General features: G+C 49.1%; 2 protein-coding genes and 1 long non-coding RNA gene across 4 annotated transcripts in view; all 3 read right to left on the bottom strand.

The window, feature by feature from the left end:
- Nucleotides 1-5,298: 5,298 nt before the first annotated feature.
- Nucleotides 5,299-39,561, bottom strand: TNFRSF13B (TNF receptor superfamily member 13B). 2 transcript variants are annotated; one of them, XM_075994015.1, is made up of 5 exons: nt 39,495-39,561; nt 20,566-20,709; nt 17,048-17,293; nt 6,271-6,456; nt 5,299-5,753 (listed from the first exon to the last, which is right to left on the bottom strand). In XM_075994015.1, the coding sequence occupies exons 2-5, from the start codon at nt 20,672-20,674 to the stop codon at nt 5,530-5,532; spliced, it is 765 nt and encodes a 254-aa protein (XP_075850130.1). In that variant the 5' UTR covers nt 20,675-20,709; nt 39,495-39,561; the 3' UTR covers nt 5,299-5,529. The 2 variants fall into 2 exon arrangements, with proteins under 2 accessions (XP_075850130.1, XP_075850131.1); XM_075994016.1 differs by lacking the exon at nt 39,495-39,561 and adding an exon at nt 18,831-18,914 and having other exon boundaries at nt 20,566-20,653.
- Nucleotides 39,562-45,853: 6,292 nt separating this feature from the next.
- Nucleotides 45,854-48,473, bottom strand: LOC105856327 (uncharacterized). Its single transcript, XR_012912995.1, has 3 exons — nt 47,972-48,473; nt 47,249-47,454; nt 45,854-46,582 (listed from the first exon to the last, which is right to left on the bottom strand). It is a non-coding gene; the product is annotated as an uncharacterized LOC105856327 (long non-coding RNA).
- A 10,896-nt stretch (nt 48,474-59,369) lies between these two features.
- LOC142861891 (peroxisomal bifunctional enzyme-like) overlaps nt 59,370-61,298 on the bottom strand; it is a 6,567-nt gene continuing 4,638 nt past the window's right edge. The window contains exon 3 of the mRNA XM_075993986.1: nt 59,370-59,644. Within this exon, the coding sequence (XP_075850101.1) occupies nt 59,370-59,644 (275 nt within the window). The remainder of the gene's footprint in view (nt 59,645-61,298) is intronic.

Below are 61,298 nucleotides of genomic sequence, written 5' to 3'. Positions count from 1 at the left end.
GTAGTATTAAGTTAATATATCTGCAGACTCTGTTACAGCAGAGAGCAGGATTGCTGTGGTCCTGCGGCTGTACCCTGAAGGTCTGCTGTTGGCTCTGCAGGTAGAAGCAGACTGCTTTGGTGATCCTGACAAATTGGTGTGGAGAAAAAGGCATTAGCCAGGTCAGTAGATGTGCGCTTAGTGCCAGGGCATAGGCAAATGCCCCAAGGCAGCGGGGTCTGGTGAACGCTGAGCCCGCGTGACGGGCACATGAGAGGAGAGAGGACACTGTGCCCTGGAGACATCAGGTGTTAAATGCAACACCAATGACGCCACTGGGGACCTTCGCGACTTCGGTGCAGCGTCGACTATAGTCGACAGCCACAGATAAACGCACACAGCCAAGCGTCGACCTTAGTGTTAACAGAACTTCTACAACGGTACTCCAAATCGAGGCAGTACAACCCGTGTACTGTATCAGAAAATCTCATGCGTTTCAGAGAAAGACATTTTCCAGCACCTTACAATAGTGATAAAACAAAAGGGAAAAATCCATTAAGAAGATGTATTGTATGCTCAAAAAATAATAAAAGGCGTAGTACTAGATACTATTGTAAACAATGTAATGTTAGCCTACGTGTAGCCCCATGCTTCGAAATTTATCATACCAAAGAATAAAATTTATCGTAATATTCAAGAACTTGCCTTATTTCTTTATGCTATAAATGAAATAAAACTATAATTTTGAATTGACTTTTCTAATTTTTCATTTATCAAAATAAAATTGTGAGGCCGGGCGCGGTGGTTCACGCCTGTAATCCTAGCACTCTGGGAGGCAAGGTGGGCGGATTGCTCGAGGTCAGGAGTTCGAAACCAGCCTGAGCAAGAGCGAGGCCCCGTCTCTACTATAAATAGAAAGAAATTAATTGGCTAACTAATACACATAGAAAAAATTAGCCGGGCATGGTGGTGCATACCTGTAGTCCCAGCTACTGGGGAGGCTGAGGCAGGAGGATCGCTTGAGTCCAGGAGTTTAAGGTTGCTGTGAGCTAGGCTGATGCCATGGCACTCACTGTAGCCTGGGCAACAAAGCAAGACTCTGTCTCAAAAAAAAATAAAATAAAATTGTGAACATTTAAAAATAAGGTAATGAAAACATATACGTTACCTATCCTGATTTACATTACAAGGAAAGCTGCCTGTGAAGTAAAACAAGCTTTCAGTGCTTTAGAGCTTTCCTCATCACACAAGAGCAAAACGGATCGGTGGTCAATGCACAGCGCACACTACTGTGCAGTGCCGCTGTGGGCGAGGTGTCGCAGCCGGGGTGAGCGCTGCACCGAAGTGGTTAAGAAGCTGATTGCAGCCCAAACTGGTACCCGTTGGAAGATTGTTCCAAGGAAGTGGTACATGATTTTTAAGGACCACGTGTCTCCGAGTACTATGAAATCATGATGGGATGAAACTGGAGCTTTATTATTGATGGCGTAGAATCTCTTCCCCTGTCATACCCTCCTCCTCCTGTCACTCTCCACACTGGTGTGGAAGCTTGTTTTTAAAAACTCATATTAATAAAAACTTAGACGTCAAAAAAGAAAAAAGATAATGGATAGCTTTAATGTACTGAAAGGAATTTTATACCTGGAAATACTATCTTTCAAAAATAAAAGTGAAATAAAGACTTTTCTTTTTTTTTTTTTTTAGAGACAGAGTCTCGCTTTGTTGCCCAGGCTACAGTGAGTGCCATGGCGTCAGCCTAGCTCACAGCAACCTCAAACTCCTGGGCTCAAGCAATCCTGCCTCAGCCTCCTGAGTAGCTGGGACTACAGGCATGTGCCACCATGCCTGGCTAATGTTTTCTATATGTATTAGTTGGCCAATTAATGTCTTTCTATTTATAGTAAAGACGGGGTCTCGCTTTTGCTCAGGCTGGTTTCAAACTCCTGACCTTGAGCAATCCGCCCACCTCGGCCTCTCAGAGTGCTGGGATTACAGGTGTGAGCCACCGCGCCTGGCCAAAATAAAGACGTTTCAAACAAACAAAAACAAAGAATTCATTACCAGCAGACCTGTACAACAAGAAATGTTAAAATAAGTTCTGCAAGTGGCAAACATGTGATTCCAGAGACATGAATGTACACTAAAAAATTAAGATCTCCAGAAATAAAGGTAAATATAAAAGACATGTTTTTATTTTTAGGCCGGGTGCGGTGGCTCACGCCTATAATCCTAGCACTTTGGGAGGCCAAGGCAGAAGGATCGCTCAAGGTCAGGAGTTCAAAACCAGCCTGAGCAAGATGGAGACACAGTCTCTACTAAAAATAGAAAGAAATTAATTGGCCAACTAAAAATATAGAAAAAATTAGCCGGGCATGGTGGCACATGCCTGTAGTCCCAGCTACTCGGGAGGCTGAGGCAGGAGGATTGCTTGAGCCCAGGAGTTTGAGGTTGCTGTGAGCCAGGCCGATGCCATGGCACTCTCGCCCAAGCAACAGAGTGAGAGTCTGTCTCCAAAAATAAATAAATAAATAAATAAATAAAAGACATGTTTTTATTTTTAATCACCCTGAGATACTGATGTTCTAGAGCAAAAGTTGTATAATGTATTGTGGGTTTATAGAACATGTAAATGACAACAGCATAGATAGGGGGAAGAGTTGGGAGTGTACCCTTGTAAGGTTCCTACACCGCATGTGAAGTGATATTTGACAGTTGACTGTAATTAATTAAATATGTATCTTGTAAATAACCATTACACATTTTCTCAAGGGGCATAAATACAAACATCAATTTTGCCATGAGGTCAGGCAGGAGTTGGCAAACTATGGCCCATAGATCACATCCAGCCCACCTATTTTGGTAAATAAAGGTTCACTAGAGCACAGCCATTCCCATGTGTTTACTTCTTGTCCATGGCTGCTTCTGTGCTGCAATGGCAGACTTGAGTAATTGTTGAGGTGTTGCAACAGAGACTGTATGGTCCACAAAGCCTAAGATACTATCTGGTCTTTTATATAAAACTCTTGCTGACTCGAATGTTTATAGCAGCACAATTCATAATTGCAAGGCTGTGGAAACAGCCCAAGTGCCCATCAATCCAAGAATGGATTAATGTGGTATATGTATACCATGAAGTACTATTCAGCTCTAAGAAACAAGGGTGATATAGCACATCTTATATTTTCCTGGTTAGAGCTGGAACCCATACTACTAAGTGAAGTGTCCCAAGAATGGAAAAACAAGCACCAGATATATTCTCCAGCAAACTGGTATTAACTGAGTAGCACCTAAGTGGACACATAGGTACTACAGTAATAGGGTATTGGGCAGGTGGGAGGGGGGAGGGGGCGGGTATGTACATACATAATGAGTGAGATGTGCACCATCTAGGGGATGGTCATGATGCAGACTCAGACTTTTGGGGGGGGGAGGGAATGGGCATTTATTGAAACCTTAAAATCTGTACCCCCATAATATGCCGAAATAAAAAACAAATTCCAAAAAAAAAAAAAAAAAACTCTTGCTGAGCCTTGGGTGGGGAGAAAAGGTGGCAGCAGGGAGGCCAGTGGGGAGGGTGGGAAATGGTGGGAACTCAGATTAAAGGGGTCATGACACATGACCAACTTGGGCAACATAGCAAGACTCTATCTCTAAAAAAATTTTGTGTTAATTGGCCAGGAGTGATGATGCATACACCTGTACAGCCAGCTATACAGGAGGATCACTTGTGCCCAGGAGTTTGAAGCCAGCCTGGGCAACATAGCAAGACCCCATCTCTTAAAAAAAAAGGAGGTCATGACAAGTGGGTGGAATCAGGATATATTTTGGAGGTGGGACAAACAGAACATAGATAAAATTGACAGTATATAGAGTTTCAGATGTTCTTTCTAGTAAAGGATCCCCCTAAAAAAAAAACACTCAAGAGCAATTGAAAAACTGACCCCCCAAAACCTACAAGATTATTTGTATCTAATTGACCTGGGGTTGGGCATTCAGCACCCTGTGTTCTCAGCATCCCAACATCCCCTGAAATTCCAGAGGCATCACTGGGTTCAGACGAGCAGTATTAGAAAACCACAGGTCTGAAGGAATAGGAATCTGTGCATCTTTCAGATAAGCCTTAGTATCTAAGCTACATCTCTGCGGCTCACTAGTGCAGTGTTACTTCACCAGCACCCAGCAAGTGTCTGCAACAGCACAGGGCTGGCGTCCACCCTGTCACGAGGAAGGAAGCTGCTTACATTGGGCATGATGGAGAGGAACAATGCCACCAAGATGTGGCGCTGGCTGCGTGGGGTGGCAGTTCCCTGGGTAACCAGACACTCATCTTGGACAGACACATTTTAGATGCCAGCGCACCTGCAGACAAAGACGAAGCAGAGGTGGCCTCGGGAGGGCCCGTGTTACTGGTTGAATTTTCCCCCTGACCTATGTTGAAGCCCTAACCCCTAGCACTTCACAACACAGTCTTATTTGAAGATAAGGTCTTTACAGAGGTAAGGTAAAATGAGGTCAGTAGGGTGGGCCCTTCTCCAGTGTGACTGGTATCCTTATAAAAAGGGGAAATTGTGACAGACGCAGACGTGTGAAGAGGGAAGAGGTGAAGAGATGCAGGGAGAAGACGGCCACAGTCACACCAAGGAGAGGCCTGGAACAGACCTTCCCATGCAGCCCTCGGAAAGAACCCACCCTGCTGACACCTAGATCTTGGATTTCTGGCGTCCAGACTGTGAGACAATGACTTTGTTGTTGAAGCCAGTCTGTGACACTTCATGAAGGCAGCCCTAGCAAACTAATGCAACCTGTTAGTCTGAGGATGGTGCCTCAGGTGTCTTGTCTGCACCTCCCAAAGTGTCCTACATGGCCCTTTGGTGTGTGCAGGTATGCAAGATAATTTGGGGTGGTGCAGGGTGAATAATTCCCTTCCTGTCTACCCCAAACCCCCGAAACACACATACACACAGGCACATGCACACACACCCTGTGCTTCATGCCATGAAGAGGCAGGGAAGGGCATTTGTGTGAAAGAAACGAAGACAAGTCGAGCACCTCATTCTCCTGGTGTTTGCACAGGTGCCTTCCTGCCCACCATTCTGTGATCTCTTTCTGCTCTCCCTCTTAAGTGAAAGGGGGCAGGAAAGGCCAAGCGGTACTTTGCTGCTTACTGCCCAACCCGCGTTCACAGACTTCCTCAGGAGCCTGGTGAGATGGTGGGTCCTTCTGTGCTGAGCTGAGGTAGCAGCATGTGTCGCAGCCTTGAGCCCAGGAGGGTGACAGGAGGGCCGTCTTGGTTCATCCGCAGACACGACCAAAGTCCAATGAAGGGCAGCCCCAAAGGTTTTATTTTACAGGAAAAGGGGTTCTCGGGGGCTACTTTATTGCATGTAAGACACGCGTAGTCAGGTGATGGCGACCTACAACTTGCACTGGGAACTGGGATACAGAGTGACCCGGCCTCCTCCTCCGGCACCTCTCCCCCTCTGCTGCCCGGGTCTCTCCCCACGCGGGCACCGCTCTCCCTCCGTCCGTCTCCGTCTCTCTCCCCACCCCTCACGCGCCCGGGCCCCCCTCCTTGGCGGGCGCGCACACGACGCCGAGGCAGCCGTCGGAGGCGCGCGCGCAGGGCTGCAGGGCCGCGGTCCCAGCGAGACCAGGGGTCCCGGGCGCGCCAGCGCTCTCCTGGGTGGGCGCCCTGCGCTCGGGGAAGCAGAAGCTGCACGTCTCAACGGGTTCGGGCGCCGCGCCGGTGGGGCTGCCGGCTTCCATCGCATCATCTGCGGGGGCGAGAGGAGAGGGCGTCGGTGCGGCCCCGCCCAGCCCGGGCTCCGGAAGTCCCGCCCCGCCATGCCCCCGCCCAGCCCGGGCTCCGGAAGTCCCGCCCCGCCATGCCCCCGCCCAGCCCGGGCTCCGGAAGTCCCGCGGGCGGGGAGCTCAGGCGGCTGCTGGCCTCTGCCGCCCTAGGCCGGCGAGAGCGCCCCTGCGTGGCCCGAGCCTGTGTGGGACAGGCTGGCAAACCGTTGCTCTCACCTCCGCCCGCGCCCCCAAAACAGCCGCAGCCCCAAGACCTGGTCCCGCGCTCCTGGTCTCAGTCCTGAAAGCCCGGAACCCCCTAAACCCACCCTTCTTGCCCCTGATGGCTTAAGTTTTTTTTCCTCACTAAGAACCACTACTACAGGGAAGTGCCTCAGACCGCTTCGGGAAGATTTGCTCCATATAGAAGCAGGGACAGTGACAGAACCGCATGTCACCCACGCAGTGAAAAGGGCGAGGACCCCACTTTCATGCACTCACCCTGCGAAGACTTGGCCGGGGACCCACAGGGCCCTGCGGGGGGCTGGCAGGAGACCTGATCGCGCCTCCTCTTGAGGAAGCAGGCCATGGCCACGAGGAAGCAGCAGAAGATGGCGCACAGGCAGAGACCCAGCGTGCTGTAGGCCAGCGCCAGCTGGTCTGCACTCAGCTTGGGCCCAGGGGGAGCTGCAACACAGCGGGGAGACCCTGAGGGGGGGGGGCTGCACTCCCGAGGACCCCTCTCTGAAGTGCTCCCTCCGCCACCCCACGGGCTTCCATTTCATGGCCCAGGCCATCCACGTGGCTAGCCCCTGCTTGGGGTCATGGCTAGGCCAGGATCCCTTCCTGACAGGCTTGGCAGGTATGCTCTCTGGATCCTACAGAAACCGACTCCCTCTACATCATACTGGAAGCAACTTCCTGCAGGACCTCAAAGCTGGACAGCTCAAGCTAGTCTTTTTTGTTGTCCCCACTTACTGGGGATGCAGACTGGGACAATGCCAGAAGTGGACCAATGAATGAATGGACAAAGGAAGGGACAGTAATCCAGGTAAGATGTCCCTTCTGTCTTGAACTGGGCCCTTCTTCCAAGGAGACGCTATCCTGGGTAAGCGTAAATCATTGTCCCTCTGAATCCATGGGAAATTGGTTCCAGTACTTCCTTCGGATAGCAAAATCCACAGATGCTTAAATGGCCTAATATTTGCATATAACCTACAAAATCCTCCCATGTACATTAAATGATCTCTAGATTATTTATAATACCTAATACAATGTAAATGCTATAAAAATGGTTGTTCTGTGTTGTTTAGGGAATAATGACAAGGAAAAAAGTGTACATGTTTAGTACAGATGCAGCCATCCATTGTTTTCCCTAAATATTTTCGATCTGCTGTTGGTTGAACCCATAGGGCAGAACCCATGGATACAGAGGGCTGACTGGACTTTGAGACTGGGATGGATGAAATTCCTAATATGCTGGGGACAGTAGGTGTCAACCAGGAGGGCCCTGGGGAAATGGGCATCTGGCCTCTCCATTTTCTCAGGACTTGAGCTTTCAGGTTGGGATGCCAGAGGAAGACTCAGTCTAGGGTCAAAACCCTCCCTTGAAATTTCCCCTTATCCCAGGCTGTTCTTGGTCTCTGGAATTGGGCATCCCCTAGGCCCTGGGATTGAAGGACAGATATAAGCCAGATTTAAGAAAATGTACTCATCACTTGGGCCATTTAGCAAGCCCTGGCCGTGTGCCAGTCACTTCCCACACAGGATCTTCCTTGATCTTCCTGCTCTGAGGGAGGACTGATTATCTCCATTTTAAAAAATTGAGATACAGGGCCGGGCGCTGTGGCTCACGCCTGTAATCCTAGCTCTTGGGAGGCCGAGGCGGGCGGATTGCTCAAGGTCAGGAGTTCAAAACCAGCCTGAGCAAGAGCGAGACCCCGTCTCTACTATAAATAGAAAGAAATTAATTGGCCAACTGATATATATATAAAAAAAAATTAGCCGGGCATGGTGGCGCATGCCTGTAGTCCCAGCTACTCGGGAGGCTGAGGCAGAAGGATCACTCAAGCCCAGGAGTTTGAGGTTGCTGTGAGCTAGGCTGACGCCACGGCACTCACTTTAGCCTGGACAACAAAGCGAGACTCTGTCTCAAAAAAAAAAAAAAAAAAAAATTGAGATACAATCCCTATACCATCAAATTCACCATTATAAGCTGTACAATTCGTGGTTTTTAGTATATTCACAAGGTTGTGAAACCATCACCACTGCGTACTTTGAGCCCATTGTATCCTGTAAACAGAAACCCATCGCATCAGCAGCCGCAGCCCCAGGCAACCACTCATCTGCGCTCTGTCTCTGTGGATGTGCCTGTTCTGGACGTCTCCTGCCAATGGAATCATAAAGCATGTGGCTTTTTGCGTCTGGCTTCTTTCATTCAGCGTGATGTTTTCAAGGTTTGTCCCTGTAGTGCCTTGTGTCAGAACTTTGTTCCTTTTTATGGCCAAATAGTAGTCCTTTGTGTGTACAGACAGGTCCTGTTCTTCAGCCAATGGGCACTTGAGCAGTTCCACTTCCTGGCTACTGTGGATAACACTGGCATGCAGGTGCCTGTTTACTTTTTTGTGTGGATGCATATTTTCAGTTTTCTTGGGTATATACCCAGGAGATGGATGGCTGGGTCCTAGGATACGTCTGTTTCACTGTTTGAGGAACTTCCAGTCTACTTTCCACAGCACCCCTACCATTTCATGCTCCATTTTGCAGATGAAAAATCTGAATCTCTAAAGTCACATTGCCCCCAGCCTCGGACCTGCACCTGGGAAGCAGGTCTAACCGGCTCCCAGGCCAGTGCTCTGGGCCAGCAGGCCACACAGAGCCACAGGCAGGTACTGCCTTGCCTCCTCACACATGCTCCTAGATTTGGGAGTTTTGCGAAGTGATGGAACTGGCAGGACTCTTCTTAAGGGTCATTGGTGTCACCCTGATGTCTGCAGAAGGGAGACAGGAGCCCAGGGTGAACTTGTCCCACACTCCTAGCTGGTGGTGCCACGCTTGGAGCTCAGAGAGGCCTCGGAGAAGGGAAGCAAAGACCCCCTCATCATGCAGGCACCATATGCTGGCCCTGTGGTTCTCAGGACCTGTGAACCCGGAGCAACAGAGGCCCACCTGCTCCTGCCTCTGAAGTCAAAAGAAAACATTGTACTGGCTGGATCAGCAGAGCAGAATGCCTGGCTATGAGACTTTTACTGAGAGGAAATGAATTGCCATGTTGATTCAAGGAGTATTTCAAAGGTTTTCAACACCCAGACCACACTCTGAGACTGTAGGGGTGGAGATGGCTCATGGAGCATGGCCACCTGACATCATACCCTTGTAGATTTCCCCTCTGTTCAAATCTGGGCTGGGCTGGGACTCGTTTTAATCAGCTGAATTAAAACGAGTGAGGTGTGAGGTGATGCTGTGAGGTGATGCTGCACCCAGTCCTGGTCCTACTAGGCCTTCGGAAGGCCTGGCAGCTTGGCATTTGCTCCCTTGGGAGCCCTGAGCCACCAGGTGAGAAGTCTAGTTGGAGAGGCTAGGTGGAGAGGGACCGGCCCTGAGACCAGCTGGGGGAGAAGTGGGGCCAGCCCAGCATCATGGTTGAGTGTCCAGGGCTCCATCCCCGCACCATCTGCCTGCGACCACACGCGAGAGCCCGAGGGAGACCAGCAGAAGACCTACCCCGCTAAGCTCAGCCCCCACAGGACCCTGAGAGGTAATGGCATGGTGGTTATTTTTAGGGCATTAAGTTTTGGGTGGCTGGTGTTAAGAACCTGCCCCAGCTTCTCATCCCCCTTTGCCCAGTGATCTGAGGTGTCCTGTGGGAAATGCAAAAAGAGTTCCTGCCTGAAGGCCTGTCCCTAAGACATGCCTGTCAAAGCTCCTGGCTTAAGAAGAGAAATGCAAATTATAACTACCAAAAATATCACTTTCTGCCTGTCACACAGGGAGTAGGAAAACAGGCACCTCACACATCGTTGGTGAGGGTGGCCTCTTCAGGGCCATTTGGAACCATCTACCACCATTTAAAACCTACTTTCCTGGCCGAGCACGGTGGCTCACGCCTGTTATCCTAGCACTCTGGAAGGCCAAGGCGGGCGGATTGCTCGAGGTCAGGAGTTCAAAACCAGCCTGAGCAAGAGCGAGACCCGTCTCTACCAAAAATAGAAAGAAATTAATTGGCCAACTAATATATATAGAAAAAATTAGCCGGGCGTGGTGGTGCATGCCTGTAGTCCCAGCCACTCGGGAGGCTGAGGCAGGAGGATTGCTTGAGCCCAGGAGTTTGAGGTTGCTGTGAGCTAGGCTGACGCTACTGTACTGTAGCCTGGGCAACAAAGCGAGACTCTGTCTCAAAAATATAAAATAAAATAAAACCTACTTCCCGATTGCTGCTGAACGTGCGGGTTTCCCCTCTAGGGCTGTTCCCTCCCCCACGCCGGTGTCTGTCCCGGGCGGGAACGCCCGCGGAGCGCTGGACTCAGCCGGTCCTCCGCCGGCGGGGCGGGGCGGACGGGCGAATGGGCCCGGCGCACACGGACGCGAAGCCGCGCGGTCGCTGAGGCAGAGGAGGCGCCCCGCGTGTCTCTCGGAGGGAGCCGCGCCGTGGGACTCCCACGCCACGGCTGGCGTGAGGGGAGGGCAGCGGTGCGTGCGCCTCGTGCAAGACTGTGTGAAGGGACAGACCGGAGCCGCGGGCCGGAGAGGCCTCGCCCCGGGCTCGCTGTCTGCTGTTCGAAGGGGCCCAGTCCAAGTTCTTGTCAGAAGAGGCACGTCCGTCCCGGTCGGAAAATCCGGTCTAGAGGAAACCGCTCCCGGAGGCGCAGTTCCCAGGTCCAGCCACCAGGCGGCTCCAGTGCAGCTTATTTCTGAGCCGATTGTTTGTTTTCAAAGCCATCTCTCGCCTAAAAGTGGACTTTCCCCGGGCTGCAGCCGCAACCAAATGTGGTTCTGGACATTTTATTCAGCTTTTTTCGGCCTGTTTCCTCATGTGTAAAATGGAACACGATATTCCTCTCTCTAAGCATTGTGGCTTGGCAGCGGTGGGGTAATACATGTAACTGTGCATATGAGGCACAGTTGGGGCCTGGGTGGAACGTTCCAGCAAGTCACCAGGCATCCCCACACCTGGCAGCTCAGCCAGCAAAGGACTGTCCACGGGGGATGGGGTGAGGCAGGGAGGGCAGGGGGGGCTGGGCAGCTGTGGGACCTCTGGCACCTGGTGTCCCCATCTGCCATTGGCTCATCTTTGCATCCTTCCGTGTTATCTCTGTCTCTGAGTTGTGCATGTGTCGCTGACGCTGGCTGGAATGTTTGTGCTTTCCTGTCTGGGTTGACAGCCTCACTGTTAGGTCACGGGGCTCTGAATGTCCACTCTTTGGGGCTCTTTGGGCCTTCCAGGTGAAGGATCCATCTCCCCTGAGTCTTCCTTATGCGTGTCTGTGTGTGTCCATGTGTCTGTGTGTGTCTGTATGTGTAACTCTGGGAAAGGGTGGGTGGGTGGGTGGGGAGAGGTCCCACATCTGGTGTGTGGACTTTCCCTACAACCTGTTCCGAGAGTCACCTCCACCACCCCACCCATGTCCCTTGTTGTCAGAGCCTGGGGTCCCTATATCTTTCTGGGGACCCCACATTTTACTAGGGCCCCCTCTCCAAGAGGGAGGCTCCATCCTGCTGGTGGGAGTGGCCGTCACAGCCGTACGAGGAGGAGACGCACTGACTTTAGCCCCCTTTCCAACACCTGTGTCACTTTTCAGCTTGCCAAGCCTCCCCAGTCAAACAAACAACAAAAAGCCACCCCTCGACCTGCTGCAGCTCCTGCTCTTTCCCGTCATCTCCATGCCTCTTGCCCACCTGCTGCCCTCTGGCTCTGCCCGATCTTAGCAGGTTCTGTTCTGTTGTGACAGCACATGGCGCAGTCAGGACAAAAGAAAAAAAAAAAACCTCTGATCCTGAGACACACAAATGAAATGCAACAAAACTAGCAGCCAGGGCCATCCCACCTAGTTCTAGTTGCCAAAGTAAATGACACCTTGACCGGTTCCTGGGACAGAGGCAGTGTTGTCCAATGGGCAATGCAGAGCTAAGTTCCAAGCTGTGATACCCTGGGGAGACAGCACCCTGCTCCCGCCAGGAGCGACCTGCTGCGCACTGATGTCCATCTGGTCCTGGCGCTGCTCTTGCTTTACAGCCCGCGGTGCTCTTTGGCACGTCCCTTTCTCCTGTGAACGAGGCACTCACCCCACCCTGAGTCTGACCACTGGCTCCCACATGCCCGCCCCAGGCCTCAGCTCAACCACTTCTGACTTTCTTCTAGATGCGCCTAGGAATGTGTGGGAACAAGGGCCTCGAGGGCAGGTCTGTGCTGCCCCTGCCCCAGCGCATCTATGTCTGGTGGAGTCAGGGTCACATGAACCAGGAGATGTTAAGGGACTAACAAATGACTAGTCTAAGTGGAGAAAGGGCCAAGGAAGGGCCCTGGTTTGGTGGCCTCAGGGACAGCAGCAGAAGGGCTCCTGGCCTGGTGTGGGGAGCCCACACTCCCAGCCTTGCCCCAGCTGGAGCTGCCAGGGGCACCTCGGACACTTGAGAATGGTCTTTCCCAGCACCCTAGCCTCCCTGTGGCAGAGCTGGGGAACATTCATGGGTGTCTTATGACTGCCCCTTCTCTGTGGTGTTAACTACTCCTTCTAGAACTGTCGGTCCTGTCTGCTTTTATGGATCCACAGCCTTGCTGGCTTTCCTCTGACCTCGCTGACCACTCCTTCCCAGTGTCTCTGTGGGACCCTCTTCCTATACTGACCCTCCAATGCCGATCCCCTTGAGGGCTCCCTCCCCTTTTCTCTCCTCATGCCTCCCAGGTCCCAGGGCAACCTTTCCCATTCATGCGGCTCCAACTGCCACCTTCCAGAGCAATGAAACCCGAGTCCTCCAGGTGAGAGGCTCCTCAGAGCTCTGGACCCACATGGTGGTCCTGGCTGCCCCAAAGATTGACATCACCCTCAAGGAGGGTCCCCCTAGAGTCCCCACCCTGGTGGACAGCTTGGCCCCTCACCCCGTGTAGTAGGTTGAATGGTGGCTCCCCAAAGATGTGTGCCCTTGTAACCTGCAAATGTGACCTTATTTGGGGAAAGATTCTTTGCAGATGTACTGAATTAATAATCTGGGAACGAGGCCATCCTGGAATAGGTGGGCCTTAGATCCAATGACAGCTGTCCTTAGCAGACAAGAGAAGGGGAGGAGACACACGGAGGAGAGAAAGCCAGTGAAGACAGAGGAGGGCCTGGAGTGACGCGGCCACAAGCCAAGGAAGGGCCAGAGCCACCAGGAGCTGGAAAAGGCAGGGAAGTGTATTCCTCAGGGCTTTGAACCCTAAGAGAATCACTGTGTATTGTTTTAAGTAAGCCACCTGTCTATGGACACTGTCACAGCAGCCTGGACGGTGCAAACTTCCTGTCACACGACACTGGGCTCTCACCGCCCAGCAAGGGCAGTGCCAGGCACATCTCTGCACGCTCGTCAAACTCTGAGCCACTCAGGCACCATAAAAGCCATGTTGTGACCATCACAGGTGGGGACAGTAAGGCCGGGTAGTGCTGAAACCTCCCTGGCAAGCTGAGGGCATGGACAACGCCACCCGCAGGTCTGGACTTGGGACTTGGGGGCCCATGGACGGAGTCTAGGAGCTCAGTGACTTGGATAAGTAACAACAAATGTTCATTTTCTGTAATAGTCTCCTAAAATTTACTCTTTGCTTCCACGATACGTGGGGGCCCCAATCCTCAGTGGTGCACACAGCAGCCGTGCCTTTGTTACCGAGAGAGGCCCGTTACCTGTGTGCGCACACTGGTTTGAAATCATCGTGGTCATCTGGCCACCCTGGACTGAATGCAGGACTACAGAAGCACCTAGGTTAACTCTGATGTCACAATTTGTTTGCTGTTTTGGTAGCTGTGTCTCCACGCCCATGGTTGCTCTGTAACCCTGTGTGCTCTGACGCATTTCAGAACAGTCGTCCCAAGAAGCAGTCTTGGGCGCCCTGTGGGGTGGGCAGCGCAGAGTGGCCGAGCAGCTCCGCGCTGGCTGCACTCGAGGGCCTCTCCATCTCCTCCTAACTTGCCAACGCGCTGCCCCTCCATCTCTGGCCTCCATCATTGCTCAAAATAGCCTCTCACAGGGCCCCTGAGGCCACCGTCACATCCACCCACCCAGGGACCCCAGAGGTCTCCCTGCAGCCCCACGCTGACCCTGTCTCTGCCTCCAGCAGGGCCCTCTGTCACCTGGCCCTCCTGGCACACTCTCCAGCCCTGAGTGTTCACTGCCCCTCTCGGGACCTACACACAGGACCTTCCCTTCCTGCCCTGGCCAGAAGGAAGTATTTTGGCCTTCTCCCTAGAGGAGGGTCTGACTCCGTATTTTGGTATGTGAGCCTTTTAAGCCTCCGCCCCCCTTCCCCTGCTGCCCCACATCTGGGCAAGCTGACAAGGAAGGTTGGTGGCCCTTCCTTTGGCACTGGTGGGAGGTGGGGACTCAGCACAATACACCGCTCTCCCTTCCTGCTGTCTCAAGCCATTTCCAGCCCAGGAGGCGTGCCCTTCCCCCCCCAGGGAGCCTCCCCCCCAGAGTGGCAGGGCTTCCGGGGGCCCCCTGGGGACACGTGGAGTCATTGCTCTCCACATTCAGAGCAGACTGGGCTGCGGCCCCTCCTGGTTCTGCCCAGTGGCCACCACGCGCCACCGGCTGGGACCCCCATGCAGGAGGTCTCACCCTCCCGAGAGCCCCGCCCAGCACACAGCTCCTCATGGCCGACACAGCCTGGTCCCTGCCCCTCGCAGCGTCTGCCTGCTCCACCCTGTCTCGGAGACACGGTTCCCTTCTTGGCGAGCAGATGGCGCGCTGTGCACTCCTGGACCTCAGGAGCGTCCTCCCTACAAGCCTCGGGGCCTCAGCCGCCCAGAACCAGGGCCCAGAGAGGTTAGGTAGCTTCCTCAAGGCCGCAGAGTGTGTGAAGGACAGAACCAGGGTCTGGCTCCACCTGTGACACGCCATTCCCGTGGGCCTCAGGGCCCTCCTTGGGGAAGCCCTCCCTGCCCCACTTCCCCCACCCACTGAGGCCATTTGCATCAGTCCCTCCACTGCCTGTCCCTCCAACTGCGAGTTCTGTGGGGTCAGGCACAGGACCTGCCCTGCTTTTGCCGCCTCACTGTGCGCAGCAAGCCCTCTGCAGTTCAGTGTCAGACGAAGGAGTGACAGCATTTAGGGGGTGCTTGAGAAACCTGGAGTGGGGCTGCAGGGTCCTGGCAGGCATGGGGGTGAGTGGGGAGTGGCAGAACTCAGGGAGCCCATGCAGGGACAGCACAGATCAACCCCCTACTGTGTGCAGCCGGAAGCAGCATGGGCACATGGTGTCCTCTGCTCCTCGCCCTCAAACAGGTCCACATCGGGTCCCCCCAGGTGTGTGGCTCTGTACTTCCTGTCTGCAGTCCATGCCATGCCCGGCTCCTGCCCTGCCAGCACACACAAACCTGGGACTGTTAGAGAGATGCAGGGCAGGGGCGAGGCACAGTGAGAAGGTCCATGGCGTCCCCTGGCCACACCGTGGCACAGTGGGGTAGCTGGTGCTGCAGGGGGAGGCGTGGCATCGCGAACCCACTGGCCCCAAGGTTCTGCCTAGCACCTCTGGGGAGGGGGGCTTGGCTGGTGGTCACCAGCAGGAAGTGGTGACCTCATCTCACGGTAATCCCACAGGTACCTCTCCGGGCCTGCTGGCTGTGGCGGAGTGGACCAACTATGGAACCCACAGACTGGCTCGAGTCCCAGCCCAGCTGGGCGCTCATGACGTGGCTCTCAGTGAGTTACTCTGAATTTTGAGACTTAGTTTCCCAGCCTGTAAAGTGGGCAGGCCTGAAGGGGACTCTGTTGCATGGGAGGTGGGAAGGCTGCAGCTTTGGTGGGAAAACCAAGTCCATCACTGAATGCAGGGAAGGCATGCAGGTCACCAAATGCCAGAGGGGCTGGGCTGGCCACCCTTGCATGCTCCTGAATCTGCAGTTCCTCCCACGAGAGACGCTGTGCCAGACTACACCTGGCTACAGGCTCACCATGGCTGCCAGCTGTCTGCAGCTCTCCTACCACGATGTGCCTTCTGTTTCCCTCCCTAGAATCTGGTGGCTTTGTGGCTTGTTTGAGTAACAACATGCAGTCTGCTGATGTGATACGAGCTCCAGCCTAGGCGGCAGGAGGCCTGTGTTCCTGTCTCTTACACTCTGCCATTGTCAGGGGGACAAACCTGACCCGCACACTGGTCCCAGGAGGAGGAGGGAACACAAGGAGTACAGCCACCTGGCAATCCAGCCTAGCACAGCTGACCCCAGCCAAACCCTGACTCCTGAGGAAGCAAAAGCCCCCTAGTTTGGGGACAGTTTGTTATGCAGCAACAGGTAACTGACAAGAGAGCAAATAAGAGTAAGAGGACAGGCTGACCCAGGAGAACTGCCGTCATCGGGATGTACTCCTTGTCCTGCCCCTTGGTGCTGTGGCACTGGGGCCTGGCCTCACGGAAGTGACATTATCACAAGGAAAGTCACAGCAGGGGAGAGAAACCAACCAGCGCCCTGAGAACCACAGCCAGGGACAGGCCAAGAGCAGTGTAAATGTCACCTCAAGCATTTAAGGATCCACATGGCACCCCCTCCCATCCTTTCTGGTGCCACAGAGCAGGTGAGCCAAAAGGTGTTTGCTGGGAGGATTAATTAGGCCCTTTCCAACACCTGGCATTTAGTAGACACCCAGTTCAATGGGTCCCTTCTTGCCACATCCAAAGTGGCCATCTCCCACTGCCAACTTTTTCAGTAAAACCTTCTTATTGCTCTCTTGCCTGTAAATGGCACCTGAAGCGTTGGTGGAAGCCAGGTGATGGCGTCCTCATGCAAGTGCTTGCACAGGTGGGTCTGCTGGTTACCTGCTGCCTTGTGTTTCAAGAACTTGCTCAGCTGCAAGTCTCCATTACAAGCTCTCACCTGCCAGGTCCTTTCTCCTGCTTCCTTCTTGCCCATAGACTTCTGGAAATTTTGCCTAAATTGTTTTTCTGTCTTGGGATAACACCCCTAACTTCTGGTCATTTGCCTTGACTCTGGACTTCTTGCACTGCAGAATCTCCTTATCCATGCCTGGTGCCTGGCCTCCTACCCATTCTGACCCTGTGTGACACCACACAGGCCAACCTCAGATGGCTTACCTGGGCCTGCCTCTGAGCCTCTGTGCTCTGATGCCTGGTACCTTCCAGAGTTGTCTGACCTGGTTTCAGCCTCCTCACTCTGCTGTCTCCTGAGCGCTGGTGGGAAGTTCACTCTGCTCCTGAGCTTGTTCTCACAGAAGTATGCACACTGCTTGGGGTGCTGTCCACAGGTGGAGATGCAGCTGATGCAGTCCCTCAGGAGATAGTCATAGTACTTGCCTTGCTCCTTGCGGCAGCTGAGTGACTCTGAGACAGAAACAAATGATGCTACTGGATGACAGAGACCTGTAGGAACTCTGGGTCTGGCCTCAAAGGACATCAAAATAAAAAAAAAAATCATAGTCTGATTCCCTAAAAGCAATCCCAGAGCAAGCCAAGATCTTTCACAAGGTACAAATTGGAGGCTATGTGTTGTCCTCTAAGTATTGTTTTAGCTGCATTACACGCAGTTTGATATTTAGTATTTTTCCTATACCTACTTCAAAATATTTTTACTTTTCATTATTTCTTCTTTGACTTATAGATTCTACAAAAGTGCATTTCTTAGTTTCTAAACATGTAAGGATTTTCTAGTTATCTTTTAAGATTCATATCTAGATTACACTGTCATGTTAGATCTTTACTTGTGTTTTTCAAGCTTCATCAAGGAAAATCATATTTCAAATTAGCATAAAGAATGTAGGGGAAAAACCAGAATCCTCTTGAGCAAGTTGGGGGAGGGTACTGGAAAGAAGGTAGGAAAGCTCACATCAATAGTGATTTTCTGTCTTAATAATAATTGACAATGACAGCAGCTTAAATAGGTTATCAGTGCCAAGGCACAGAAGCCAAGGAAAGTGAAGCCCAATCACACTTGCCTTCAGAGAGCACTGTGGACACAACTTTGAGTGCATTGAAAAAAATCTATTACCCCATGAATAGCCTCAGAATATGTTTAACATGGAAGTTTTTATGTGAAAGAGGCAAGCTTCCTTTTTCTTTAAAATAAGATTCTATTTATATGAAAATATGGCTCGCACAGAGATTTTATAGACACATTTCAGAGACAGTGCTGCACAGTGGTTAAGAACACAAACTTGAAAGCCAAACAGGCTTGGGGCCACCCATGGCTCCACCACTTGCAGGCAGTGTGGTCTTGCCCTTGGTTCCATTTCCAAGAGTGGGCTAACAGCAACGCTGCCTTCTTAGGGCTGCTGTGCGCAGTGCCTGGCACAAGCAAATGCTCAGGCAATGGGACGTCTGAGTAGAGTGTCATGCAAGCCTCTTTACAACGCAGCACACACCCATCCTCACTTATGTCCTCGACAGAGCAAAGGGGGGCCGACAAGATCATAGAACTGGGGCCTCGGGATACTCAGATGGCCCAAAGGGGCCAGTGGCCTCTGCTGCTCTGGCTCTGCCCCGTCCCCAGGGCCCCACTGACCCTCACAGGGACTGACTGCCACTCACAACCCAGCATCAGCCCTGCAGCGATATTCTTGGGGCTTTCTGTGACCCCCTCCCTTCTTTAGTGGCCCCAGCCTGGCAGTCACAGGTGGTGCCTGAGTGTCCCAGACCACTGACCCTCAGTGCCTGATTTCACGCCCCTCCAGCCTCTACCTCAGGCCTAGACAATCCCTGCCCGGTGCCTTTGCTCATGCGGGTCTCTCTTCGGGGGTGCGCCTCCCCTCATCTGATTTCCACTGCAGTGAGCTCTGTGAATCCATCCCTATGGCCCTTCCTCCGTGTGTTCACCATCAGCTGGAGGTGGCCTCTCCCAACTGTGGCTTTTTATGGTACTTACCCTTTCTGCCTTGAAATGTAGTCATTCCTCCCATTAGATGATACTCTCTCTGAAGGGCCATGCTAGATTCCTATTTCCATGGGGCTAGAGGGGTCCATGTAATTTGTGGGATGAAATAACAAATATTATAATTCATTAATGCGTAGTGATTTAGAGTCATGATTTTTGTGTCAGAGTCCTGGGTTCAAATCTTGACATTTCTACTTTTAAGCTGTATGATCTTGGATAAACCACTTTGCCCCTCTGAGCTCTGCTTAATGTGTGTCAGGCACTGTATTAGCCTCAAATCAGACACGGTTCCTTCCACCAGCGAGCTCACAGTCTACCAGGTGAGTCAGACACAGAACAGACACACAAAAGAACATAATAGCAAATCATGGTAAGTTCTATCATGGAAAATGACAAGCTATAAAAAAGAACAGCAAGTAACAGATATTTTTCAAGACCCTCAAACTGGATATGGCCTGAGTAGTAGATTATGTCAAGGAATTATTTCTGTTGCTGGGGGTGGTAAGATATAAAGGTTATGTTCTAAAGGTCCTTTTGTATTAGAGATTCATGATCTAGTATTTACAGGTAAAATTATATGAGGTCTTGGATTTGCTTTAAAATACCCAGCCAAAAAAAATTGACTGGGAAATTACAAGGCAGAATTTTTATGATTTTTGACGCTGATATACATGGGGTTTACTATGCCATCCTGTCTGTGTGTGTGTGTGTGTGTGTGTGTGTGTATGTGTGTGTATATGTGTGTGTGTATATATGTGTGTGTATATATATGTGTGTGTGTATATATGTGTGTATATGTATATGTGTGTGTATATATATATTTGTGTGTGTATATGTGTATATATGTGTGTGTATATGTGTGTGTGTATATATGTGTGTATATATATGTGTGTATATATGTGTGTGTATATATGTGTGTATATATGTGTGTGTGTATATATGTGTGTATATATGTGTGTGTATATATATGTGTGTGTATATATATGTGTGTATATATATGTGTGTGTATATATATATATGTGTGTGTGTGTGTGTGTGTGTGTGTGTTTGAGACAGCATCTTACTCTGTTGCCCAGGCTAGAGTGCTGTGGCGTCAGCCTAGCTCACAGCAACCTCAAACTCCTGGGCTCAAGCAATCCTCCTGCCTCAGCCTCCCGAGTAGCTGTGACTACAGGCATGCGCCACCATGCCCGGTTAATTTTTTCTATATATTTTTAGTTGGCCAATTAATTTCTTTCTATTTTTAGTAGAGATGGGGTCTCCCTCTTGCTCAGGCTGGTCTTGAACTCCAGGGCTCAAGCAATTGTCCTGCGTTGGCCTCCTAGTTTATGTATATGTTTGATAATTTCTACAATAAAAAGTTTCAAAAGAAAGTAACAACCGTGGCCAAGGAGGGCCCAATTTCTACTGGGTAGTCAGAGACGACTTCTGACATCGGGCTGAGACCTGAAGACTGGGGAGGAGGGAGCTGAAGAAGGATGAATTGAGGAAATGCATTCCAGGCAGAAGGAACAGCATGTACAAAGGGCTGCAGGCAGAAAAGGACGCAGCATGTTCAAGAAACTGAAAGGAGGCAGTGTGACCAGAGCAGAAGGACAAAGGAGTGAAGAGGCCAGGTTGTACACCTCCCACCGCCCCTCCTCAGCTACCTGACTGCAGTGGGGCCAGACGGGTTCTAGGGGGGAGGGTTATCAGCTGGCCCCTGGGCTCAGGCCCCAGAACTCACTGCAGAAGGCTGTACAGGTGTGCTGGTTCCGATGGTTGCAGGTAGATTTGCAGGAGATGCAGCGGTGCAGCAGGGGCTCCCAGTACTGCTCTTTGGGGCAGGGGCCCATAGCCACCCGGTCTGCAGTCCGCAGGCCCTGTGGAGCTAAAGGGCAGGAGTGTGAGGTATATATGTGTGTGTATATATGTGTGTGTGTGTGTGTGTGTGTGTGTTTGAGACAGAGTCTTACTCTGTTGCCCAGGCTAGAGTGCTGTGGCGTCAGCCTAGCTCACAGCAACCTCAAACTCCTGGGCTCAAGCAATCCTTCTGCCTCAGCCTCCCGAGTAGCTGTGACTACAGGCATGCACCACCATGCCTGGTTAATTTTTTCTATATATTTTTAGTTGGCCAATTAATTTCTTTCTATTTTTAGTAGAGATGGGGTCTGTGGGCAGCCGCCGCAGCCCAGCCTCCTATTCTTTTTTTTTTTTTTTTGAGACAGAGTCTCGCTTTGTTGTCCAGGCTAGAGTGAGTGCTGTGGCGTTAGCCTAGCTCACAGCAACCTCAAACTCCTGGGCTCAAGCAATCCTCCTGCCTCAGCCTCCTGAGTAGCTGGGACTACAGGCATGCGCCACCATGCCCGGCTAATTTTTTTCTATATATATTAGTTGGCCAATTAATTTCTTTCTATTTATAGTAGAGACGGGGTCTCACTCTTGCTCAGGCTGGTTTCAAACTCCTGACCTCGAGCAGTCCGCCCGCCTTGGCCTCCCAGAGAGCTAGGATTACAGGCGTGAGCCACCGCGCCCGGCCAGCCTCCTATTCTTGACTGGAGCCCAGCAGTCCTGCTCACGGCCCACAGACTTCCAACCCCAGTTGTGCTCACTGGGCAATCTGGGGCAGCCTCCTCTCTGAGCCTCTGTTTCCTCATCTGTGAAACAGTGGTTCTGAGCCCCCCCCCCCAATCAGCAGTGCCGTGCTCAGCCCTGCTCTGTGCCCTCCTACCACAGGACCTGTGCTTTCCCTTTGCATAAAATGCTCTTCTGCCCCACCCCCCCACCCCTCACTGGTTATTTCCTCCTCATCCTGGAGATCCATGTTTAAACTTTAGTTCCTCAAGGAAACCTTTCTGACCCTTCCCCCAGACTAGGGCACAGCCCTTGTTCTATACACTCACAACACCCTCAACTTGTCACTGTAGTCATTTTCCTTCTACATGTGTGGCTATTGGATAGTGTCCCCTGCACTCACTGTGTGTGTCATGTGGCAGGAACTCTGCCCAGCTGTGTTCATTGCTGGGTCCTCAGAAACTGCCAGTGCTTAGGACAGGGTAGGTGCTCATTAAATGAATGAATTTTTAAAAAGCAAACCTGGTAAGTGCCTCTCATACAGCAAGGACTCAATAAATGCCAATTCCCTTCCCTTTTCCTTTTTTACTGAGCTATGAAACACACACAATGACATGTTAAAGTGCACAGACCCTAAGGATGTAGCCTGGTGAAATTTTACAAATGCACACACCTGTGTCTGTACAGCCCACATGGAGATCTAGAACATTCTTTTCCTGCACTCCCTTGGGCCCCTCCCATCCAGTAGCACTGTCAGAGGTAACTGCTGTTGGACTTGTTGCTACTTGGTCTTCTGCGTCTGGTCTGAGACTGCCCCGCACCCTGCTGTCTGTGCAGTGTTTTCCTATTGCTGCGAGTCTTCCGCAGCGTGACGCATCGTCTCCGCTACAATCTGGTCTGATTTCATGACATTTGCTTCCCCTAGCAAATTCTCCTTTTACGCATTTTGCAAGGCATTTCTTTATTCTTTAATGAAAGCAAACTGAGAAAAGACTGTGGTCTCCTGTTTAGCACGGCAGTTCAAACATGTGGGCTTATCTTCCTTCCCTCCTGAAACCGTATATGCTGACAGCAAGCACATTTGTCCTCAAAGATGCAGGGAATGGCAGAAGTTTCTATGGCAGGGAACAGGTGTCAGCAACATTTTGGAAGGTGGCAGGACTGAAATGCCTGGGTGCAGGTGAAGCTCTCTCCATGTTTATGCCCACAGGGCATGGAAGCCATTTTGAGCCACAGGACTCCAGCAAGTGTCCAGCACTGAGGCGCCAGATGTCTCTGACAAGTGGCGACTGGCAGGAGGCGTGACGCTATGGAAACTCAAGTAGAAAGGGCTTGACTCCAAGCAGGTCCCCATTCCCAGGCGGGTGCAGCCCCTCGCCCACCTGAGCACTGTAGGGCAGAGGCATTTGTAGGACAGAGGAAGGGCAGAGGAATTCTTCCAATTGTCGGGAATTCACTTGGGTGGGGCAATGAGCTAACGGCAAACCTTTGCTTCTGGTCATTGCTTGCTTGCTATACCGCTGTAGGGGGAATTATGGGATGAGGTCATTGAAGCACGGGCGACTGGCCCATCAGGCAATAGGGGGCAACCAACCCGCCAATTATTTCAAAAGGCAACAGTGGGCAACCAATCATTTTAAAGGTCAACACATGATCCACGCGTAGTCGGCTTGTGCGCAGCTTGTGCACCGTGGGGATAAAAGGCATGCTGTTGTTCCGGTCGGGGTCCTTGCCTGCGAGAGTGGCCACTGTGTTGGTGCTCTGGGGCTTGGACCCTGGCTAGCCAGAAAATAAACCTCCTCTTGTGTGACTGCATCCTCGATGTCTCTGCTTTTCTGTCCGGTGGGGCTGTGGAAGGTCGGTCCCTAACAAGCACAAGACTAGGACTCCTCAGGTAGAGCTGAAGGTAGCAGCAAGGTCCTTCCTGGCAATAGGGTGACTGGGTGAGAATCTTCCTCCTGAAGTCAGTCTCCCCTCTCCCTACTCACCCCTGCACCTGCCTAAGAAGTGCCGCAGCTAGGGTTTCTAGAAACACCTCCCTCTTCACCCTACAAATGCCAGGAAGTCAGAAGACTCTGCTCCGGGAAAATGGATGCAAAGGAAAAGACTTAGAGGCACTGACCAAGCGGGAGATTCTCTCCAGAAAATGGCCAAGTCCCTGCCTGCTCACACCGTCCATACAAAGTGTCTGCATCAGCCACCCAGAACTCAGTCAGTTGTCAGTGCCTCAGTCTGAGTTGTGAGCCCACAGTCAAGGCCCACCTGCACAAATTAAAATTATTAGAAATTAAAAATATAATATCCAGGTAAAAATACTGGTAGAAGGGTTGGAAGATGTAATTGAAAACATTTCCCAGAAAACAGGAGAAAAAATAATGTTTTGTATTTCCACCGTGTCTGTTGTGACCTCCTTTTTCCTTTCTAACTGAGTTTATTAGAGTCCTTTCCCTTTGAATTCTTGTCAATCTAGCAAGAGGGCTGTCAATTTTATTTATCTTTTCGAAAAACCAGCTTTTGGTTTTGCTGATCTTTCGTATAATTCTCTTGTTCTCAATTTCATTTAGCTCTGCTTTGATCTCAGTTATTATTCTTTTCTTCTACTAGGATTGGAATTGATTTGCTCTTCCTTTTCCAATTCCTTGAAACTGTTTATTAGATTGTCGATTTTTGAGCTTTCTGTTTTCTGGATATGAGCATTTATTGTTATTAGTTTTCCTCTCAGGAATGCTTTTGCTGTATCCCACAGGTTTTGATAACTTGTGTCTCCATTTTCATTTAGTTCAAAGAAACTCTTGATTTCCCTCTGTATTTCCTCCTTGACCCAATAGTTACTCAACAATAGATTGTTTAATTTCCATGACTTTGTGAGGTGGTGAGTATTTCTGTTGGAATTGACTCTAATTTTATACCATTATGGTCAGAGAAGATACACGGTATAAGTTCTATTTTTTTGAATTTGTTGAGGTTTGATTTGTGGCCTAGTATGTGATCAATTTTGGAGAAAGTTCCATGGACTGATGAGAATAATTTATATTCAGCTTTATTTGGGTGAAATGTTCTATAGAGATCTGCCAGACCTGTTTGTTCAAGAGCTCTGTTGTTCATTATTTCTTTGCTTATTTTCTGTTTGGAAGATCTGTCCAGTTCATTCAGTGGGGTGTTGAAGTCCCCTGCTAACTATGGCATTATTGTTTATCATGGTATTTAGATCAGACAAGGTTTGCTTTATGTAACTGGGTGGTCCTGAGTTGGATGCATAAATATTAAGAATTATTAATTCTTCTTGTTGGATCTTCGCTTTCACCATTATATAGTGGCCATCTTTGTCCTTTTTAACTTTTGTTATTTTAAAGCTTATGTTATCTGAAAATAGTATGGCTACCCCTGCTTTCTTTTGACTTCCATTTGCCTGGATGATAGTTTTCCATCCCTTGGCCTTGAGCCTGAAGGCAACTTTGTGGGTCAGATGCATTTCCTGTAGGCAGCAGATACGAGGCTTGTGGATTTTTATCCACTCTGCCAGTCTATGCCTCTTCAGAGGACAGTTTAAGCCATTCACATTTATTGAGAGGATTGAAATTTGAAGTAGATTTCTATTCATATTGTTAGGCAAAATCCTGTTGTTTTGTTTTACTCCTTGAGTCATCATGAAACCCAAGTTCTACCCTTTAACTCTTGAATGATTTTACTTTGAAGAGTGTCTACTGCACTGTCTGGTGTATAATGCAGGTCTGAGTACTTCCTGTAGGGCTGGTCTGGTCTTTGCAAATTCCATCAGTGATTACTTGTCTGGGAAGGACTTTATTTCTCCCTCATAGATGAAACTTAATTTTGTCAGATTAAGAATTCTAGTTTAGGTATTATTCTGTTTTAGAAGATTAAGGATAGGCACCCAATCCCTTCTGGTTTATAAAGTTTCAGCTGAGAAATCTGCAGTTAGTCTGATAGGCTTTCTTTTGTAGTTTATTTGTTGCTTTCATCTCACTGCTTGGAGAATTGCTTCTATAAAAACGTATATGCCCCAAAACTACATAATGAGAGGAAACGAACAAATTTCTAGAAACATAAAACCTACCTCCCTAAGTTCACCCAGGAGGTAACAGAATTTCTGAATAGACCAATCTCAAGCTCAGAAATTGGAGCAGCAATTAAAAACCTCCCAAAACAGAAAAGTCCCAGACCAGATGGCTACACTTCAGAGTTTTACCAAACATAACAAAGAAGAACTCATATATCTATACTACAGAAATTATTACACAACATTGAGAAAGACGGTATCATTCCTAACTCATTCTATGAAGCCAATATCACCTTAATACCAAAGCCAGCAAATGACACAACAAAAAAAGAAAATTACAGACTAATATCCCTCGTGAATATAGATGCAAAAATCCTCAACAAAATTTTAGCAAATTGAATTCAGCAGCATATCAAAAAAATAATTCACCATGACCAGGTGGGCTTTATTCCAGGGATGCAAGGCTGGTTCAACACACACAACTCTATAAATGCAATTTGCTTCATAAATAAAAGCAAAAACAAAGACCATATGATTCTCTCAATAGATGCAGAAAAAGAATTTGACGAAGTCCAGCACACCTTTATGATAAAAACTCTCAACAAAATAAGCATAGACAGGTCATACCTTAAAATTATCAAGTCCATTTATGACAAATCCATGGCCAATAACATACTGAATGGGGACAAACTGAAACCATTCCCACTTAAAACCGGAACCAGACAAGCTTGCCCACTATCTCCACTTCTATTCAACATAGTGCTGGAGTCCTTGCTAGGGCAATTAGACAAGAGAGGGGGATTAAGGGCATCCAAACGGGGGCAGATAAGAGCAAACTTTCACTCTTTGCCAAAGATATGATATTGTATCTAGAAAACCCCAAGGATTCAACCAAGAGATTCCTAGAATTGATAAATGAATTCAGTGAAGTCTCAGGATACAAAATCAATACACACAAATCAGAGGCATTCATATACGCCAGTAATAGTCAAAGCTGAAATTCAAATAAAAATATAAAATACCTTTTACAATAGCCTCAAAGAAAATTCAATATCTAGGAATATATTTAAAGATAGATGTGAGAGATATATACAGGGAGAACTATGAAACACTAAGAAAAAAATTATAGAAGATGTAAAAAGATGGAAAAATCTATCTTGCTCATGGATTGGTAGAATCAATATCATTAAAATGTCCATACTACCTAAAGTGACCTACAGAATTAATGCAGTCCCTATCAAAGTACCATCATCATTCTTTACAGATGGAGAAAAAATAATTCTATGCTTTGTATGGAACCAGAGAAGACCTCGTATAGCCAAAGCAATCTTAAGTAAAAAGAACAAACTGGGAGGTATCAGTCTACCAGACTTCAAGCTGTACTCAAGGCTATAGTAATTAAAACATATGGTATTGGCACAAGAACAGAGACATAGACCTTTGGAACAGGACTGAGAATCCAGAGATGAAACCATCCACATATGGTAATCTAATCTTTGACAAAACAGACAAAAATGTACACTGGGGAAAAGAATGTATTTTCAATAAATGGTGCTGGGAAAACTGGATAGCTACATGTAGAAGATTGAAACTGGATCCCCACCTCTCACCTAAATCAATTCAAGATGGACAACAGACTTAAACCTAAGGCATGAAACCTTAAGAGTTCTAGAAGAAGATGTTGGGAAAACCCTTTCACACATCGGCCTAGGCAAAGAATTTTTGAAGAAGACCCCCCGAAGCAATCACCACAGCAACAAAAATAAATAAATGGGATCTGATCAAATTAAGAAGATTCTACATAGGCAAGGAAACTATCATTAGAGTGAACAGACAGTCTACAGAATGGGAGGAAATATTTTCTCTCTATGCATCCAATAAAGGGAGGATAACAAGAATCTATCTACAACTTAAAAAAAACAACAAGAAAAAATCAAACAACCCCATCAATAAATGGGCAACAGAAATGAACAGAATCTTTTCCAAAGAAGACAGAATAATGGCCAACAAGCATATAAAAAAATGCTCAACATCTCTAATCATTAGGGAAATGCAAATCAAAACCACAATGAGATATCACCTAACCCCAGTGAGATTGGCCTCTATCAAAAAAATCCCAAAACAACAAATGCTGGCGAGGATGTGAAGAGACAGGAACACTCTTACACTGCTGGTGGGACTGCAAATCAGTGCAACCGCTGTGGAAAAGAATTTGGAGATACCTCAAAGAGCTAAAAATAGAAATATCATTCGATCCAGCAATGGTACTATTAGGCATCTCCCCAAAAGAGCAAAAGACATTGTATAATAAAGACACCTGCACCCGCATGTTTATGGCAGCACAATTCACTATTGCAAAAATGCGGAAACAACCCAAGTGTCCATCAATTCATGAGTGGATTATTAAAATTTGATATATGTATATGATGGAATATTACTCAATTATAAGAAGTGATAGTGATCTGGCACCTCTTATATTTTCCTGGATTGAGATTGAGCCCGTCCTCCAAAGTGAGGTATCACAAGTTGCCAGAATAGGCCCCACATGCACTCGCCATCAAATCGGCACTGACTGATCAACACTATGGTGCCACACAGTAGTAATATTCTCCAGGGATTGGGGGTTGGCATGGGGTGAACTCTCAACCAGTGAACACAGTGAGCACTGTAGAGGGAAAGGCACGCCTCTAATCCTCGCTTGGTTGAGGCAAAGACATAAAATGTAACCAAATGTTCGTACCCTCATAATAGCCTGAAATAAAAATAAATGAAAAAAAAAAAAGAAAATAGGAGACAAAAGATATAAAATTTTGGAATCAGTTCAGGAGGTTCAAAGGTTGAGTAATGATTTGAAGGACAGGCGCGTCCACACTGAAAGAGCTGACTGTGTGTCCTGCACAGCAAACCCACACCAGGGTGCACTGTCGTGACTCTCAGGAGCACCAGAGACTGAGACGTGCCAGAGAGCACTGGAGAAATTCCAAAATATTTTTTCAGAACAAGCAGGTCATCCGTAAACGCTGCCAGTTAGGAAGTGGGGGACACCCCAACACAGGGACGTGAGGAGGGCAACAGCAGGGAAGGCGGTGGAGCAGGAAGCTTGAGGAGTCTGCCCCTCCCGCTGAACAACTATGGGGCAAGCAGCAGCCATTCGAGGCAACTATTTTGGAACTCTGGAGTTGTCTAGGAGAGAGCTGCGTGGTAAATTTCAGGGATTTGGGTGAATTTCAGCCTTTTCCGTGACAGTCACTGCCATTCCAAGGTCCTAAGCCCCACGCAGGCTGCGGTAGGGACACTGCCCAAGTTCCCGGTGCAGCTTCTGGGGCCAGGGTGGCCAAGAAGGACCCTGTTCTCCAAATACTGGGGTTGTGGTTCTGGTTTCTGACATGGCTGTTAATCACTGAGGAGCCGGCATGGAAGACGACAGCTACTGCTTCCACCCGAAACCGCTGGAGTGGCTTTTAGGGGATTTAAAGAGGCAGTGGAAATCTTTGCCAGGTCGCTGGCTGACTGCAGAGATAAAAGAACGGAAACTTTCGTGACCACATATAACAAGAAATATATACTGTGCAAAAATAAGAATAAAATCAGAAAAAAATAAAGTTTAAAAACAAAAGTTTGGAAAAGTAATAAAGAGATGGCTCCAGCCCTTAACCGGCAAGACTCAGCAATCCCCGAAGAGCAGTAAAATTCAATTTCTAGAGTTACCACAACTCAAAATGTCCAGTACTCAAAAAAAAAATTACAAATTAGGCAAAGAAGCAGGAACTGTGTCGCATTCATGGTAAATAAAGAATGTGACAGAAGCCATTTCTAAGCCTGCACATTGGAATTATTAGTCAAAGATGTTAAATCAAGATTTGTCTTAAATATGTTCAGTGAGCTAAAGGAAACTATAGACAAAGAACTAAAGGAAATCAGGAAAATAGTATATGAACAAAATGAGAATATGAATAAAGAGACAGAAGTTGTAAAAAAGGAACCAAAACTTGAAAGCAACAAAATGTGCTTCAGGCCGGGCGGCTCTGCCTGCAATCCCTGCACTTGCGGAGGCTGAGACAGGAGCATGTCTTGAGCCCAGGACTTTGGGGCTGCAGTGAGCTGTGATCATGCCACTGCACTCCAGACTGGGTGACAGAGTGAGACACTGTCTCAGGAATAAAAAAAAGAAAAAGCTTAAAAAAATAAAAATAAATTTAAAAATTTTTAACAATTAAAAATATTTTTTAAAAACCCAAAATATCTTTCAGTAGGTGAATGTATAAATAAATTGTGGTACATACAGACAAAAGAATATCATTTGATGTTAAAAAAAATGAGCTATCAAGCCATGAGAAGATATGGAATGACCTGAAATACATATTACTAAGTGAGATAAACAAAGCTATAAAGTCTGCTGTATGATTCCAACTCTATGATGACATTCTGGAAAAGTCAAAACTAGGGAAATAATAAAAAGATCAGTGGTGACCAGGGGTTATGGGAAGGGAGAGATGAACAGACAGAGCACAGAGGATTTTTACATAAGGGAAACCAGTCTGTAAGGTACATTCGTGGACACATATCAATATGCATTTGTTCCAACCCACAGCACAACAGCACCAAGAGTCAACGCTAGCACAAACTGCGCTGAGTGGTAACGGTGTATCAGTGCAGGTTCATTAATTGTAACAACTGTACCCTCTGGTGGGGGTGCTGACAGTGGGAGCAGCTGTCTGTGGGTGGAGGGAGGGCAGGGCTATCTGGGAACTCTGTGTTTTTGTTCAATTTTTCTGTGAACCTAAACTGCTCTAAAAATGGCCTGTTTTTTCTTAAAGGAACCAAACATTCTGGAACTGAAATATCCAATAACTGGAATGAAAAATTCACTGAAGGAATCTATCAACAAATTTGAGTAGGAAAATAAAGGATCGGTGAATTTAAAAAATAATTAAAATAATTGTGGGGCAAAAATTTTAAAAGATTGAGGAAAATTGAATAGAGCCTGAGGGACCTGCAGGACCCCACCAAATGTACCAATATGTACTTATAGGAGTTCTAGAAGGAGAAGAACAAAAAGGACAGAAAAAAATATTTGAAGAAATAATTTCCAGAATTTCCCAAATCTAAGGAAACATGCCAATATACACATTCAAAAAGCTCAACAAACTCCAAGCAGGAAAAACTCAAAGAATCCACACCAAGACATATTCCCATAAAACTGTGGAAACACAAGAATAAAGAGAGAACTGCAAAAGCAGCAAGAGAGTAATAACTTGTCATATACAAGGGTCCCTCAGTAAGACTCACAGCTGATTTTGCCTCAGAAACCACAGGGCCCAAAATGTAGTAGGATGATATACTTAAAGTCCTAATAGAAAACAAACAAACAAACGGGAATTGTACACTCTGTAAAACTATCTTTTAATAGTGAAGGACAAACTAAGGCATTTCCAGATAAAGTCTGAGGAGTGCATCAGCAGTAGATCTGCCCTACGAGAGAGGCTAAAGGGGATCTTTCAGACTGAGATGAAAGTGCACTAGACAGCACCTTAAAGCCATCAGAAAAAATTAAAAACACTGGTAAAGGTAAGTATTTTAGAAAATATAAAAGCCAGAATTATCATATTTTTGGTATGGTCTGTAACTCCTATTTTTTCCTATATGATTTAATAGGCAATGCATAAAACAATGATTATAAACCTACGTTAATGGTCATACAACGCACAAAGATGTAAAATGCAACAATAACGATATAAAGGGAAGGGACAGAGATGTATAGGAGCAGAGTTTTTCTATCCTATTGAAATTAAGTTGGTATTATTCAAAATAAAGTGTTATAAATTTAAGATGTTAATTGTAATCCCCAAGATAACCAAAACTGACACAAGCAGAAATAGAAAATTTATAACTAGTAAGATGATTGAATAAGTAATCAGCAACCTTCCAACAAAAAGCCCAGGACCAGATGGCTTCACTGGTGATTTCTACCAAAACATTTAAAGGAGAATTAACACTAATCCTTCTCAAAACTTTTGCAAAAGCCAAAAATAGGGGACACTTCCTAACTCAGTATAGGAGGTCAGCATTACACTGATACCAAAGCCCAATAAAGACATCACAAGAAATGAAAATTACAGACCAATATGCCTGATGAATATAGATGCAAAAATCCTCAACAAAATATTAGCAAATTGAATCCAATATCATATTAAAAGGATTATTTACTATAACAAAGTGGGATTTATTCCTGGAGTGCAATGATGATTCAATATAGAAAAGTCAATCAATATAATGTGCCACATTAAAGGAATAAATAATGGTGGTACATGCCTGTTGTCTCAGCTACTTGGGAGGCTGAGGTGGGAGAATTGCTTGAGTCCAGGAGTTTGAGACCAGCTGGGTGACATAGTGAGACCCCATCTCAGAAAAAAAAAAAAAAAGGAGAATGAAGGAAAAAAGTACATTCTCATTTCAATTGACGCAGAAAAAGCATATATACAATCCAACAGTTTTTCATAATAAAAATACTCAATAAAGCAGGAAAAGAAAGTAACTTCTTCAACATGATAAAGGCCATATTTGAAAATCCCATAGCTAACAACATGCTCAAGAGTAGAAGATTGAAAGCTTTCCCCTAAGAACAGGAACAAGATGAGGATACATACTCTCACTGTTTCTATTCAACACAGCACTGGAAGTACTAGCCAGCGCACTTAGGCAAGAAAAATAAAAAGAAATAAGGGTATCCAAATTGGAAAGGAGGACATACGATTATCTATTCACAGAAAACACAATCTTATATGTAGAAAACCCTAAAAATTCTATTTGATTGGGAAAGGACAGTGTTTTAAACAAACAGTGTTGGGAAAACTGGATATCCAGATATGAAGAATGAAGATGAACTCTTACCTAACACCTACACAAAAATTAACCCCAAATAGATTTTAGCCCAAAGTAAGGGCTAAAACTATAAACTTTTAGAAAAAAACATAGCAGAAAATCTTCATATGCTGAATTTGGCAATGACACTTTGGCTATAGCACCAAAGGCATAGGAAACACAAGAAAAATTAGATAAATTGGACTTCAGCAAAATGAAAAATTTTTGTACATCAAAGGATACTACTGAGTAAAAAGACAACCCACAGAATGGGAATAAATATTTGCAAATCATATATCTAACAAGGGATTGATATTCAGAATATGCAAAGAGTGCCTAAACTCAACAACAAAAACCAACTCAAGTCAAAACTGGCCAAAAGATTTGAATCAACATTTCTCCAAATAAGATAAATAAACAGTCCACAAGCATGTGAAAAGATGCTCAACATCATCAGTCATTAGGGACATGAAAATTTAAACCACAATAAGATATAATTTCATACCCATTAGGGTGGCTATTATCAAAAAATTAGAAAATAACAAGTGTTAGAGATATGGAGAAATTGGAACTCTTATGCATAACTCATGGGAATGCATAACAATGTAGTCACTATGGAAAAGTCTAGTGGTTACTCAAAAACCTGAATATAAAATGACTATATAACCCAGTAATTCACTCTGAGGTATATGTCCAGAAGAACTGAAAGCAGGCATTCAAACAGATACTTGTGCACCAGCACTCAGAACAGCATTACTCACAACAGGCAAAAGGTGGAAACAACCCAATTATTCATCAACATATGAATGGATAAACAAAATGTATTATATGTACACAATGGAATATAATTCAGTTATTAAAATGAACACAGAACTGATATATGCCACAACATGGATGAACTTTGAAGACATTATACTAAGTGAAATAAGCTAATCACACAGGGAAAAATACTGAATGATTCCACTTACACAAGATGACTAGCACGAGACAAAGCAGCAGCAGACGCTGTGGCCACTCCTGCTTGCCAGCATCCTCCCACAAAGCCCCTCAGCGGCAACGTGCAGGATGAATATCTTAGCCCTCCCTCAAGCAAACACCGATTACAAACTTGGGCTGGAGCTGCGAGCTGGGCTGTCATGGGGCAGGGGTGGGAAGGAGACAGTCCTAGCGTGAAGAAAGGGGGTGTGTGGAAACTGGGTGACAGGCATGAGAGCAGATGCTCACCCCACAAGTTTGCTTTTGTTAATCACAAAGAAGGAGAGGAGGAGAGAGCTTTTCATTTCTTTTTTGAGACAGAGTCTCACTTTGTTGCCCAGGCTAGAGTGAGTGCCGTGGGGTCAGCCTGGCTCACAGCAACTTCAATCTCCTGGGCTCAGCGATCCTACTGCCTCAGCCTCCCGAGTAGCTGGGACTACAGGCATGCGCCACCATGCCCGGCTAATTTTTTGTATATGTATTTTTAGTTGGTCAATTAATTTCTTTCTATTTTTGGTAGAGACGGGGTCTCGCTCAGGCTGGTTTTGAACTCCTGACCTTGAGCGATCCGCCCACCTCGGCCTCCCAAAGTGCTAGGATTACAGGCGTGAGCCACCGCGCCCGGCCTTCATTTCTGTTAGCTGTACATGATCTCTCGCCAGGCCACTCTGAACTGCTGAAAGCAGCTCTAAGATCTAGCTCTGCCGCCTGCTCCCCACCCAGAACCCACCCGCAGAGATACTCAGGGCTGAGAGCCCCATTCCATGCCGGATCTGAAGTCAGAAGAACTTCACCAGAGAGGATGAGTCAAGTGGCTTTCTCAGGTTTTTTTGTGTGAAATGGGGGCGGCCGTATCTACCCGTTGTAATTTTTGCCACCTGTCAGCTCATTTTGAAAACTGATTTGCCACAGTTCAGCAACACAGTGTGTGTGGGAGCGAAGTGTCGTGGTGGGGAGAGCACGCTGACTCACCCCGGGAGGCCTGGGTGGTGCTAACCTTGGCTTCCCTGAGCTGTGAAGCGGGGATGCTAGGCTTTCTTTTGTAGAGCTCCTTACAGGCATGCACATGACAAGATACAGCTGGCCTGAGACACAGCTGTTGCTATTGGGCATTATTATTCTGATATAAATGGTATGAAGTATAATGGGTTAGTGATCATTTCATAATAAAATAATCATAATATCAATGATAATTATTAATAATGCCAGTAGCATCAAGTGAGTGTTCCAGGCCTGGGAACTGCTCTCCCAGAACCTGAATTTGTGGCACCCATACCAGGTATTATTTCTTGTTGGTAACTTGACATTGTGGGGCACACCATTCTGCCTCCTTCCACTGTCTCCTTCATCTCCGAATCCAGCGCCTTCAGTAATACCAGACACACAGCAGGTGCTGGAAAATGCTCATAAATGACTGGATTCCTTACATATAGTTGTCCTCAGTAAAGACTTGTGAAATGAAAAGCAAGCGCATTCTCATCATGTATTGTATTTTATGTTAACAGAGAGCTGGGGAGAGTAATCTTTGAGTTTTATCAGCAGCCCCGGGGCCCTGCCTGCATTTCCTCCAGGGAGGACGGGAGGTGTCCTGTGGGAGGGGAGAAGCACATGTCCCGGCTTCTGCTTTCAAAACTTGGGAGAAAGGATTCTTGGCAATAGAATGACTGGGCCGGAAACAAGCATGGAAAATAATATCCCTCAGATCAAACAAAAAAAAACAACCCAAATATTTAAATGTGAAAATAATAAACATATAAAAACTTATAGAGAAGAAACTATCTGATAATTGCTTTACAACCTTGGAGTACGAAAGGCCTTTCTAATTATGACCCCAAATCAAAAATCCATAAAAGACTGATGAAATAGAATGCACAAAACAAACCAAGGAAACAAAAAATCTTCTTGGCAATAAACACCTTAAGGAAAGTCCAAAGACATATGAAAAATGAGAACAAATCATTTATATCTCATATCTAAAAGGTAAACAAAGAAAGACCAGCTACCCAACAGAAAAATCAGCAAATGTCAAGAGCAGACAGTTCACAGATAGGGAGACATGATGTAAAGACGCTTGTCTTGTTCGCAAAGATAGGCAAATTCAAACTACACTGATACACTCTTCCCCCTCATAGACTGTTCAAAATCCAAACGTTTAATAATCCCTTCTATTGGCAAAGCCATGAAGAAAATGGCATTCTTGTTCATTATGGAAGGACAACAAACAAGGATGACCTCATGGAAGGCAATTTGGCAACATTTGTCAAAACTACTGATGTATTTACCCGTTGACCCAGAGATCAAACTCCACAATTTATCATGCAGTGTGAAATGGTAAATTAATTGCAACAATGTTCACAATAGCAGAAGAAGGAAAATACCCCAAATGTCCATCAGTAGGGGACTGACTGGGTAAATTACAATACACTTATACACTAGACTATTACACAGCTATATATATATAAAAAAAAAAAGAATGAGGAAGCTCTTTATATATTGTTGTGGAAAGAATTCCATGATATAGTAAATGAAAAAAGCAAAAATAAAACAAGATACATAACATTATGGCTCATAGGTTGTCCCCACACACACACCAAAAGGGGAAAAGTTCTAATCCATATTTGCAAGTGTTGGTATATGATGCATAAAGAAATTCTGTAAAAAACTAAAACTGTTTTCAATAAAATGTTCAGGAAGAAATTTAATGAAAGAGATGTAAGACTTATACATTAAAAACTACAAAACATTGCTGAAAGAAATTAAAGAAGATTTAAATAAATAGAAAGACATCCCATATTCATGGATTAAAAGACTTAATATTGCTGAGATGGCAATACTCCCCAAATTGTTCCACAGATTCATTGCAATCCCAATCAAACTCCCAGCTGGCGTTCCTGCAGAATTTCACAAGCTGATCCTAAAATTCACATGGAAATGCAAGAAACCCAGAAAAGCCAAAATAATCTTGAAAAAGTAAAACATAGTTGGAGGACTCACACTTCCCAACTTCAAAACTTACTACAAAGCAACAGTAATCACAATAGTGTGGGACTGGCCTAAAGATAGACATAAATCAAAGAATAGAATTCAGAGTCCAGAAATAAAGCCTCCATTTATGATCAATTGATTTTCAACAAGTGTACCAAGACAATTCAAGGGGAGAAAACAGTAGTCTTTTCAACAAATGGTGCTCGTTCCACTGGATATCCACATACAAAAGAATGAATTTGGACTCCTATCTCACACCATACACAAAAAATTAACTGAAAATGGATCACAGACCTAAATGTCAAAAAGATACATGAATGACACATGAAAAGATGCTCAACATCATTTGTCATTAGGGAAATGCAAACCCAAACCCTACTGAGATACCACTGCACACCCACTAGGATAGCTATCATGAGAAAGATGGACGATGGCAAGTGTTGGAGAGCTGGAACCCTTATGCATTAAATGGGATCATGAGATGGCGCAGCCACTTTGGAAAACAGTTTGGCAGTTGCTTAAAATATTAAAGATGGAATTACCATATGACTCAGCAATTCCATTCCTAGGTATCTATCTATCCAAGAGAAAAGAAAACAGGTCCACTCAAAACGTGTACACAAAAGAAGCCTTATAATAATAGCCAAAAGGGAGTAGTAACCCAAGTGTCTATCAACTGATGAATGGATAAACCAAATGTGATATATCCATAAAAATGGAATATCATTTGGCTATAAAAATAAAGTACACACACATGGTACAACATGGATGACCCTTGAAAACATTATGCTAAGTGGAAGAAGCTAGGACATATGGTAGGATTCCATGTATATAAAGTGTCCCACCTAGGCAAATCCACAGAGACAGAGAGTAGATCAGTGGTAGCCTGGGGCTGGGGCTGAGGAGGAGTGAAGACTGATAAGGTTTCTTTCTGAGATGATCAAAATGTTCTCAAATTAGATTATGGTGATGGTTGCACAACGCTGTAACTATGCTAAAACCACTGCATTGTACACTTTAAATGGGTGAATTTATGGCATGCAAATTATACCACGATCAAGCTGCTTGTTCTCAGGGAGTCAGGCACTGGGCACAGGCAGACCGGAGGGAAGGAAGGCTCTCTATTATGCATCTTCCTATACTTTCTGGGTTTTAAACCACATGGTTATACAGTCTCTTCAAAAGCAAATTTAAAAACAAAGGATCAAACAAAATTAAAAAGAGACCCCCAATTCTCCCCTCCTTTGGGTGGGGGAGAGGAGAGGAAGGGAGCTACTACCCGCCCCACTGCACTGTGTGTCCCTTGTTTTATGGGACAAGGGCAGGCTTGGAGAGGTTCTAAGACCCCATTCATCACCTGGAAGCTGCCAAAGCCACTGGACCTGCTGGGAGATGGTACCCAGCTGACCAGATGGCAGACACCAGAGGGTGCAGTCTCTGCCCCCTCCTCTCCCACCATCTGGGCCCACTTAAAATCCCAAAACCCCACGACTGACCCCAGGCAGCAGAACAGAAGCTTGAGAAAGCAGCTCCACTGATGGACAGGGAAGAAAGGCAGAATCTCCCCGCAAGCTGGGTCTGCAGGCTGGGCTCACACCCGCAGCCTGCAGGGCTCAGATGAAGGATGGCAGCCTCTGCCCTGCACCCTGAGAGCAGAGAGCAGCCGAGGGGGATGATTCTTAGAGCCTGGGCTTCCTCACATGCTTGGCGGGCTAACAAGTGCTGCATCAAGAAAGGCCTCTGTGGTCAAATTGGTATGAAAATGCTGGTTAAAGAAAGGCAAAGTGTTTTTCTTTAGTTGCGGGCCTTCACAGAGCCTTTGTTTGGGACTCTTCAAGACGGGGCCTGGCAGGTTCAAAGCACTTTTGTGTTTTTGAGGGACATTTGGCGGGACAGATGGTGTTCTTCATTTTGCAGTTGAGGAGAAGGGGCTTGTCCAAGGTCACAGAGTGGGTGTGCGAACAGTGGGAGCTGGAACTCCTGAGCCCCGGCCAGGGCTGGCGCTGCAGCACCGGGCTCAAAGTCCCGGCTGGTTCCCGACTCAGGGGCCCAGGGCTCTGGCCAGTTTCATCCTGTGTCAAGGTGGCCTCTGGTCACTGCCTTGTCCGACTCCCTCAGCACTTTGTGCATCGGCCCCTGCCTGGGTGCGAGCCTGGGACGCGGCCGCCGCGCACGAGGACGGAGGCGAGCTCCGCGCCTCGCTCCGTGCGCACGGGGAGGGAGCCGAGCCTCTCACACAGCCCTGGGGACCCGCCCTGACAAGCATCCCTGATAAGCATTTGTTTCCTCCACAAATGATCAGCAAGGAAAAAGAATCAAGAGGCGGACGGCGCGGTTCTAGACTCACACACCCCGAACCGCCGGGAAAGACATGGGCGCGCCGGCCGACGCGGGGACTGCGGGTGCTCGGGGTGGCTCCTCTCGACCCGCAACCGTAGACGGTTCGCTTTGGGTTTCTGTTTTAAGCCATAGATCCCAAGGCGTTCACAGATCAAACAGGGGAATGTTTGGGATCAGCCCTAAAACGATGCGACAGGGGCAGGGTGGCGCGGTCACAGGCCGGCCCTGCCCGCGTGGCAACCTGGCCCGGGCGCCTGTCTGGAAGGCCAGACGTGCCCGCCCCGTCAGCCTCACGCCGCGCTCACCCGCACTCACCTGCGCCCCCCCACCCACACTCACCTGAGCCCCCCCACACTCACCTGAGCCCCCCACCCACACTCACCTGCGCCCCCCCACCCACACTCACCTGAGCCCCCCACCCACACTCACCTGCGCCCCCCTCACCCACACTCACCTGAGCCCCCTTCACCCACACTCACCTGAGCCCCCCTCACCCACTCACCTGAGCCCCCCTCACCCACACTCACCTGCGCCCCCCCACCCACACTCACCTGAGCCCCCCACCCACACTCACCTGCGCCCCCCTCACCCACACTCACCTGAGCCCCCTACCCACACTCACCTGAGCCCCCCTCACCCGCACTCACCTGCGCCCCCCTCACCCACACTCACCTGAGACCCCCACCCACACTCACCTGCGCCCCCCTCACCCACACTCACCTGCGCCCCCCTCACCCACACTCACCTGCCCCCCCACTCATCCGGCCCGTCCGCCCCTCACCTCCACCCTGCACGCCCGCCCCCCCCCACGCTCACCCGTGTCTGTCCCTCCGCACCCCGCCTCCGCCCGCCCCGCTGCGCCCCCCGCGCCCGCTACTCACGTGCCCCCCGCGCCCCCCGCGGCCCCCGCGCCCGCTACTCACGCGGCTCCTGCCGGCGGCTCCGCAGGGCGTCTGCTGCCGGCACTCAGGACGGCTATTATTAGCCCCGATTTGGTTAGAGCTGGGCGCGCTTCCTGGGTTTTCCCCTCGCCCCGCGGGCTGCGCCCCGCCGCGCCCGCCCGCTCGGCCCAGGCGGGTGGCCGTGCCGGATCGGGGTCCGCGACCGCCCTCCTGCGCAGAGCGCGGCCAGGCCTGGCCTCGCGCCAGGCGTCAGCTGTGGGCCAGGCCCTGTGGGCTCCGGCCTGGCCGCCCCTGGGCCCGCTCTCCTGCGCGCCCCTCACACCCGCCAGGCCGCTGGGAGCTAGCTCCCCGCCTCCCAGCCTCGCTCGGGCCTTCCCTCTACCTGGACACCGTGCCCTGTTTCACTGCGTGGTCAGCGCCTCCTGCTCCTTCCTCAAGGCTCAGCTGAGGTGTCCCCTCCTCCAGGAAGCCGTCCCTGACTGCCCCATCCCAAATCAGACGCCCGTTCTCTGTGCTTCCTCAGCCTTGTCCTACAGCCGTCCACGCACGGAGCCCAGAGCCCGCAGCCTGGCTCTGAGCCTGGGCTCTGCCGCACACCAGCGGGAGGCCTTGGTGGCGACTCCCCTAACTTCTCTGTGCCTCCATTTTCTCTTCTGAAAACTGGGCACAATAACATTGCCTATTTCACAGGTTTATGAGAATGAAATGAGTTAACACAGTTATGCTTAGAGGGAGTTCTTGGTACCTAGTACATTCTCAATGCATGATGTCAGAGACTAACGCTATCGGCCTTATTACACTGGCTGGCAGCTGTATTTCTATGTCTTCCCAACCCCTCTGAAACCCCTGGGCCATAGGAAGTCCAGCAACAGCCAAAGCTGGAGTGAGAGGAATTTAAAAGCCAAAGAAATCCTGTGGGTGTTTAGGAAGAAACCTTTGAAAGAGGAGAGGAGTCAGGTGGGTGGAGCAGAAAGAGGGAGAGGTCCCGGTAGCAGTTAGAGCCCGCGGTGCGCGGACGGGAGAGGAAACGCGGATGGTCAGCAAGCAGAAAATGCTCAATCTCATCAATTATCAGAAAAATACTGTGTAGCAATGAAAAGCTAATTTTCATCCATCAGGTTAACAAGCTTTAAACAGTGTAAACATCCATCCAATAGAGGATGTCTGAGTAAACAGGGTGCGTAGGTCATAGCCAGGAATCTATGCCACAGTTAGAATAAGACTGGAAGCTTGGCCGGGCGCGGTGGCTCACGCCTGTAACCCTAGCACTCTGGGAGGCCGAGGCAGGCGGATTGCTCGAGGTCAGGAGTGCAAAACCAGCCTTAGCAAGAGCTGTCTCTACTATAAATAGAAATTAATTGGCCAACTTATATATATAGAAAAAATTAGCCGGCTGAATGCCTGTAGTCGCAGCCACTCGGGAGGCTGAGGCGGGCGGATCGTTTGAGCTGAGGAAGTTTGAGACCAGCCTGAACAAGAGCGAGACTCCATCTCTATCGAAAAAAAAAAGAGAAAGAAATTAGCCGGACAACTAATATATATATATATATATATATATATAAAATTAGCCAGGCATGGTGGCTCACACCTGTAGTCCCAGCTACTCGGGAGGCTGAGGCAGGAGGATGACTTGAGCCCAGGAGTTGGAGGTTGCTGTGAGCTAGGCTGACACCAGGGCACTCACTCTAGCCTGGGCAACAAAGCAAGACTCTGTCTCAAAAAAAAAAAAAAAAAAAAAAAAGATTGGAAGCTTGTCAGGACAGACTGTCAGGTGTAGAAAAGCAGTTTATAACATGATCCTTACAGCATCATGCCTTTTAGTGAAACATAACCAGCGAATCACACACACACCGACGATCTGCTCTGTGTTGTCCATTATCATGCATGTATGGGTGCCACACACAAGTGAAACGATCCATATGCATGGCACTGGCTGCCTCCGGGAGGCAAAAGGAGATCAGGGCTGGGGGTGACAGTCAAAGGTGACTTTAGCCCTATTTGTAATGTTTTAATTTTTACTTGGAGATTTTCATTACTTGTGTCAATGAAAAGTAACAAAACCACAACTGGGCTTTGGCAGGATAGATTTCTAAGGGAGAGGTGACAAATAGATCCCATTGCCAGGAACTTTCTGCCTAGGAAACAGGCACGCCCAGAGCCGTTCAGGGTGCCCTCACTGTGTCCCCTCCTCACCTTCTGTCGCACACCTCCAGGGCCGTGGGCTCTCACCACTTCACAAAGCAGCTGGCTTCCTGGGGGTTGGCTCTGGCGGTCAGAAAGCTCAGCTCCGTCCAACAGACTGTGCCTTCCAGAAACGGACCCGCCGGACCCAGCTGCTCTCGAAAGCCACATACACCATCTTGGTCAACGTGTAGTACTGTGGAGTTTTAAAACCAGCATGTGTTACTCATGAAATGAAAAACAAAGAAAACCCAGCCTGATATCTGGGGTGGCTGGAAATTGAAGGTAGGGTTCCCTAAGCTGGTCTCATTGCTGATCTCAGCTTGTTATGTTTTTTCTCAAATGTAGATTTTATTTGCTTTCTATTTTCTTTAATTAGAGGTGTGATTTACATGCAGTGAAAGGCATGCATTTTAAATGGGAAGTTCAGTAAATGTTTATATATGTGCACAGCCAGGCAACCAGAATCCAGACCAAGACTTAGGGCAATTGCAGCCCCTCACTCCCCCTCCCAGGCAGTACATGCAGCCCCACCCCAGAGAGAGCCACCATTCTGACTCCTGTCAGTATAGATACGCATTGCCTGTTCCTGAACTTTGTATAAACGGAAACATAGAAATGAAATCATTTCATGACTTGTGAAAATAGATTTCCCTCCACACTGGGCTGCCTCAAAACAGGTGCTAGAGGTTTCTGAACCTCATTCTGAACCTTCTAAACCTCATTCTGAGACCAGCTGTTTCTGAGCTGTCTCCCAGGGGGATGCAGGATTCTAATTTTAAGTTCCCCGGGGCAAGGTGACAGAAGAGCTTTGGAACCCAGAGTAAAGATACCTTGTATACCTCAAGGCTTTGGAGCTGGTTTGTTTTTTGTTTTTTGTTTTTTTTTTGAGACAGAGTCTCGCTTGTTGCCCAGGCTAGAGTGAGTGCCGTGGCGTCAGCCTAGCTCACAGCAACCTCAAACTCCTGGGCTCAAGGAATCCTGCTGCCTCAGCCTCCTGAGTAGCTGGGACTACAGGCATGCACCACCATGCCCAGCTAATTATATATATATATATATTAGTTGGCCAATTAATTTCTTTCTATTTATAGTAGAGACGGGGTCTTGCTCTTGCTCAGGCTGGTTTCGAACTCCTGACCTCGAGCAATCCGCCCGCCTGGGCCTCCCAGAGTGCTAGGATTACAGGCTTGAGCCACCGTGCCCGGCCTGGTTTGTTTTTATTTACCATGTGTGCATGCATTTTAACTCTTTAATTACATATTTTAACTCTTCAATATAACTATATTAAAGGTTAAAACACACAAATGGTAAAGAAAAAAATTCAAACAGTGTAAAAGAGAACATAGTGAAAAACCAACTTCTCTGGTGTCTAGACACACCCTACAGCCACCGCTTCCCTGCTCGAAGGCAGCCACCGCGCAGCGCTGGTTCACACAGCCTCCGGCCGTCCAGGCAGCTCCACGATTCAGCGTGTCACCGGGCAATCCCTTTCTCCAACTCCCTCCACTGCTCCCCACGCCTTTTTTCACATGACTGCTGGCTTATGCAGATCGAACACACTGTGTAGCATGCCGTTTTTTTCATTCACTAAATCTTGCCAATCAGTTCTTTTCTTTTTACAGGAGCTATTAAAATGTTCACTAGGAAAAATAAGAGGGAATTTCTGTAGCGCTTACTGTGTCGGGGCTCGTTCACTCAGCGCGGATCTTACTGTCCTCGGATCTCGGTGAAGGAGTGGGTTCCTTAGGAGGCTTTGTTTGCTCAAAGCGGACACATCACTTTGATCAGTATTTCCCAGGAGTGTCCGCTCTGCACAAGCCGGTGGCCTGCGGCGTTTCGACCCCAAGACCCACCCCCACTCTTGCGGTTTCAGTCTCTTGGAGTCCGCACCTGCCCCGTCCTGTCTGAGGCCACGCTATCGAACCTTCCCTGAGACAGTTCTGGGGATGAGACAAAAGCAAGAGTAGCCAAAAGAGGACACTTCTTAGACATGCCGCGAAAGCCCTCATTTTCATGACCGCAGCTCACACGTGTGGCTCACACGCACACGGCTTCCTGCCTTGCAAATGTAGCAGTTCCTTCCACTTGCATGGATTCTCAGAAATGCTTGATACCATTATTTTATCAAGACTCAAAAAAGCAAACAGCAGATTTTCAAAAATGAATCCCCAACCTTTTGTGGGAAGACCTAGTTTCTTTATTTAAAAAATGTTCCCTCATAAATTTTTATTATGAAAAATTCAACACTTAGAGAAAGGTTAAAAGTAAAGTATAATGGACACCCATGCGCTCTCTCCCTAGGTCCAACAACTCATCGCATGATGTCTGTGCAGCCACGTCTGTCTCCGTCTCTAACTTCTTGCTGCGAAGGGACAGCAATCTGCAGACATCGTGACAGTCCAGTCCTAAAGGCTCCAGCAGTTGCTTCCTGAGGCAACGGACATTCCCTCGCGTAGCCTGCTGTGCTCGCGCCTGAGAAAGTCAGTAACAGTTGCTTAAGATCTTCTGCTGCTTAGTCCATAGCAAATGTCCCCAGTCGTCCTAAGACATTTTTCATGGCTGCTTCTTTTAAATCAGAATCTGACCAAGGGTCACACATTGCATTTGGGTCTTTAGGCCTTTTTCATCAAGAGCAGTGACCTCCCTTTTGCTCTTTTTTCTTTTTTTTTTTTTTTTTGAGACAGAGTCTCGCTTTGTTGCCCAGGCTAGAATGAGTGCCGTGGCATTAGCCTGGCTCACAGCAACCTCAAACTCCGGGGCTCAGCGATCCTACTGCCTCAGCCTCCCGAGTAGCTGGGACTACAGGCATGCGCCACCATGCCTGGCTAATTTTTTGTATATATATTTTTAGTTGGTCAATTAATTTCTTTCTATTTTTGGTAGAGACAGGGTCTTGCTCAGGCTGGTTTTGAACTCCTGACCTTGAGCAATCCGCCCGCCTCGGCCTCCCAGAGTGCTAGGATTACAGGCGTGAGCCACCGCGCCCGGCCTCTTTTTTCTTTTTTTTTTTTTTCGTCTTCTTTTCCTCTCTTCAGTTTGTTTGGCATTGACCTGTGAAGAGACTTGGCCATGCTGCTAATAGCATGTCCCAGACCTGGATCTCTCTGGCCATTCCCTCCTGGTATTGTTTAGCGCATCGCTCTGTCCTCTGAGACGCCGGGAGGTGCATGGCCTCGGCTTTTACTCCACACAGTGACACTAATCAGACCCCTTGTTACGGCGGAGACACGTGTGCCCGTGTGAAGGCACGCTGTCTTTACAATCAGGGCCACATGTGGATGACACTTTGGCACATTGTGAACATCCTCAGCCCCAGTAGACAGGACAACGTTTCTGTTGGTCACTTTAGTGTCCTTAGCCAAAATAAACATTATACTTGCAAGGTGGCAACTTTCTAACCCTACCATTCCTTCTACATATTTAGCTGGTGTTTTTCTGTAAGGAGAACTTTCTTTATATTTCCCCCTTTTGAAAACAACATACAGTCCCTAACCATGAACATTAGAACAAATACCCATATTTTCACCAACCAGAATTGTGCAATAAAATGCTGGCATATTTACCTTCAAGTTTTTCTTTTAAGAAAGAAAACATGACAGTGAAATCTCTGAAACCTGCTCTACCTGCTCGCTCCTCTCACCAGAAGGAGCCAGCAGCATAAATGTTGCTCGTTTTTGTTACCGAAAGTCCAGTACGAAGATTGAGGACAAGTGGTTTAAGGAGAAGGAAACAAGTTTATTAATTTGCTGATAAATAAGGAGGATGGCAGGCTCTCGTCTCATTCATTAAGAAGCACTGTGTGCTCTACAAGCAGAAGCACAGAGCACTCAAAGGGCTCTCGGCTCTGGGCCGCTGCTGTTAACTGTAGTGTCTCCGGTGAAGACAGCTCCGTTGATTCACCTCCTGCCGTGCAAACAGGGCGTTCCCCTGCCCCTTGCATTACTGGCCTTGGGCAGGGAGACAGGTTTTCATTCCTAAAGGGTGGAGGGGTTTTAAACAGAAAACTTGTAAAACATTTGGACTTTTTTCAGGCTGTTCCCTCTGTGACATTTTTATACTTTTGTAAGCACAGTATGTGTTTGGCTATGAACAATCAATAAATGGCATTATTTTGCATGACTTATTTTTAAAGTTTTTCCACAGATAGTATTCTGTATATATCACTATGTATCTTCCTTTGCTTGCCCAACGAGGTCGCGATCGGCTCATATCAATCCACGCAAGTGTGAGGCAGTCCCTCTGAGGAGGGCGCTGTCACACGGGGCCTCCAAGCTGTGCATGGGATCTGCAGCTCTCCGGCGTCACCAGGTGCTGCCCAAATGGCCACACTGATGCTCACTCCCACTGGCAACACGTGGCCGTCCCCGTCTCCATGTCTCCATCTTCATGGGAGAATGTCAGACTGTTCATTCTGGGCCAAACTGATAGACGTCTCGTTGCTTTAATTCACATTTCCCAGTTGTTCTCCAGACTGTGCACAGACATTTGTCAGCCAAATGGTGGGGACGGGCTGCGCCGCTCAGTGGCTCTGAGCTGTTTGTGAGTACTTGTCTGTCCTGTAGAGAGCCACTCCAAGCCAGCAGAGGTGCTCACAATCAGGGGGCTATCATGCAGGGAATGTAATTATTCTTAATTTACAATGTCCTTACATTTCTATAAATAATAATGCTTGCCACCTATTACTGGCTTACTGTGTGCCAGGCACTTTACCTGCCTTATTTAATCCTCTCAGGAATTTATTTATTAGTATTCCCATTTTGCTGAAGAGGAGACTGAGGGTCAGAGAGGTATAGTGACTTGCCTCAGGTCGTAGAGCTGGCCAGTGATCTGCCTCCAGAGCCCACACCCTTTCCTCTGGACTGCATGGCTTCTCCATACTCCCGCAGATGCCGAGGTAGTTGCTGGAGAGAGTACAAGATGGCTTCTCACTGAAAGAAGACAGGCTCTGCGTTTTCTGCCCCCCCATCCCTGCCCCCCCCATGACTATGAGCAGAGAAGTTTGTTAACCAAAAAGTGCAGCCTTGCAAATAGCTCCAGCCCACTGGCCCAGGTTTCTGGCTCAGGACACAAATGAGAAGGCAGTTTAAAGTACAGTCGGCTTCCATATGTGCGGTTCTACATATGTAGATACAACCAACCACAGGGAGAAAATATTTGAAAAAAAAACAATAAAAGATAGTACAATAAGAACAATAAGAAACTATTTATGCTGCATTTATGTTGTATTAGGTATTATAAGTAGTCTAGAGATGTTCTGAAATGCACAGGAGGATGTGCATAGGTCACATGTAAACACCACATCATTTTGTTAATGGACTTAAGCATCTGCAGATCTTGGTATCCGCAGGGTCCTGGAGCCAATGCCCTGTGGATACTGAGGGACAACTGTATTTCTCTCTCACTGCAGCCCAGGAAAGAAAGGTGGGTTGGTAATCTCTTAATTGCCTATAATTCCTAGGTTGGTGATTTGAGTGGGGAATGGAGCTACAGGACTGAACATTCGAGAAACTTTTAGATCTGAAGTTGGAAAAAAAAGAATCTCTCTCTTATTAAAGTTCTCTGTTGTATACCTGGTATTGGGCAGAGATACTTACAGACTTCTCCAGCCTCATCAGAACTCTAGAAGAGAGGTGTCTCGCAGGTGGATGAACCTGGCCCCCAGTCCAGCCTGCCCATGACAGAGGGGGAGAGCCGAGGCAGGGAAGCCTCCAGGGCACCCAAGTGTCTCGCCCGTGCTGTGCCCAGCTAGGTGTTCAGCTCGCAATATACATTTCAGACGTTTGTTGAATGCTTAAAAGGGCTGGAAATCAAAAACAAATGAACAAAACAACCAAGCTTTTGATTCCTTTGGGTTCTGCTGGGTGGAAGGGACCCATTCGAGCAAGGAGAATCGATGAACTGGGTCCTTCGTGAGAAGATGGGGCCAGGCCCTCTGTGCGGCTGTCGTGACTCGGCAAGTTCTCCCAGTCCACAGTCCAGTGACTCACAGGCGTCCCCAGGGAGATGCACAAAGGCCCAGTGCAGAGTGTGGAAGACCCTCCCGCCCCTCGACCCCACCCTGCCCCACGGGGCCCCACCTTCCTGCTCTCCTTCCCCACCTCTGCCGGCTCACTGTGCCTCCTGGGACAAGTCAGGCTGTCCCCTAGGGCCTGTGCCCTGCAGCCCCCGCCGCACTGCTCAGCGCCGGCTCTCTGCATGGCCGAGTCCTCGTCCAACGTCGCCTCCTCGGAGAGGACTTCCTGGCCACTCTGACCAAGGTCCCCAACCCAGCCACCCCCGACCTCTTCGATTTGGTTTATTTCCCCCTGAGCACTTACCACTGCTTAGGCTGAGCTGGCGTGGTCATGTGCTTGCTGCTAAGCTGTCCGCTTCCCCGACTGGAACGTCAGCTCCAGGAGGCTGGGACCCTTATCCTCATGTCACCGTGCGCTGACACTTGGAGCTGCACCTGGCATGTGACAGGCACCCACCAGACAACGGGTGCAAGAATGAGAGAAAGAAGGGGCCAGGGCTCAGCGCGTGCTGAGGCTTCTGGCAACATTCGCCTCCCAGGGGGAGGAGGCGCAGCTGGAGACGCGCCGGGCGGGTAGGGCGGTGGTGAGATGCGCGGGCCTTAGGCTGATGATACGCGGCGGCACGGTTAGCTGAACACCTGCTGCAGTGCAGGCATGAGCTTGATGCGTGAATCACTCTCTCCTCAGAATAAGGCAGATGCTGCTATGACCCCCTGTTCACAGGCAAGGGAGTGAGGCTCAGAGAGACTAGGGGAGCTGACACGTGCTCCCGCAGATCCGACTCAGAGCCTGCGCTCTCCCTGGGCGGGCGCGGGACTGACACGTGCTCCCGCAGATCCGACTCAGAGCCTGCGCTCTCCCTGGGCGGGCGCGGGACTGACACGTGCTCCCGCAGATCCGACTCAGAGCCTGCGCTCTCCCTGGGCGGGCGCGGGACTGACACGTGCTCCCGCAGAGCCGACTCAGAGCCTGCGCTCTCCCTGGGCGGGCGCGGGACTGACACGTGCTCCCGCAGATCCGACTCAGAGCCTGCGCTCTCCCTGGGCGGGCGCGGGACTGACACGTGCTCCCGCAGATCCGACTCAGAGCCTGCGCTCTCCCTGGGCGGGCGCGGGACTGACACGTGCTCCCGCAGATCCGACTCAGAGCCTGCGCTCTCCCTGGGCGGGCGCGGGACTGACACGTGCTCCCGCAGATCCGACTCAGAGCCTGCGCTCTCCCTGGGCGGGCGCGGGACTGACACGTGCTCCCGCAGAGCCGACTCAGAGCCTGCGCTCTCCCTGGGCGGGCGCGGGACTGACACGTGCTCCCGCAGAGCCGACTCAGAGCCTGCGCTCTCCCTGGGCGGGCGCGGGACTGACACGTGCTCCCGCAGATCCGACTCAGAGCCTGCGCTCTCCCTGGGCGGGCGCGGGACTGACACGTGCTCCCGCAGAGCCGACTCAGAGCCTGCGCTCTCCCTGGGCGGGCGCGGGACTGACACGTGCTCCCGCAGAGCCGACTCAGAGCCTGCGCTCTCCCTGGGCGGGCGCGGGACTGACACGTGCTCCCGCAGAGCCGACTCAGAGCCTGCGCTCTCCCTGGCCGGGCGCCAGACGGGGGCGGGGGCGCGGCACCCACTTCACAGGCCCAGCTATTAGCCCAAGTTCCTGGTGATCCTGCTGTTCTTCTGCCCGCAGACCCCCGACCCTCTCAGAGGGCACAGTCAGGCCCAGAAGCAGAGTCCCACCCACTCAGTCCACACACATTAATTGAGCACCTGTGGTGTGCAGGGGTGCCAGGGATACGGCAGGCTTAGGTTAGCGCCCCCGCACTGGTGGAGCTCACAGTCCGCGCCATGGCCGGTGGGGAAGACCACCAGGAAGTTGCAGAGGCGCAGGAGCGGGCAGACCTGCAGACGCTGCCGCAGGGACAGAGCGGGGCAGGCCCCGGGTGCTGGCTGACCTGGGCGGGCCCGGCCAGGGGAGGGCTGCCTGGCGGCTGGTGCAGTCAGAAGAGGGTGGACTCGGCACATCAGTGGAGGGAAGCAAGCGGGAAACACACGCTGAGGGAAGGATGGCTGAAATACGGCCCGGGCTCTCCCACCGCCCGGCGCAGACAAGGCCCTCCAGAAATGTGGGCCTGGAGTTGGATGGGGTGGGCTCAGTGCCCTGTCCAGCAGGAACAGAGAGCCTGTCTAGTGTGGCCTGTCTCACAGAATTCCTTCAGGGAGGACGGTGACTGTGAACCTCCTGTTGGTTACCTGGTGGTTAACCACTGACGTGACATCTTGAGTTGGATAGCTGTACTATTAGGCCGTTAAGTATGAAATGTCCGATTTCAAATCAAACGTTTAATTTATTATATATCAAACAAGAAGCAGTACAATTAATCAAAGTATGCGCCCAAACTGTCAACACAGTCTCATCATCTAACGGCAGCTTGTTTATGCCAGCAGCGAAGAAGCTGGTGAGCCAGTGGTGATGAAATTTCAGAAGGCGTTTTCTACAGCTCGTTGAGAATTGAATATTTTTCCTTGTAAGAAGTAGTCCAAAGCCTGGAAGAAGTGGTAGTGAGTTGGTGCAAGGTCTGGCAAATACAGAGGATGACACAGAGTTTCCAAGTCCAGCTGCTGTAGTTTGAGCAGTGTTGTTTGTATGACACATGGTGGAGCGTTGTCTTGCAAGAGGACTGGCCTGTCTCTCTTGACCAGTCTCTCTACTCAATCACAAGCATCCTCATCATTTCATCCAGCTGGTTGCAGGAGACATCTGCTGTCATCGACTGACCAGGTTTCATGAAGCTGTAGTGGATGATACCAGTGCTGGACCACCAGACAGACACCAGTAGCTTTTTTAAAAATGAATATTTGGTTTTGGAGCATGTTTCAGCACTTCATCTTTATCTAACCATTGTACTAAATGTTTGTGATTGTCAAAAAGAAGATTTGGGGAATTAAGACCTGCCTTCCTGCCCAAGGCCAGGAGCATCTTCTGACACTCATTTAATTCACGCAGAACCACCTATCCAGCTCTTTGCCTGGACATTCCCTTCACAGTGACTCCCCCTTGCCCTCACGGGAACTGCGGGACCCCACCCGCTCCCTGGCCCGGTGCTGCTCTGGACTCCTTTGCTCCCATGGTGCGGGGCCGGCTCCAGCCAGCACTCACCTGGGTCAGCGTCTGAGGCCCCATAGCCCAAACACAGACTTCCTGACCTAGTTTTTTGTTAATTATTATAAAATTGTGAAAATTCATTAAGACACGACTTGCATCTGTTGTAAGTGCACAGCTCAAAGGACCTTCGCAGGTGGGATACTCTGGGCCCCGGATCCTGAAGGAGACTGTGCCCCACCCCGGCCACACCCCTGCAGGGGTGAGCTCTGTCCCACCTTGGCATGCAGGCCCGTCTCTGTGCTTTACACGCACAGAATAGCAGCCACTTCCATTTTTTAAATGAACTTTTAATTTTGGATGATTTTAGATTTACAGCACAATTGAAAAGATGCTATAGAGAGTTCTCGTACACCCTCCACTCAGCTCTCCTTAATAGTAAAATTTTTCCTAACCATGGCACATTTGTCAAAAGTAAAAGTAACAGATTTAACATTGGTGCAATGCTATTAACTAAACAATAAAGGTAGCTTTTTTTCTTTCTTTTTTTTTTTTTTGAGACAGATCGTCACTCTGTGGCCCAAGCTATGATGACAGTGGTGTCATCATAGCTCACTGAAAACTCAAACTCCTGGCCTCAAGCCATCCTCCTGCCTCAGCCTCCCAGAATGGATTACAGTCATGAACCACCATATCTAGCCAAGGGTAACTATTAGCCAAGGTTATTAACTCAGTGATTAAGTAGTAATGACTACTGATTATTGAGCTGCCACCCCTTTTTGGCTAACCTCCCTTATCTACTCCAGGATCCCATTGAATTTATAGGTCATGTTTCCTTAGTCTCCTCTGACCTAGGACAATTTTTTCATCTTCCCTGTTTTTCACCAGCTGGACTATTTTGGGGAACACCAGGGGCACCCACAGGAAGGGTTTCAGAGCCCTGCTGTGCACAGTTACCAAGGAGCCAGCAGTGGGAGGACACTGGCATGAAGCTGTGCCAGGTATGGTGGCTCCCCCATGTCCCCTCGAGGGTGGCAGAGGAGCCTGGCCCCTCCCCTGGTCCCCAGAGAGGGCTCCCCAGGACTCTGGGGGGAGAATCTTACCACTGCCCGGCAAGGAGCCTCCTCCCCAGGAGGACATGGACACATGTCCCCCACACCTGGCAGCGTCAGCTGCAGTCCAGCGCCCCCAGCCACCTGCCCGCCGAGACCCCTGCTCAGTCCCAAATGCTGCGAGACCCTGGAGGGCTGCTCGCTGCCTTGGAGGCCACAGCCGTCATCAGCCACCACACTAGAAACTAAAACTGAGAATTTAAAGACAGATTTATTCACTTATTTAAGGTAATACTAAACTCCTGACTTGTTCCATGTAGGATATATTATGAAAAATTATGTATTGAAAGAAAACGAGTGAGAAGAGTAGCACCATCTTACATTTTTGCAAACTTCTTTTACGTCCGGCTTAAGACAAGGCAACTAGACCCTGACATCTGCAGCTGCAGCCGGTCCCCTGGGAGCCTGTTGCTTGGCGAAAGTGTTGGACAGAATCCGCCTCACTGTAGTTGGTGAGGAGGAGCCAAAAGGATCCCTGGGAAGGGCTCAGGTTGCCACTGAGACCCCCGGCGCACACTTTGAGAACTGCTGTCCTGGGGATGCCAGGGGAGGCTGCCAAGGTGGGGAGGGCCACAGAGCCCTCAGCAGGGACAGCCTGGGGTGTTTGGGTTCACTCTCTGCTCCCCACTAGTGAGTAACCCCTCTCTGGGCCTCAGTTAACTTCTCTGTGAAATGGGGTCACCGATAGCACCTGCTTCTCAGGGCTACCATGAGCACTGCTTTGCACAGCGCCTGGCGCCGCCTCAGCCCAAAATGACGCTGGGCTTAAACAGCATCACCGTCTGCTGGCCCAGGGAGGGCGAGGCCTCTCACTCCCTCTCCACGACTCCCAGGCAGCCCCAGACCAGGCAGGGTGGGGGCAGGGGGCAAGGGGGCAGCAGAGGTCAAAGATACCAGTGTCCTCCTTTTGGTTTCCGAGGGTAAGAGGCTGAGCTTGGGGAAGGGAGTAGGTCACCCCAAGTCGGGTGCCAAACTGTGCCTACTGCCTGGGGCTGGAGACTGTCTCCTAGGTGTCAGTTCCGGAGGATTCTCATGATCAGAAAGCACCCAGAAGAGCCAAGGGTGCCCAAGTCTTCAACCCGGGACAGGGAACAAGCACACCCACTAAATACTGCTAAGGGATGGGGGAAGCAGTAAAGTGGCATCAGGCTGGTTCTGCACCCTGTGATAGGCTTTCTGGAAAGTTCCAGCTGTTGTTAGCATTGAACTCCCTTCCCCTTCCCTCCCAGCTGGGTCTGTAGCCTGTGGCCCAGATCACCACGGGAGCGGCCCTCCCTAGGGTGAGTGCTGGGACTGTCTTCAAAGCATCAGCAACTGGCCTGGGGCCTGGGATTCCTGCCACCATGTGAAGCCCTGGGTCTGCTGGGCCCTCGTGCTAGAGTGGGGAGGAGTGCAAGTGGCTTTGTCTCTTGTTGAGCGTGAATAGAAACCGAGCGGAGTACACACACCTCGGGTGACAGCTCCAGGCCTCTCCCTGTGAGGGTCCCCGTGCAATTACCACTTGGGTGGAAATGCAGGGTGCCCTCTGTTTCTATGGGCTCCACATCCGCATCCATGGATTAAACCAACTGAAGACTGAAAATATCTCAAAAAAATTGTGTCTAAACAGAACTCATCAGATTTTTTTCCTTGGTACTATTCCCTAAACAGTACGGTTTAAGAACTATTTGCAGAGCATTTACTTTGTATTAGATATTATAGTCATGAGCCGATTAATGATGGGATAGGTTCTGCAAAATGCAGTGTTAGGTGATTTTGCTGTGCAAACGTCACAGGGTGTACGTGCACACCGGGCAGTGCAGCCCTGCTCCTGGGCTGCACACCTGGGCTGCACGTGCTGTGCTGAAGACTGTGGGAGACCCTGACACAGTGGTATTGCTGCATCTGAACAGATCTAAACACAGAGACGGCACAGTAAAAAACACGGTATAAATGATAAAAAATGGCACACCTGTGTAGGGCAGCTCCATTACAATTTTATGAGGCCACCGTCATCTACACAGTCTGCCACTGATCGAAAGGCTGTTATTTGGCACATGACTGAACACCTAGAGATGACCTGTACAGAAAGTATACAGAAGCATGTGGGGGTAATATGCAAACACTTCCCCATTTCCTGTCTGGGACATGAGCATCCATGAATCTTGGTTCACATGGGATGTCCTGAAGCCAACCCCCCACGGGCACTGAGGGTGACCACACGTCTCCAGCCCCGCAGAAGGCCCAGTTCATTGCGCCGCCTGGCAGGGAACCTCTGTCACTGCAGATTGGCTTTGCCTGACCGCGCATCGCCCAGTATCTACTCCTGTGCACCCAGCTTCTTTCACTTGTCATTATGTCTGTGAGACTCGTTCACGTTGTGTGTATGGCCCTGATTCATTCATTTCCTTTACTGTACAGTTTTCTATTCTATGAATAGACCACAGTTCTTTTATCCATTCTCCTGTCGATGGATATTTGGGAAGTTCCTACTTTGGTGCTGTTAAGAATAGGGCTGCTGTGAACATTCCTTTACATGTGCTTTAGCGAACGTACGGACACATCTGTGCTGGGGCACATACCCAGGAATGAAATTGCCAAATCATCTCGCCACTTCTCAAAGTGCTTGTATCCCGTTTCCCTCCCTCCAGCTGTGTCCGAGCATTCTAATGCCAGCTCGAGCGGTCTCAGGAAAGCCTGGGTTCAAATCCCACTCAACTGCTTAGTAGCCATGGCACTCTGGGCAAACCACGGGACCTCTGAGAGCCCCATGCCTTGCGTGCAAATTGGAGCAGTGGTGGTTCTCCCCTCACAGGGCCCTTGTGAGGGCTGAGTGAGAGCAAGGCCGGGCCGGGGCCACACGCCTCTCCACTCAGCAGGAGAGCACCCCGGCCCGCGTGAAGGCGCGGGGAGGGCGATGGGCACCAGCTCACTCGTTCCAGGAGGCTGAGCCTGGAGTTTTGCTCCCAGACGTAACCACCTCTGGGATCAGGACAACCCGGCCTTGCCTGGCCCTGGGTTCCTCTGTCCCAGCTGCTGCCTGGGCTGGCCCTCCACCCTCAGCCCCCAAGAGCCCTCCGCAGCCTCGACAATTTCATGCTTTAGCAGCTTGCCTGCCGTCGCCTGACTCCTGAGGGGAATGCAGCCTGGGCAGATTTTGTCAGCCTGCTGATGTGTCCCTGATGTCTGGAACCAGATTTGTCCGGTGGCTGTGTGCTTTACAGAGCAGAAGACAGATCTGGAGATGAGAAGAGACCTGCCTCAGGTTACAGGGAACTGTGACTTCTGGTATTCTCATGGCCGCAGCACGTTTCCCAAGTGCCCATGGTAGCCAGGTGGGGAGCTGGACCCGGGACACGCGCGCTCGGGCTGCAGGGCACCGGCAGGCACTCAGAGACAGGCTGCCCCATGCCGAGCAGACGTGAGGACAGTCGCTAGCTGAGCAGAAATTGGGACCCATCAGCCTGGCTCCCTGCTCTGCACACCGGGACTGTGGGCTGGACTCCCCCTTCCCTTCCACACCCCACCCCCACCCAATCTGAGAGCAAATTGTGTAGGCATCACCTTAAAAATGAGTCTTTGGTGACACTTCTCACTACCTCCCTGCCCCTACCTAGTTGAGCCACCTTACTGCTGACCAGGACCAGCTGGCCTCTCCCACCTCTCCTCTGCTCCTGCCCCTCTGCAGGGTGATCCCACCCAGGTGTGGCCTGTTAATGCCTAAGCCACAGCTTCGTCCTACTCTGCCCCGGGACCCCTGCCGGCTCCCCGGCTGCTCTGAGAGCCCAGATCCCAGGAATGGCCTCAGCTGGTGAACAGGCCTCCAGCTATCTGCCACACTCCGCTCCCCACTGCTCTGGACACGGTCCTCCCGCTGGGCCTCAGGCATGTCACTCTCACTCCTGCCTCAGGGCCTTTGCATGGGCTGTTCCCTGAACCTGGAATGTTGTTTGCCCAGATATCTTCTTGGGTGGCCCAACACCACCTACAAACCTTGCCCAAATCTCATCCGGTCAAAGAGGACAACCCTGACTGTGTGTGCAGACGGAGCACACTGTATGTGCTTGACGAGAATGGGGAAGGAAGGAAGGAATGCCACATGGCAACTTTTTTTTTTTTTTTATTAATTTTAAAAATTAATTTTTTCTTTTCACCAGTACTTCTCAGTTCTATACATGGCAACTTTTAAATCAGGTTACAATGAACACCAAGGGCAATCCAGATGGTGCAAAAGTGGAGATACAAAGGCCAGCAGGAGCGGGTGGGAGAGCTCTTCTCATCTGCCCTGATGCAGATTTGGAGGCTCCAGAAGGGTGAGGAGCCCTTGTCTGGGCAGCCCCTCCCACCCTCCCGACCTCCTCGCTCTGTTATCCCCTCAGGGCCCCAGGAGTGGCAGGGCCAGGCAGGCACTCAACCCTTGAAACTCATCTCGCTTCTGCTCCAAACGGGGGACCCTGCCGCCCCCAAGGAGAGGAATGAGAGTCCAGACGCTGACTGTAGTCCTGTCGATGTCCCAAGCTCAGAGTGTGACCTCAGACTAGGCACTTAACTCTCAGGGCCTCTGCCTGCCCTCTGTCACACTCAGGGGATCGGACGCCGGCAGCTGGCAGACAGCCCCACTCTGCACCGAGCCCTTGTGAGCACAGCGAACGCAGAGCTCACCGGCTGAGAGCCTGCCACGCAGGACCACCCTGACCGTCCAGAGTGCGTTCACTCTGACACTGTGACCACTGCACCTGGGCTGACTGTGCCCCACAGACCAAAGACAGCGTCACCGGTGCCTCCCACCACCACTCTTTCCTCTCGGGAGGGACCAGAGTTTCATACAGAGCAGTCGAGGCCCAAAAATAGCAGCCGACCACTTGCAGGCCAGCCCTCCCAGGCCCCATAAAGGAAGTGAGAGAAAGGTGGGCACTTTTGTTCTTCCTGCCGAGAGTGCTGCTTCTGCAGTGACCCGCCAGGCCGTCCAGGCCCGGCACAGACCTGGCGCCACTGCCCACTGCAGGGCCTCTGTGGGGTTGGCGAGCGGGGGGTGGGGGGGCGTGGGGGGCAGCTGAAGCCGGACCCAGGACTCCTTGCTCCACTGCAGGGGACCCTGGCGTGTAGGGAAGGCCCTTGGGGAACCCAGGAGATGGCCCAGGGTGGATTCCTCTGGGAGGGCGTTCACTTCCAGATCAAGATAGTCAACCCCTACCTTCTTAGGTGAGGGTAGATGTGGGGACATCGCAGTGTCTGAGGATGCCTGGCCTCCAGCAAGTGCCCTTGCAGGGCGTTGGAGGAGCTGGTGAGGGCGGCAGGAAGGTGAGCAGGAGCGCGCGCTGCGCAGCCGGAGAGGCCGGGACACAATGGGGCGCTGCTCCTGTGACCCGCCCACACCTTTTTAAAGAGTTCCTCGTTCAGTTCTGCTCCATTTTCAGCCTCCGTCTGTTTCCTGCCCAGACTCCGCCCGACACAGCAACGGGAAACGGACAGACAATGTGATGTGCTCTCCTGATGGACGTAACGCAACAGGGCAAAGAAATGAGCTGCCAGGATGAAGAGCGCAGAAAGGCAGCTCAGAGTGTGGCCACACTGGGACCCAGACAGTGCTGGGCGTCACTAACAAACGCCTCCACTCACGCGAAACACACAGCCCCGAGGCTGCTCACCTCCAGGGAGGGGACGATGCTAGTTGGCTTTGTCAAGAGGGGCTGGGCTTATCTGCAAGGCTTTATGACTTAAAAAAGAAAAAGAGCAAACTCCACCAGCCGTCTGCGAGGCCCACTAGGGTGTTTGTTAGATTTTTTTTCTTGCATTACTTTTTTTTTTTTAACAACTTCAACCCCATTTATTTAACAACTTTGAGATATAATTCAAATACCATACATTTCCCCCATTTAAAGTATACAGCTCAATGGTTTTTAATATATTCAGTTATGCAACCATCACCACAATAATTTTAGACCGTTTTACCAACCCAAAAAGAAATCCTGTACCCATTAGCAGTCACTCCCCCTTCCCCACTTCCCAAGAAGTCTAGCCTTAGGCAAGCACTAATGTACTCTCTGTCTCTAGAGATCTGGCCGTTCTGCACATTTCATGTCCATGTCCATACAATATGTGGCCTTTTGTGACTGGCTTCTTTCCCTTAGTGTAATGTTTTCAAGGTTCATCATGGTATAGCACATATCAGTACTTTATTTTTTATGGCTGAATAAGAGTTCATTGTATGGATACACCACATTATGTTTATCCATTTATCAGCTAATAGACATTTGGATTATTTCCAGTTTTTGGCTATTATGAATAACTCTGCTATACAGAATTTGTGTACACATTTTTGTGTTGACCCACCCCTTAATTTTTAACTACACAAAGCAAAAAGTAAAAGAGAAGAACTCCTATAACAAAATTATACAAAATTTGTTTTGTAATAATTTCAGATTGTTCATGACTCAACCATTTCCATATACATCACAAAGACATGCCATGACAGGGAAATTAGCATCATTACTCTATCACAGAATTAAGAAATCCTAGAAGGTTAGATGTTCTCTAAGATCCCTTCTTATACTAAGCTAACAACTTACTACTTCCTGTTACTTCTCCATGTATAGAGAAGACCATAAAGACCAGGTTGTGGGCCGGGGGCAGTGGCTCACGCCTGTAATCCTAGCTCTCTGGGAGGCCGAGGCGGGCGGATTGCTCAAGGTCAGGAGTTCAAAACCAGCCTGAGCAAGAGCGAGACCCCGTCTCTACTATAAATAGAAAGAAATTAATTGGCCAACTGATATATATATAAAAAAAATTAGCCGGGCATGGTGGCGCATGCCTGTAGTCCCAGCTACTCGGGAGGCTGAGGCAGAAGGATCGCTGGAGCCCAGGAGTTTGAGGTTGCTGTGAGCTAGGCTGACGCCATGGCACTCACTCTAGCCTGGGCAACAAAGTGAGACTCTGTCTCAAAAAAAAAAAAAAAAAAAAAAAGACCAGGTTGTGGACATCCCCTAGTCTTGGGGAAATGACCATCTTGCAAGCAGCAAGCATGGCTGCACACATGTGACTGGGCCTTAGATAGAAGTAGCATGTGGAGCATGACTTGCCAAGCTACCCTGAGTTCTCCATTCTGGTCTGAAGTACTTGTTCCCTCACCACTTCCCACCTGTGTTTTGCCTGACACTTTAATGTTTGTTGAATGTATTATGATTCATAAGATTTCCAATCAATACTATATATGTGAGGTTGAAAGGAGTCAAAATGAATTAATAACTTAGCTGCATTTATCCTTTATTAATTGACATATTATTCCTGAGGATCTCTCATCAGCTATTCTGGTATTATATTCACACAAGCTTATTCATTGAATTGATCTGACAGGGACAGACTCCCAGGCATAGGAAGCACATTCCTCAAGATTTGACCCATCAGAGTCATCAGACAGAAGACTCAAAGAAGAGGTTTAGCCAACCGATTATTTCTTTTGCTTGGATATCAAAGCAGCCTTATTTTAGATTTTTGTATTTAATTTCCTGAAAGGATGAATCACAATTTACTGCTGGGGGGCCCTGCCAAGCTTTTCCATTCTTTCAGAGGACGGTTTCCCTGGGCAGCCAGTCTTTTTAGATAGTCACTGGGCTTCAATTGGGGAATATCAGGATTCTGCCTGAAACATTTCTGTAACTTCTCTAGAACTGTTGGCAACCCAACTGTGGAAGCATAGAACATGGGCCTGCCCCCGTGCCTTGGCCATCCATACCCATGTAAATAGAGGACATCAGTGTGCTCTGGGCTAGTAGCTATCCCTTCTCCCAAGACACCTGTGCCTTGGCCATCCATGCCCATGTAAATAGATGACATCAGTGTGCTCTAGACTAGTAGCTATCCCTTCTCCCAAGACACCTGTGCCTTGGCCATCCATGCCCATGTAAATAGATGACATCAGTGTGCTCTAGGCTAGTAGCTATCCCTTCTCCCAAGACACCTGTGCCTTGGCCATCCATACCCATGTAAATAGATAACATCAGTGTGCTCTGGGCTAGTAGCTATCCCTTCTCCCAAGACACCTGTGCCTTGGCCATCCATACCCATGTAAATAGATAACATCAGTGTGCTCTGGGCTAGTAGCTATCCCTTCTCCCAAGACACCTGTGCCTTGGCCATCCATACCCATGTAAATAGATAACATCAGTGTGCTCTGGGCTAGTAGCTATCCCTTCTCCCAAGACACCTGTGCCTTGGCCATCCATACCCATGTAAATAGATGACATCAGTGTGCTCTGGGCTAGTAGCTATCCCTTCTCCCAAGACACCTGTGCCTTGGCCATCCATGCCCATGTAAATAGATGACATCAGTGTGCTCTAGGCTAGTAGCTATCCCTTCTCCCAAGACACCTGTGCCTTGGCCATCCATGCCCATGTAAATAGATGACATCAGTGTGCTCTAGGCTAGTAGCTATCCCTTCTCCCAAGACACCTGTGCCTTGGCCATCCATACCCATGTAAATAGATGACATCAGTGTGCTCTGGGCTAGTAGCTATCCCTTCTCCCAAGACACCTGTGCCTTGGCCATCCATACCCATGTAAATAGATGACATCAGTGTGCTCTGGGCTAGTAGCTATCCCTTCTCCCAAGACACCTGTGCCTTGGCCATCCATGCCCATGTAAATAGATGACATCAGTGTGCTCTGGGCTAGTAGCTATCCCTTCTCCCAAGATACCTGTGCCTTGGCCATCCATACCCATGTAAATAGATGACATCAGTGTGCTCTGGGCTAGTAGCTATCCCTTCTCCCAAGATACCTGTGCCTTGGCCATCCATGCCCATGTAAATAGATAACATCAGTGTGCTCTGGGCTAGTAGCTATCCCTTCTCCCAAGACACCTGTGCCTTGGCCATCCATGCCCATGTAAATAGATGACATCAGTGTGCTCTGGGCTAGTAGCTATCCCTTCTCCCAAGACACCTGTGCCTTGGCCATCCATACCCATGTAAATAGATGACATCAGTGTGCTCTGGGCTAGTAGCTATCCCTTCTCCCAAGACACCTGTGCCTTGGCCATCCATACCCATGTAAATAGATGACATCAGTGTGCTCTGGGCTAGTAGCTATCCCTTCTCCCAAGACACCTGTGCCTTGGCCATCCATACCCATGTAAATAGATGACATCAGTGTGCTCTGGGCTAGTAGCTATCCCTTCTCCCAAGACACCTGTGCCTTGGCCATCCATGCCCATGTAAATAGATGACATCAGTGTGCTCTGGGCTAGTAGCTATCCCTTCTCCCAGGATACCTGTGCCTTGGCCATCCATACCCATGTAAATAGATAACATCAGTGTGCTCTGGGCTAGTAGCTATCCCTTCTCCCAAGATACCTGTGCCTTGGCCATCCATGCCCATGTAAATAGATAACATCAGTGTGCTCTGGGCTAGTAGCTATCCCTTCTCCCAAGACACCTGTGCCTTGGCCA

Source organism: Microcebus murinus, chromosome 18, assembly GCF_040939455.1.
Source record: "Microcebus murinus isolate Inina chromosome 18, M.murinus_Inina_mat1.0, whole genome shotgun sequence".
NCBI lineage: Eukaryota > Metazoa > Chordata > Mammalia > Primates > Cheirogaleidae > Microcebus > Microcebus murinus.
The sequence above is the reverse complement of the archived record's forward strand: the minus strand, read 5'-3'. Positions and strand labels throughout refer to the sequence as shown.

Bases quoted from the DNA above. Each gene is read 5' to 3' on its own strand.
- TNFRSF13B (XM_075994015.1), bottom strand. From the start codon at position 20,674: ATGGGCCCCTGCCCCAAAGAGCAGTACTGGGAGCCCCTGCTGCACCGC. The intron at 17,294-20,565 runs GTGAGTTCTGGG...TTTCTGTCTCAG, and splicing joins CACCTGTACAGCCTTCTGCA to AGTCACTCAGCTGCCGCAAG. The intron at 5,754-6,270 runs GTGAGTGCATGA...TCGCCCCCGCAG, and splicing joins CCCGGCCAAGTCTTCGCAGG to ATGATGCGATGGAAGCCGGC.